This window comes from Nycticebus coucang, chromosome 15 (genome assembly GCF_027406575.1).
Source record: "Nycticebus coucang isolate mNycCou1 chromosome 15, mNycCou1.pri, whole genome shotgun sequence".
Classification (NCBI taxonomy): Eukaryota; Metazoa; Chordata; class Mammalia; order Primates; family Lorisidae; genus Nycticebus; species Nycticebus coucang.
In genome coordinates, this window is record NC_069794.1 from 22,459,148 (window position 1) to 22,531,236 (window position 72,089).

The following is a 72,089-nucleotide window of genomic DNA, read 5'->3' on the forward strand; positions in this document are numbered from 1 at the left end:
CTACTTTTCTCTCAGCTTTCCTTCTTTAATTAATGTCCTGCACTTTCTCTTTATTAACATATACAAATTTGTAAAAGCAGCTTCTTGTTTTAAAATTTAAACGTTTTCCCCACTTCCGATCATAGGAAAATTTAGCACAGTTACAGCGTTCATTCATTTCTGAATAAAATACTCAGTTTTTACTGCCTAACCGGCACTGTTGTAGATACTGGGATCTGACCATCAACAAATACACAAAATTCACTTCGTTAATGCTGTTTGCATTCGAATGGGAAAAAGAGTGAACAAGATGAATACATAAAGCACTTAGTGTATTAAAATGTAGCAAATATCAAAAGTAACATTAAAATATGAAAAGTAGATAAGGATTGTGTATGAGGGCAGGGATGAGTGGGAGAAGGGTGCAATCTTAGTGTGAACCAAAGGCAATACGAGAAAATGACTTTGGAGTAAAGACATGGAGGAAGAGATTTTTTTGATGCAGAAGAGAACGCAAGTGATAAATTTCCTGGGTCCCTTGCCTGGGATATGCAAGCACAGGAGGCCAGTGTGGTAACATCTGAGTAAGCAAGAAAACAGTCTGGGATGGTGGACAGCACTTTGCATTTCCTACATGCCTTTCTATAATTATTTCATCGCCTTATTTCAGTAGCCTTTCAGCATAACGGTATGAACATACCACGTTACACAGTTAATGGCAGAATCAAAAAGTGATCTTAGGTACTAATGTTTTATAACTAGTAAATTTCAGCATTCTCCCCGAGATCTAAATCCATGAAATATGAATGCATTACAAATTCTCTTACAGCAGAAATGCTATTTTATAACTACAGAAATAACTAATATTGAAAATGGAAACTACCTTGCCATGTAGTATCCCTGGTACCTGACTCAAAACAGCATGCAGACCACGTCTTACCAGTAAAATAACCATTTCAGCAGTTTAAATCAAGCTGGGCTTATTTGTGGTTTTGCTCATCTATGTAACGTTCTGTTTGATGTATAAGTGAATAAACTAGAAGTTATTTTTATGTGTTCAAAGTGTGCTCCTAAAACTACATTTAAAAACTGGAGTAAATCCTTATCAAATTGTAGCTATTTCTCTCTAAAAGAAATTTGAATCACAAGGGGTCTCAATTACAAAATTAATAAATAGCATGTTACGCCGTAGATATTGTCTTTGCTTTTGCCGTTTTTTAATTATTTTCATAAAAGCCAATGAGCTAAAATGCTGTACGTGCTTCATTTGAAGATAAAATTTAGCATCTGCCTTTTACTTTTAATTATTGATGAATTTTCTTTGAATTGAATTAAATTTTCAATACTTGTATTTTCTCCAAAAGAATCCATTTTAAAAATTTTCTTCTCACTTGAACTAATCAGGAACCCTCCTCTGGGATTGCCCATTAGGAATAATTAGCAGCAGGTAAATAGAAAATCCATATTACAGTATTCCTTGGAAAATTCTGACAGTTATCTATGTGAGAAGAGCTATAAAAATTGATTGATACCTGAAATGTAGAAGAATTTGGCCTCATATTCTGCTCATATTGGTGATCCCGTTAAAAAACCAAGGTGATTTTCTCTGTCCACAAAATATATGATCAATCTCCTGATCATCTGACACAAGTTTTTCCCTAAAAGTTGTTTTCAGAAGTTAAGTAGGATAACTACCCCTACCTTCATGCTGGCAGGCATATGGAGCTTGCGAAATAACTTTGCATGTGGTTTAAAGTTTATATTTAAATGAGATAATTTAAAATATATAGCTCAAATTCCTTGAAAATCTACCTATGTTTTTTCCATTGGTAGGGAAAAGGAAAAGAGATTAAAAAGTCAATTTATTTTATGAACTGTAGCAAACTATAATAGAGTATTATTCTATAGTTCTGTGTAATCTTGGAGCCCTAAATGAGTTAAAAAGCAAACAATCTATAACACTCCTATAGATTAAATATTAATTTTTTGTTTAGTCAAAGAAAGTTTCAGGATATTAGTGCATAATGTACTAAACCTAGTGTTATCAGTAGGTAAAAATTCTAGCACTATTTCTGTCTTGTTTTGATTCTTTTTACAAACTTTGGATCCATAATCCTTGGATATAAGTGATTGAATAATCAGATTATTAAACTGTGCTGACTGTGCAACCCCTCACACATCATTCTGTAGTATTTTTAATTTAGAAAATGTGGAGGGAACAAAATTGACTCCAGTTTGATTTGGTTTAATCAGATAATTTATATATCTTTCAAGTGAGAGATTTTGAATATAGGTTAAAATAATAAATAAACAAAATAAGGTTCTCATAATTCTACAGAATATGCAAGTAACTCTTACTAGGTTTTTGTGCTTTTACCAACATAGGAGAATTTTCGTTTATCATTGTCTGGATTATTCAATTCAAAGCTTGCCAGGCACTTTCCTACAACCTTTCTAGGATTTCTAGTGCGTTAGTCGCCACTCTGATGCATTCATTTAGGAATCAATGGGCTCACACACATCAGGGCAGTTAACAAACAGACTGATACTCTCTGTTCATTTATTTCTTGGTGAGAAATTAAATTCTTGTACTTGATTTATTGTTCATCAAGTATTCCCAAAGTCACCAAGAAATTTTAATATATAGTAGACATTTAAAAAATATTATTAATGATATAACACAAATTAAAATCTGTAACAACTTGGCAGATGTTCTAATACAATATGCAATAACCAAAATTTTTTAGAATGTGTTTCCAGCACGTTAGGCATAATCTGGGTTCCTAGACAAATAGTTTATCAAAAAATTATACCTGAATTTATCCTTATTGTGTTTTTGGTAGTAAGTGGTCAATAAGGGAAAATGGCAACCACACAAATGAGCCAACTGAAAATCAGGCAAACTTAAAAGAAACCAAGGAATGTCTTTTTCAAGATAATCTCCTTGACAAAAGAGGATGTGTTAATGCTCAACATTATAATTACAGCCCTATCACTGTTCTGATCATATTATAAAGACGTCATATATATTTGAAAAATGATTCATAAAAGTAATTTAATTGATTTAATTAAAGACTCAGATGACATGTGGTGTGAACCCTTTCATGAATACTAGTCTAATGTTTTCCAGTTATTTGTTTTGATATTTAAAGTGAACCTCTTTAGAAAGAATGAAGGGTATGAAAACAAATAAACTCATTACAGCTAACATTCAAAAGAAATACTATTAATTAAAGTTGTGTAAGCCAAGCAGAAAGAGCTCCAGTGCCTGTCAGACTTGGTGGTACCACTGCAGATTTTAATCCTACTGTTCAAAATCACACGGGTGGAAATGAAAACCTACAATTGTAAAAGGAACAGCACAAATTTGGCAATCAATTACTACCCTCAGATCCTGAGACTATGCTATCTTTCTTAATCACTTTCAGGAGTCTTGTTGCTGAGATGTTGGGGTTTTCTAAGTATAAGATCATATCATCAGCAAAAGGCAATAGTTTGACCTCTTCCATCCCCACGGGATACCTTTGATACCTGTTTTTTGTCCAATTCCATTCCCTAGGACTTCTAGCACTATGTTGAATAGTAGTGATGATAGTGGACATATTTGTCTGGCATACAAATCAGCAGCCTTAATATATGCCAACAACAGTCAAGCTGAGAACTAAATCAAAGATAAGATACACTACTTAGTAGTATCAAGGAGAGCAAAGTACCTTGAAATATAATTAACAATCATGTGAAGGATCGCTACAGAGAGAACTACAAAACACTGAGAAAAGAAATAGCAGAAGATGTTAACAGAAGGAAGAATCTATTATGTTCATGACTTGGAAGAATCAACATTATCAAAATGTCTATATTTGCCAAAGCAATCTACAGATTTAATGCAATCCCCATTAAATAACCAACATCAAACTTTGAAGATCTTTAAAAATTGTAGTTCTACATTTAGTATAAAGAAAACTATGAATCTGTTATGGTTAGTAAGACATGAGAAAAGTTGAGCACATCCAAAAAAATTATATAAACCCCCAAATTTCCTCATTTTAGTTCTTTAAGAACATTTAGCTGATGGTATATGTTGTATTTTTCTCTGGTATTTTTGCTCATCCTCATTCTACTAATGTTCTTCAAACAACCATTCTCATTTGTGTCAATTTTTTAGATTAGATGCTTGTTAAAAACTGCAAAAATTATTAATATATGCATAAAACCAAATCAAAGCTCACAAGGTCCTTATTGACGAAGGTCCTCAGGGAGTTTGTATTCCTCCAACACAATAGTCCCCTTCCCTGCAACCTGTGGGCATCTGCTCTCTCTATTTTCGTGGCATCACTAATTTTTTATTCTCTGCTCTCTCTCTGTTTTGCTCTTATTATGCATTTTGCATCTGAATAAAATTATCAAGGGGACTTTATTAGTTTTATTAGACAGAGGATCTTTTAATTTGGGTACAAATTTGGAACTTATTTCTCTAATAATAAGTTGAAATACAACTATATTTCACTTAACTTTCTCTATAAAATTATATATTAATTTATGTGGATCATATTTGAATAATGTGAATCATGGTGTCTCTGCTTTAGAAAATAGCAAAAGCTCAAAAATATTTATTAGAAATTTGTTTTTAATAAAATAAATATGCAATACTGTAACGATGTACTGATTATTTCTAACATCATTGTGTTTTTTTTCTAAATTCTAAACAACTCATTTGTTACTAGTATTATTAAACTAATTGGCTTGAGAGAAGAGTCTGAGAAATCAAGAAGGTTCACTTTTCTGAGTTTCTATGATGTTCAAGACGTGAGCTAGATTGTCACATTCATTTGATCAATTAATCTTTCCCCAAATTTCTCAAAGGAAGGATTTTTGTCTATATTTTAGTATTTTATTAAAAAAAATTCAGCTACAGAACTTTATTCTCCAAAACAAGAGTTAAATATCAGGCAGAGAGTGTGGGTAAAATTTACTTAGTTCTCTGTTGCTATATGCATATGTCAGCCTAATATAGTTTCATCAATATTTACATATAACCCAGTTTCTTTGGTTTGATAAGTTAATAAAAATAGAAAATGTGAATGTTCATATTCTTTTTGAAATTAGGCATAGCTCAGTAAATCTTAGTAAATGAAGTCTGCTGAACGTGTTAGTAAAGTATACAATTTTTCCTAAATCGACACTGCTGGATGGTTTTATAGCTTTGAATACTCGTTTTCACATTTGAAACTGTGCTAGTTAACAAAAACGTCCACTTGAAAAAGATACCTCAGGTTTGCAAGCAGTGTCCATTATTTACCTGTCTAAGTGCTCAGCTTCTTTCAAAGTCCCTGACAAGCTGAATAAACCAGCTATTCCTCATGCAGGAGAGTATGTGAGCATTGCTTTTGTTTTTTCTATTTCAAGAGATAAATGGAAAAAAAAGAAGATTTATTGAAAGCTTTGCGAGTTGTGGGTTTTATTTACTAATCAGATGCCATTTTTACTGAATAGAAAAAAAAAAGTACAGCAGTTTATATCTTTTATGTAACCAGAATATTTTTGCCTTTCTCATCCCAAAATGGCCAGTAATGTTAACCAAGTAATGCATCAAATTAATTAAGGAATTCATAAAGATGGAATGCCATTAGCTTTTGATTTCAGTTTTTAAAAAAAATTCTGGAGTAATCAAAAATTCCAATGTACTAAGTACTTTTGAACTGGTGATAATTATTAATATTTATGTTCTAAAAATTGATTCCTTTTCATGATTGTTGGCAGGTTTATAAGGGCATGATTTTTTTAGTGATCATTGTTCATAATATTATGAACAATGGGGACTAAGCTATATACTTTGGTTTATTGAACACCAGTAGGGCACCATGTATTTATAGAAGCTCAATGGTCTATTGTTGATGAATATTTTGATGGCTGATGTTTTTTTTATTACTTGTACAACAATAAAAAATCTCTCATTGCTTTACCATCAATTCAACAAAATGAATCTAACAGGGAACCTTATGGAATATTCATGCATGCTCAACATGAATGTTCATTATATTTCATACAATATAAACACAAATAATTAAAAATTATCTTCAAAGGTTAGAATCATTACAAAATAATACATAAATCCTACAGCATTTTGGGAAATAAATCTACTCTCAAAGTCAGAAATTTTTATGCTGCATTTATTAGTAGATTATCTGTCTCTTGGTTCACTAGGAATCACTTAGATAGTAGGTGGAAGAAAATGAGTAGCATGTAATTAGCTTTTCACATGAACCCAATTAGAAGTAAAATCGCCACAGAGTAATGCATGTGAACATAGTAATGAAAAAGAATGGTGGACATAATTCTAAAAAAGTTACAAAAAGTTTGGTAAAAATTTATTGTTAATGAAATGAGGCATGACTACATTTTAATTTTTGAGTTTCATTAGAAGTGGTACAATACTATAAAATATTTCTTTTTGTTATTTTTAGAATAATCACACAAATACGTATGTAAGTTATTTAAAAACTGTTCCAAATATATTGATAAAAATTATTAATATTTGCTCTTTTGAGTAAATATACAAATTATTTCCAGCAATAGAAAATTATGCAAGAAAATGATTTTTCAAAACAACTAAAATCCTACTCAACCTAACATTCACCATTTAACACTAGGAATACTTACAAATATTTTTCCTTACCTTTTTGACTGTCTGAAAGACTGATATCTTTGTCAATTTAACTTTTTTTTTTTTTTCAACAGAGTCTTGCTTTTTGTTGGACAGGCTAGAGTGGAGTTTTATTATCATATCTCATTGCAATTTAAACTCCTGTGCTGAAGGGATTCTCCTGCCTTAACTTGCCAAATAGCTGAGCCTATACGTGAAGGTCACCATGCTGGGCTAATTTGTCTATTTTTTTTATAGAGATGCTGATCTCTTTTGTTCGTGCTGATCTCAAATTCCTGGTCTGAAGCAATCCTCCCACCTCAGCCTTCAAGAGTGCTGTGATTACAGGCGTGACCCACTGTGCCTGGCCTTAAAGTTTGAAAATATATATTTTGGTATTCAGATACTACTTTCTGATGGTTAACCTATGTGGAAGTAAGTTACTTTAAAACATTTAAAACAGACCTTAAAATCACAATATTAGATTTTTTTTTAAGTTCAATAAAGGCATTTTTTTTTTTTAAAGAAATGGCATTAAATTTCCATTTTATTTTAGCTTGAGTATTAACTTTAAGAAGTTTCTAACCTGGAAGGCAGATCAGCTCATATATCATGGAAAGGATTAATTAACACCCCTCCACCACACCCCCAAGAGCAATTCCTCAAAATTCTAAATGAACAGATGCAACTTGAAAATGCAAAAGAAAAAAAGATAGGGCATGAAGATTTCTTCCCTGAGGATCTACCTCCACTATGAGGGGGTTGAATGCCAAGGGCCTATTTTGAATAACTTGGGAAGAAAACAGATAAGACTAACTGTGTTTCATCTGTAGACACCTCTTGCTCACTGTTGCTGGGCGGTATTTTTGTCTCTGTACCATTTGTCTGTGTGTGTCTTTTGCTTTATTTTATAACTCCCTTTAACTGATCTGATTTACTTTTAAATTAACAGTCACCAGATGGCAGAGGGGAATACTTTGAAGGTGATGGTGATCATGGTGACATTGAACAATGAGGTATGTAGCACTTTTTCTAGGATGAGTTCATGAACTTATTTGTCAGACTTTGTATAAATATTACTGAAGGTAATGTATAAAATAGTACTCTCTTCTCCTTATACATTCATATTCTTAAAGTTATCTAGTAGTGTTCTTCTCTTTCAGCTTTCAACTTTTTCTTTTATTCTTTAATTAATACTTTGTACTTTTATTTACTGCATTTATTTGAAATAATATAATGTATTAATCATATACGTATTTAATATTTAGTAATGTAGTAATACAATTAATTTGATTTGTATTGCTTATCCTACCAAATTCAAAGAAAGAGGCTACAACATGAGAAAAGAGTTCACTTGTTTTTTTTTTTTTTTTTTTTTTGAAGGAGACCGGGATTTCTCTTGCTCAAGGCCTATCTCTAGGCCATAAGGCATCTTTCTGTAAATGAGAAAAAAAATTGCTCTTTTTCCAGAGGGGTGCCACTCTAAGCAGTTTGATGACTTGATGGTACTTTGTATGCAGGAAGATGGAAATAGAACCATGACTTATAATACAGAACAGAGTTTTATTCTACTTCTTTAAATCCTGTTGATTTAACAAAGTCTGGGTAATGCCCGCGCTGTGCACGTGTGTCTGGTTGTCTTCCTTGTAGCACCACTTTTACCTCCTCCGTGGGACAGCACACATTTCTTCCTCAGAGACCTCCCTCTCTGTCTCTAATTCAAAGCATAATTTAAAATTAAAAGCTAGAAGTAATTTCATAACATTTCTTAGGCTACAAATACATTGTGAGGCCAATGTTTCTACCCACATTTAAGCCCGATATACCTCTCTCTGGAACTTCCTTTTTCAATTACAGAATAACTCATATGCTTGTTTTGGTGGCAAATATCTCTTAATTGAGAGAACAGTCTTTTAACCTGTCTTTTACTGAACATCTTTTCGAATATGTAGAAGCACCTATGACATAAAATTCAAGCTCTCTATGAAGAGTTTGCCAAATAATGAAATGAAGGAAGAATGTGTTCAATAATTGATTTCTTATGACCAACCCCCCAAATATTTGAACCTTCCTAGTGAAATTTCCAGAAACAAAACATAAGATTGTGACATAATGTGAACTAGGATTGGACTTCAGCCAATTATATAAATTTCCTTTTTAAAAAAGAAAAACTGTAATTGACTCACCAAAACAAATCAAGAAAACAGATTTTCTCTGGGCTTTGCCTCATTTTGCTCTACTAATCTCTTCCAAAACCAAGACAGATCACCTCGTATGGAAGACGTGGACCCTCATATTTTACTTATTATTGTACTTTAAATTTTATAACATTCTCTTATCCTTACCACAAACTTATCATATCACGTTCTTACACTGATTGCCTTTCTCCCTATTTTTGATGTCATCTCACTAAATTCCTTTCCTATTCTTCCAAGAGCCTGCTTTATCATTCATTCTTCCTCCGCTGAAATATTTCCTTCACCTGTCACTGCCTGTCAGGATGTAAATATTAGTTTGAGAACATTTATGGAAAACTCACAATGTACAGTCCTAATGATAATGGTTCTTTCATCTTTAACAACAAAGGTAACAACAGTGTCATCATCAATATCATTTACCCTTATTCTTTTTGTGGTAGTGACCCCCTTCTTTTGACCACACCCAACATATTGAAAAAGAAACTCTCTTAAATTCCATTTCATGTCTGCTGCCAATATTACATGTGTAGCACACCTGACTCTCCAGGGTTTATATCCAAAGATCTCATTTTATTCTTTGTTTGGTTAGATCACTTGGAGTTTTTATGATGAAACATCTCTTTTTTTGAAATGCCCTTCTTCCTTGGTGACCAGGAGACCAGTCTCTTTCTGACTGCTCTTCTTCATATGATGGGACTGTACTAGTCACAATCTAACAGACTGTGTTTTCATTACTCATAAAACATTTCTGCCCCAGGTTTTCTCTTAGCTCCTCTTCTCTCTTTGTATTCTGTGTTCTCATCTTGTATCCAAAAAAGGGTCAATAATCATGATCATGGAGAAAATCCTGTGTTTTCTTCTTGGACATTTCAAACAATCCGAGGTAAATATAATGTAGTAATTTTGCTTTTATTTAACAGTAAAATTCTTTGAATAATTATTCCTATCAAGCTTTTTGAACTATATACATGAATGCTACTAAGCATGAAGGTTGTATACAAGGTTTTATATATGCATTTCCCTAATTTTAATGAATTCTTATGTTTCCTGCCAATTGTAATTTTAATTCCTATATTAAATATACACTGTGCATTTCAAAAGAGAAATGCTTAGTCTCTCAAATATTGGCCACTCATTCTTAGGTAGTCATTTATTTTCTACTTCTGCAGATTACTGAATTGGCTAATTACCTACAAAACACTGTATCAAGAATTTGTTTCTGGTATAGGCTGATAATGTCTGAGTAGCAATCAGTGTTCATCTACAAAATGTTTCTGTAGAACCAAAATGCCCAGTATGTGTCTTTTCTGAACAAATAGAAGAAAATTATAAAAATCCCAAACAAAAGCTCTAAGTGACAGGATGAGTTCCTTCTGTCCTCAGTGGTCTCAGTCCTGGCAGCATGGATTAACAGTCATTAAAGCCATATGTGAACTGCAATTGACAAAAAAAGATCTGGTTCATGAATGTATAAATATAAAATTTGGACATGAACTCAAGGGGCTGGTATTTTTTTGGATAAGAAAAATTCATAAAATTTTTAGTTTTTTCACTTTAATAAGTGAAATAATATTTTTTTAATCTGAAAATAATTCTAGAAGGGATTGACGTTAGGAAAAAAAATCCCTCAGTTTGGAAAAGAAGGTAACATGGTGGTCAATGGTTAAATTATATTTACTTTGATATGTTTCTGCAGGTTAAATCAATATTAGTCTGAAGCTTGGAGTTCACATTTGCTATGGAGGGCACTTTTAAAAGTGTATTTGAAGCTTGCAAGAGCTAGAAGGACTCAGTCACATAATGTGTTTTGCGGCTGATGTATTCTTTTGAACTAGGGAGGGAAGTGAACATATAACCTGTTATTGAAGCGTGTGCACAAAGACTCAAATAAGAAAGATGTATCTGTGGGAGAAGAGGTTTAGAAAATTGGGAATATTTTTTATGAATGTTAATAACTTATAGTTTGGAATTTTATTCATCTGAATGTCATTAAGTGACAAGTATCACTGTATGTATAAAGAAATTAACTGAAATGTAACTGAACAAAACAAGGAAATAAAGAAAAATCAATCAAGTAAATAAGAAATAGTGCTCTTCTTTCTAATGAAGTCATAATCATACCCTCTCACTTTTAAATGAAGGAAGTTTTTTTTTTTTTTTTTTTTGTAGAGACAGAGTCTCACTTTATGGCCTACGGTAGAGTGCCGTGGCCTCACATAGCTCACAGCAACCTCTAACTCCTGGGTTTAGGCAATTCTCTTGCTTCATTCAGCCTCCCGAGTAGCTGGGCCTACAGGTGCCCGCCACAACGCCAGGCTATTTTTTGGTTGCAGTTTGGCCTGGGCGGGGTTTGAACCCACCACCCTTGGTATATGGGGCCGGCGCCTTACCGACTGACCCACAGGCGCCGCCCCTAAATGAAGGAAGTTTTAACTCCAGTATAAAGCACTGACTTCATTGATCCTAAGTACTTCATTACCTCAGATGAAGATTGCGGTATACAGGTATTAAGATCTAAAAGTATACAACCAGTTAAACCTACCTTCTTATTAATTTTAAGTCAGAGTTTAAATCATGGCATTATGAAGATTAATAATATGAAATGGTGTAATATGATATACGCTATGATATAATGCAATGTGATGCAACATAATATAAAATAATGTGATATAATATCATCCTCTACATTTTTGGCTTACTTGTAGAATGGACAGCATATAAAGGAAAAAAATGTACTAAAGTTGGATTGTATTCTTTGAAACAAAGCTATATGCCTCAGAAAGAAAGAAAGTTAACAAATTCTAGGGACAATCTCAGGAATTCTAAGATGAGATATTATAAATAGGATATAAAAAGTTGGACTCATGACAAAAATGTAATTAAATATATATAAAATCATACATATCCCCGTTCTTTACATATTGTTCTGAAGTTTTTTTGTACTTTATTTAAAAAAATCAAATGCACTTGGTGTGACTTATGTACATGAAGACTCTTTTCTTCATCCCGATGACATCTACTATGATACTTTCCCCTGAGCCTGAACAGCTTCGTATGCCCGTGAAAAGAATCTCCAGCATTCCAGCAGTGTACACACAGAATACTCAGTAACTAGAGCAGGACACTGTGTTCAGTGCCTTGATACAGACTTAAATACACAGAAAGAAGGTAGGAGTTTATACCATAAAAACTTAGAGTGTGCAGCATTATATGAATCTAAATATGAATTTAGCTCTATAAGTCACAGATTTTATACTTTCTTCACCTATCATATTGAAATTATATTACTTATTCATGTGACATTTATAATATAAAGCACTATGCTTTGCACTCGGTAGGCATTAATATTTTAAAACAAGGAGGTACTTATATCAAGATAGTACAACTTATTTCAGTCAGCTGTATCTTTTAAATAGCTAAACACCCTATCTGGGGTTACTGAGGTCCTCATACTGAGGTCAGCCACATTTTAAAATTCTTCTGGAAGAGTTGTGGTTTATAAGACTGAGATTCCATTTCTTTAAATTTATTAGTCCCTGTAAGGATAATACTTAAGAATATATCTCTCATATTTTGTTTTGTTTAGTTAGGGGCAATAATTGCATTAATTGCCGGTACCTAAATATTTCTCCAAAGAGAAAAAGATTGATCTTATTTTAGCAAACACGTGAAGTAGCATGCGGTTGGCCTGATGTGGAATCTGTATGTTGCAGCAAAGATACATATGCCAGTCCAAAAAAGCACCTAGAGAATCAAATCTTTGCAAGCCATGCTGTCCTTTTGACACAGAATTATTGATACTGTGAAGCTTATCAAATTAATTTTTAATGCTAAACATTTGATTGGAAGCAGATTTGACAATGTAGTTGTCCAATTAGATATGGAGCATTGGTTGTTATTATACTGAATAATGTAGGAAATCTTCAGTGGAATTAGGAAAAAAAAACTAGGTAGAGTACAAGGACAGAGTTACGGCCTTCATTTCAGGGGAGATATTATGGTTATGACCAAAATGAGGGAAAGAATAAAAGTCTTTCTTTGGAAAACACTTTTAGATTCTGTCATCATCTTACCAGTTTTATTTTTTTTCTTGATGACTTCCAGCTTAACTTCTAAATAGGTAAAAATCCTTGCTAGTTTTAACGCACTCAGAGTAATCAATGAGCCAAGTACCACTGACATAATTTAGGACTTGGTGCCAAAAGCAATGTGTTATAGTTGATATATCCATTGTCACTGTTGAAGAGGTTATCTATCAATCTACATCTGGGAACATCCACCTTGATGTAGAAAATTTTGATAAATGAGGCTCCCTCATCACCAACTACAAGCCAAGCATACAGTGACAGCACTGAGGTAGCTAGGGCTGTCAGTTTTCTCCCCATTGTTTGTAAATTTGCTAAGCTCAGCCTTTTTTATAGCTTCTGGGCCACAGTTTATACTGTGATTCTCTGTAAAGGGATTTACTTCTATACCTTTATCACTCCACCCTTATCCAACTCTATGTATTTCTTCCATTTCAATTCATTGTTTTGGTGGCAATGTCACTGATCAAAGCGTAGTATTCCTCATATTCTAAATACAGAATGCATGAAAATAACTTTACATGCTAGAAGAATAAAACGGAATCTCATTTTCTGTTTGAATTAGCCAGTTATTTTCTAGCAATTAAAAACAGTGACCAGAGTTTTGTATTCAGATATCTGTGAGAAATTATGATCTGTTTTTACTGCAGAGATATAGTACATCCCAAACCCTGATAAAATATCAACATCTAATATAATTGCATACTGAAATGAACAAAAGGGAACACAGTGATGCTTCTTAAAAGTTCTTCATGATCCTTCTACAACGATGTGTGTTGCACGTTTAGGGGAGCCTAGTGCAGTGGCAGAAAATGGTCTTTCTAGGCCTGTTTTAGGTCATCCACACTCATGTGATTTTTCAGATCTTCAGCACCAACTTTTCTTTTTCTCAAGTCATATACACATAGATCATGAATACATTTATGCATATGTGGGGTACAATGTGTTGATTTTTTTTAATACAATTTGGAGTGCTTACATCAAACTAATTAATATAGCTTTTGCCTCTTTTACTTGATTATAGTGTTAGGACATTTATGTTCTATATTTGATAAATTTGACTTGTACCCTTGCAATGGATTCCATATGTGTGGTCCCACCATTTACCCTCCCTCTATCAAACCTCTCCCCTCCCCTCCCTTCCCACTCCATTCCTCTCCTTCATCCCGGGCTATAGTTGTGATCTATCTTTCATAAGAAAGTGTGACTAAACATAAATTGGTTTCATAGAAATACTGAGTGCATTGGATACTTTTTCTTCCATTCTTGATAAACTTAGGAAAATATGTTCCAGGTCCATTCATGTAAACATAAAAGAGATAAAGTCTTCATCTTTTAAAGACTGCATAGTATTCTATGGTATACATATACAACAATTTATTAATCCATTTATGGGTCGATGGGCACTTGGGCTTTTTCCATGACTTGGCTATTATAAATTGAGCTGCAATGAATAATCTGGTGCAAATATCTTTTTTGCAAAGTGATTTTGGGTCTTTTGGATATACTCCTAGTAGATAAATTGCAGGATCCAATGGCAGGTCTATTTTTAGATCCCTGAGTGTTCTCCAAACTTCTTTCTAAAAGGAACGTATTAGCTTGCATTCCCACCAGCAGTGCAGAAGTGTTCCCTTTTCTCGACATCCACATCAACATCTTTAGTTTTGGGATTTTTTTATGTAGGCTATTCTTACTGGAGTTAGATGGCATCTCAAAGTGGTTTTGATTTGCATTTCTCTGATGATTAAAGATGATGAGCGTTTTTTCATGTGTCTGTAGACCATGCGCCTGTCTTCTTCTGAGAAGATTCTATTCAGGTATCTTGCCCATAGTGAAATGGGATCACTTGTCCTTTTCTTATTAGTAAGTTTGAGTTCTCTATGGATTCTGGTTATCAGACCTTTCTCGGAGACGTAACCTGTAAATATCCTCTCCCATTCTGAGGGCTGTCTGCTTGCTTTACTTACTATGTTCTTGGCAGCCAGCACCAACTTTGTAAGAGACTCTTTTCTTTCATTGTGTCTATCTTTTTCAAATCTTAGGGAATTTGTTGACATAGTCACTGGAATAACCACTGGCCCTAAATATCATCTATCTTCTTACATTCATTAGTAGGGTTCGTAACTATTAAAAGACATGTTTTTCTGAATATTTTTATGGCTTGTTGAGCTGTTATATATCCAAAATACTTCACCGTAATATGACACATTTGAAAATTACTATGTGACAATTAAGAATATGCTTTTTTCCCCAGATTTATTGATAATGCTTTTCCAAATCTGTTCAAATTCAATTAAATTTTAAAGATATACCTGCACTTCCAGGCTGTTCCTATTCCTGTAGACAGTGAGGCAACCTAAACATTAGTGTTCACAAGGAGGTCTGAGTTTCAGAGATTTTTTATATGGCACCTTTGAATCAAAAACAAAAACATTGAACAGATGAATGCTTTTATCTACTTTCCTAATCTGAGAATACCTGCTAACCTGAAACTAAACCAGCTTGCTACTAAGCAATCTAGGGTAATTTGTATATAGCAGAATTTAAGTAAACCTATCTTTTGCAATAATCTGCAAACATACTAATTCTATCTGATTTTATCTACCCTAAACCAATATTAAATTAACATGTCCTTTGGTACTTGAGATAATACTATTAAGTAGTAATTATTTAATAAAGTCATTCAAATAATTGATTTCTTTTGACAGAATTACTGTAGAACACTACACAATTATTTTTGGGCCTTGAAGAATGTTAGATATAACTACCACAGTTTATATTACATCTCAAGAGTGAAGAATTAAAAAATGGCTCCCAGTTAAAATTCTTGTTAGCACTGCAGAATCATAAGATCTAAAGCTGTTCAAATAAGCCCTTTTTGTATTTTAACTAGCTTGTGTAAGAGAGAGTTTCTTCAAACTGCCTCATAGCTTTTTTCTCTTGGTTGATCATCATGCACTCAATGTGTAGTTCAATTTAAGTAGTTACCGATCATTGGCTTTTACCACCTAATCATGGACCAAAACTAAATGGAGAGCTAGACCCATTAAATCTGGCTACTGTTAGTAGACTAGTAATATTAAGTAATATACTAGTGTAATATTCACAAATTTTCTCTCCTCTAAACCCATTCTAAGTAATTTGAAATACTCTAAACCCACCCTGTAAACAGATGGGCCTCCCTTCTTAATTCATATATTCCTAGTACTACCACATTATACAATGCAACATTAGCACAACGTACTCATTTTATTTAAGATCTGCATAAAGTGGTCTTAAAAGTTGATTATAGAGTTTCTTTTACCCTAATTATGTGGGGCTAAACTAAGCCCTTAGCAACGCCACAAACTTTGAACAATTTTACTTCTTCCTATTTTTATTAGAGTTTAAATTACTGGACCTACTGAGAATGTCCTATCTGTATTCTTTCTCCTTTCTTGTTACTACTTCTTCTTTCTCTTCTACGGCCCTAGTTATTATTTAACATTTCACTTCAATATTTTCATCTCCCATTAAAACAAAATAAAATGAAACACAACCAGTCAATAAATAAAACTTGCCAAATATCCTTAAGAACTTAGCAATTTCTGAGACTTCTCTTTGGTCTTATAAATTACATAGCACCAGCAACAAACAACTACAATTATGAAATACATTTGCCACTACTAAACTAATTTTGGGAGGAAATACTTAATAATTCACATGCAAGAAGTGATTTGTACTTATCTTGTCGCATATTTTTGAGTTTTTTTTTTTTTTTTTTTTTTATTAAAGGCCTTAATCTCTTTCTCCACTTGTAACTAACTTTTTAAATGGAAATTGTGGATCAGGCAAAGAGCAAGGAATGTCAGGAGTTATAACAAACCACGACAAAGAAGGAGAATATTAGTAATTATAAGTGTTACTAGGATGGAAACCCAAAAGCTTGGCTTTATGTATGGGCATCTGGTATGCCACTATTTTGTACTCACTGAAAGTAAATTTAGCTAATAATAAAGGTTGATTTTTTTTTTTCTTCAGGTGGGTGACTTTCAGTTTTCTTTGACTATACCTAGCCTATTTATGTGATTGTTATTATTATTATTATTATTAATTTCTATCCCAATATAAGCAGGACTCAAGACAGATTTTCTCAAATATATTTTATTTTGCTAGATAAAGGTTATAACATTTTAATTTACACAGGAATGCAGTATTATAAAATTTAAAAACAAGAAAAAATGAACATAGGCAGTTTTCTGGAAGGAAAGTTTTGAATTTAAAGTCACTGTCCAAGCTAAGTACTACACGTGAAGTTATAGACCAACTAACAAACTTATAAGCAGGATGAGGCTGATAGACAGTTATAAGATGTAGAAGAACATAATTATTAGTAGTTTTTAATTAAACCACTTTGTTTCCCTCAAAAGAATTATTTTATTTTATTATAGATGTACTACGTGTTTTAAATTTCAGGTTAAAGTGGGGGTACAGATAATAAGGATAGTAGTTTGCTCTTGTAAGATTAAAATCCTAGTCACTGTTGTGTTCTTCTCCCAAGAAATGTGCAATATACCCATGCATTGTACACATTAAGTGACAATTTACCCAACCCCTGTCTCCCCTAACTCCTACTTGGATTTCACTGAGTTTTCTTCTCAGGTGAGCATGTGGTTCTTAATTTGATAAATTCAATCTGGTACTGAGTATCTATGAACCACAATTTCTGCCCCACTTGTTTCAAAAGTAACATAATCTCTATCTTTTTTATGGCTGAAGAACATTCCATGATATACATATACCACAATTTATTAATCCGTTTATGTGCTGAAGGGCACCTGGCTATTTCCACATTTTTGTAATTGTGAATTGTGCTGCTACAAACATTCAAGTGCAAATGTCTTTATGATAAAATGTCTTTTTGTGGAGGAAGGGTAAATACCCAGTAATGGGATGGTAGGATCAAATGATAGGCTTACTTTTAGTTCCTCAAGGAGTCCCATACTGCTTTCCATGGTGGCTGAACTGGGTTGCAGCCCCAACAACAGTGTATAAGTGTTCAGTTATCTCCACACCCATACTAGCACCTGTTGCTTTGGAACCTTATGACTTGGGAGAGTACCAAAAGTGGTTTTGATTTGCATTTTCCTGATAATTATGGACAATGATCTTTTTTTTTTTTTTCATGTGTACCATTGAAAAAAATGGTACCATTTTTGGGGTCTCCTTCATAAATTCTTTCCCTAGGCCTATATAATCAAAAGCTTTTTCCACATTTTCTTCTAGACTTTTTGTAGTTTTGTGTCTTAGGTTGAAATCCTTTATCTATCATGAGTTTATTTCTCTGAATGGTGACAGGTGTGGGCACTGTTTCAGTCTTTTACATGTGGCTATCCAGTTCTTCCAGCATTATTTGTTGAATAGGAATTCTTTTCCCTGGTATATTCTTTGGCTTTCTTTGTCTAAATTAAGATGGCTATATAAATCTGCTTTCACCTCTAGAGTCTCTAGAGTCTGTTCCATAGACTGGTATCTCTGTTTTTTAATGCCAATACCATGTTGTTTTGATCACTATAGACTTGCATTATAGCCTGAAGTTTGGCAATGTGATGCATCTAGATTTGTTCTCATTTTGTAGAATGCTGTTAGCTATTTGGGCTCTTTTCTGGTTTCATATAAAGTATTTTTCTATTGTAAGCTATTACACACTTAAAAGATTGCAGTACAGTGTAAACACAAATTTTATGTCCACTGCATGGAGAAACTAACAAGTTCCTGATATTCTCATTGCTTTTGTATTTGTCTGAAACTGAATTTGCAATATGTCCAAAGTATGCCTGTTAATACAAGGTATTTTCATTTAAAATAAATCTAAATAGGAAGACAACCATATGTCAATGATGTTATTCTCTGGTTGATGAGATTAAAAATAGCTTTAATTTTTGTGTTTATTTTCTTTTAATTTATGTGACAATATCCATATAACAGTTCAAAATAAATTTATTTAGTTATAAAATATGTCAGTAAAATTAGATTTGTATATTTTTAGAATGGAAAAATCTGTCAAAATTAGATATATTTGATAATGTTGGGTATGAAACCGAGTAACTATCCATTTTATTTTAATTGAGATGGGTTGCTATTACCAGAAGTGTGTGAGTAGAATGTTATATATTCTATGGAAATCAAATATAAGCTTAGTAATTGCCTCCAGGAAATAGTTAAAATTTATACATTCATTTAAACACAACTATATAGAAATAAGATGTGCCGGAGTTTGGAAGATTAAAATTTCACAAAAGGTCGAGCAGTTTTAGAATTAAACTTTTTTTAATTTTCATAATTGTTATAATTATAAAATATTAAAATTATAATTAAAATACAATTCAAATACTTGAAATTTTATTGTAACTATATTTAATGGTGTTATGTATAAGAAATATGATATTCATATGAAAGTAATGATTTTACTGAAATCTATACTACATATTATGTACATTGAACTCACAGATTAAGTATTGTGACTCCTCAGTTTAGAATTATTCATAGAGTTATCCTTAATATGTATTTAAGATACTTTCTTATAAAAGAATAGCTAAATTTTATACAAAGTTTCTAGACTGATAGCAACCCAACCCACTGCTTTTTGTTTTAAAGTTTACTGTGCGGTATAAATGAAGACAATAACATTTTTTTCCTTTTTTTCCTACATTTTTATAAATCCTAATTTGTGTCCAGTTTTTTATTTGTCATGAACATCTGGGTTGAGAAGTAGAATTTATTTTCTTGGCGTCATAATGTCTCTGTACTCCAAGAGAAGTTGTGAGCATTCATCTTAATCAAGATACCCTCTGGAGTGCATAACTCTAAACTGAACATGTAAACAACAGAGCATTCTGAAAACCTACAGTAATTTCAGATATTTTAAAAAATTAATTAGCAATTGCTGCCCTCAAAACAAAGCAGGCACTTTTTTTTTTTTTTTTTAATGTGGAATAGAACGCATGATTGTTGATGTAAGATGAAGCTGCAGCCTGTGAAGCGTTAGCATCAGATACAGGCCCTGGTAGCTCGATATTAGACTCCAGGGAACCAGATCCATAACATGTGGCAATAGTGTTAGACTTCAAGTAAACTTAGACCCTAAAGTGACTTGAGATTCATGCACATAGTGTATATAAAGTTGTAAACTTACATAGAGAGATGATACACATTTATGGTTGCACAAAACCCTGAAATAAAGAGGCCCATCTTACCAAGGAAAGTGATCTTATAAAAGACAATGGACTAGAGTACAAATTCATACTAAAAATATGCAAGAAAACATAAGTGCATAAGACGATATGTGTGTATGAACCATATAATGACAATAAACTAATTATATATACATACATATATGAAATAGAACAATAAAGAAAAATGAAATTTGTTATGTAGGATAATTTCAGTATTAGACAAAGTGGAAAAAGGAAATGTTAAAATAGTGCCTATAAAGTTCCTATAAAAAAACCTAAATAAGCAGCGAAAGTAAAAGAGTTAAAGCATGAAGTTAAAGAACATATACTGAGTGAGTTAATCACACACCTAGTAGGATTTTTGAAAGAACACTGAAAGACTGACTGAGAAATAATATTTAAAATAAATTGAAAAACTATGACCGGGAAGTTGGTTTCCACTTGTATTGCTTAATATAAACAATATAGACACAGTGATACTTGGTATCACCTGGTATAGAGAGGACTCAACTGGTCAAGTTCTAGAGGATAAACTAATACCATGTGGTGCAATTCCAGTGGTCAGGATACAACTTACAGAGGTGGTGAATACATAGAAGTCAGTCTTCCATTGAGTACATATGGTGTGTGTCCCGCAAAAGAAAATTAGGCTAACTTAAACCGATGGTTAATGTAGGGAACTGGTCAACTGTAGAGGGTCTACTGTGCTTAGTTTTCTCCGCCTGCTCTTCTTGTAGCTCTCCTAATACGAACACGAGGAACGGAAAACAGAAAAGGAAGAAAACAAACAGTCTTAGATATTTACTTTGCTGCACATTGTAAAAATAAATATAAAATTTTTATATTTATTTATTTATATTTATTTCACAAATCTACATAATATTTCTCTTTAAGGGAACAGAAAGTTTTCTGAATGCTTACTCTAATATTTTCTTTTACTTGTTCTTAATGCCTAGTAGTAGCTCAATAAATTTTGTTAAATAAATCATCTTTGTGGTTCAAGATGTTTTATGTGAAAGCTATGAAATAGAAAATAATTACAATGTTAGACTGTTCCCCTTCCTTTCCTTTCCTGGAAATGGATCAACAGTCAACCTCATTATTAGTCAGAAAATAAACAACACAAAAGAGCAAAGCAGGGGCAAAGGAAGCCATTACACTTTGTATGTTTGTTTTAGACAGTCTGTTTTTAAGACTACATTTTCCTCTAGATTTTATTATGTAAGGATACTACTTTAAAATATGTATAACTTAGTAAATGGCACAGGAAATCTGTCTCCACTCTTGCAGTTTGGTGTCTATAATGAGTTTCTTTTGAAAATTTGTCCAGCAATTTCTTTTTTCTCTCTCTCCTCTTTCCTTTCCTTCTCTTTCCTTTCTCTATATTTCTTTCCTCCCTCCTTTTCCTCCCTCCCTCCCTTCCTTCTTTCCTTCTTTTCTGTTACTTGGTAATTGATGTATGAACCTTTATTGAATTCAATCAAAGTCTGATCTTACCTCCTCTACTTGCCCACTGTGCTTGATTTCACTGCAAATGCTCTGCCTTAAGGTTTGGAGTCAGTTTGTCCAGTGTTTGAATAGAAATTTCCATTTGTCAAATTCAAATAGTTACATTTAAATCTTTGTTGCTGTACATAACTATATCTTTGAATTTTTCTCCTTCTTTGATTGAAGAAAGCATTGTTTTTCCCCTTCTAATTCCCTTCTAATTGCTCTAATAACTTCTGTAGATTTATCCATATTCCCTTCTTTAAAAATAATACTCATTCTCTAATGTCTATTTTTTGCCTTTTTCCTTTCTGTTTTCTAGTTTTCTTGTTATCATCATGAGATCTCATGCACTGACCTAAATATAACCACCTCCCTGAACTTGACATGTAATGAATTTCTGTCTTTCTCTATCTATGAGCATTATGACAGGTTTCTCTATAATTCTCCTCATTTCCTCCTGGCTTCCCACTAACAACACATTTATGTCCATATTCCTACCAACAGAATGATTAAGTTTGTTTTAATGATTAAGTTTTTTTCTCTAAAATAATTCAAGATTTGTTCCTATGTTCCTCACTTAACTTTTTACCCTCACTGGCAGTCTTTAACCTCCTTACTTCTACTGACATCCTGATAAATGTATGCTTTTATTTATTATTATTATTATTATTTTTTTTTTTTTTCAGTTTTTGGCCGGGGCTGGGTTTGAACCCACCACCTCTGGAATATGGGGTTGGCGCCCTACTCCTTTGAGCCACAGGAGCTGCCCCAATAAACATATGCTTTTGCAATAATACTCAAAATTCTTTCTGTCTTTACTCATTACTATTTCTACATTTTACCTATTTGTTATGTCAACACTCTAATTATGATGCCAACCTGTATTAGTTTCCTATTGCTGCTATGCAAGTTAACACAATCCTAGGGCCTTAAAAATATGAATTTGTTTATTTTATCATTCTAGTGATAATAAGTCCAAAGTAAGTCTGACTGATACCTCACAATCATCAGATGGTCTTTTCATAAAAATAATTTTGTAATTTAGGAAAAAAGAGGGCTCTGTTCAAAAAAATCAATTTAAACTAGACCTAGAACTCATTCTCAAATCCACAGATACTCATGTCCTAGCTTTAAATCTTATTTATGTCACGTCCAAATTAACCTCTATGAATGTCCATGTTTCAAACTTCGCAATTTTAGCAAAGCCACAATCATCTTTTGTTCAAGTGAATGAGCTGGCTTTCTAGCTACCATCCTTGTTGTTTTTCTTCATCCTGTCCACTGAGCAGATAGGAAAATCTAATTTGAGAATGAAATTATTTTATTTTTCATCTTAAGCTCAATGGTTTCCAATTATACTCAGAAAGCAATTGGAAACTTTTTATAATGGTAAATTTTATGGTCAGCTTGACTAAGCAAGGATGTACTCATATAGCTGGGTGTTTCTGTGTATGTGTGTGAAGGTGTTTCTGGAAAAGATTAGCATTAGAATTATGGATTCAATTAAGAATATTCATCTCATCCTTGTTGCTGGGCACCATCCAATTCTTTGTGGGTCTTAGAAGGACAAAAAGTGGAGGAAACAGAAATCTACTCTCTGCTTGAGCTGAGACGTGGATCTTTTCTCAGACCTTTGGGCTCCATCTGAATTATCACCACTGGATCTCTTGGTTCTTCAGTTTGTAGAAGGCAGATTATGATTGTGGAGGTTCTTGGCTTCCACGGCCTCGTATGTCTATTCCTCTTAGGTGTCTATGGATATCCTTTTGGTTCTGTTTCTCTGGAGAACTCTGACTAATACCACATATACTTTTACCAGGACTTATAAATCATTACACTGTCTAACTCAATTCTAGGGCTTCCTTGCTCAGAACTCAGTCACTCTTGTAATCACAATGACCTTTGGCAATTCCTAGAGCAAACAGGCCACACTCTTCAAAGGTTTTTCACTTGTTATTCACTCTCTGCTAAATATTTTCCACTGCCACCTGTTAAAGTGTTTCTTCTGGTCCCTAGCATCCTGCAGGTCTCAGCTGAAGCATCATCCCTTCTGAGAGGCCAATCTTTTATATTATTCTGTTTTATAGACTCCCAGCACTTCTCTCATAACACTTAAATACTCTACGTTTATTTACTGAGTTATTTTATTTTCATGTTTTCTACCCCAAAGTGTAATTTCACTATAGCAAGACTCTCATCTGTCCTGTTCATTGTATTACTCAGATGTGGAACAGTGGGTCTAGTGTCTACATAATGTAGAATAAATAAGTAAAAAGCAAAGAGATGTTAAATATTTTCTTTGCATGTTAGACTATATTTCATGCTAGAAAATGTATATCTCTTTCATGGATAAGAGAAAGATGAACCATTAGGAAGGAAACAATTTTAAAAGATTTTTGATCTAGAGCTCCAGAGGCAGAGGAACAAAATTAGGCAAAGATGAAAAGCAAATAAACACATTTCCCTTTTCCTATTTAGATGCAGTAAATCTATTCTATTGACAAATATGACCTAACCCTGGCTAAAAATGATAATGCATTTCTTGCTGTATCAAAAGCTTTAATAAAACTTGTTTAACTAACAGATTTATGCAGATGCTAGATATGAATTAAATTACAAAGGTCCCCAAAAGGTTCATGGCTATTTTATTAGTTTTAGTATATTTTTGTGCTTTTCTTTTTACTATAAAATGTACCTTTATAATGTTTTGAATATTGTCACTCAACAAATACAAGTTACAAGTGAATTTTTTTAATGCCATAGTTTAAAACAACCCTGATTTTATTATTTCACTGTTTAATGCTTTTCATAAATCGCAAAAAAGGAAAACACAAACTCCTATGATAGTAGGTAGTGACTATCTTTTAATGACTGAATCTTAATTCCCTCTATAACTCATACTGGTTTATTTCTTTGTTTGCCCTACAAAGAGAGCATTTATCTTAACCATTGCCCTCCACTATGTCTGTTCAGAAGCTTTCTCCTCATCGTTCAAGATTCAGAACTGTTTAACCCTCTTTGCACAACTTTCTTTGAAGTTTTGGTTGAAGTGGGCATTCCTCTCTCTGAGTCTTCAATTGCATTTTGAATTCTACTTTATTCCTATCATTCATGTGCTTTCTTATTTTTACATTTATCTGCCTTATAATACTTTAAGCTACTTGAAAACAGGAACCAATGTTTTTTCTTATCCTTGCATAATACTTAGAAAAGAGCGTGTTGAAGAACAGGTTTCAGAGTCTGAAAATATCTAATTGGCTTCAAGTGAAAACTAGCTTCTGGGAGTGAGGGGGTGGGAAATTCCAAAATGCTCAACTGCACTTCCACAACTTCAAATCCATATAAGCTTTAGAAAGTTTTGGTTGTTTGATTGTTTCCTTTTTCATAATTTTCAATATATCTATTGTGCCAAGAAGAACAACATGGCAGACTGGTTTTCAATAGGGCCCCTCACGACTGGCAGCCTCCACAGAGTGACTCAGACACTAGCCATTCTTGGCCTGAAAAACCTCATGTTCTCTGTTATGTTCTAAATTTTCCCAGATATCAAATTGGTTTTCATTTGGAGGCAATAGTTACTCAACGGAAAAGTACCACATCTGATACATATTTTGTATTATCGTTCTGGTTTTATAATTTATTTGATGTATGCATTATCTTTAAAGATCATACTAAACCAACATAAATTTTAAATAGCTCAATTCTTAAATATGATATCTATGTCATAGAGCATTTTGTTGAAAATTTGATAAGTTAATAAATGTGAACAATGCTGGCACAGCTGAGGAATAGCATGGGAAATGAATGCAAATTAATTGAATACAAATGTAAAATAAAAAAGTAACTTATATGGCATAGACTGAAAGTATACCTCAAATGTTTTAGACTAAATGTAGTATTCATAAATGGTAAGCAATAATAAGGATGTAAATTTTAAGATTAAAAAATATTAAATGCTTATTGAAATTAATGAAATAGTTTTGTTTTCAAATTATGTAGAAAAATAGCTAGAAATTTCTGATTAATTAGAAATACAAAATTATACTGCATGATATTAAATGTACCATGAATTACTTATTCCAAAAAAAGTATGTGATTATAAAGAATATACTTTAATCCACACATCTAACTTGATGCCAGGAGTTCGAGACCAACGAGGGTAATGTAACAAGATTTCATCTTTATCTTAAAAAAAAAATAGCTGACTGCATTAGAACATGACTACAGTCCCAGTCAGTCCCATGACTACTTAGGAGGTTGAGGCAGGGCCATAACTTGAACTGGAGTTTGAAGCTTCAGTGAGCTATGATCATATCAATGTACTCCAGCCTGCCAACAAAGCAAAAACCCAATCTCCTAAAAAGAAAAAAATATACATGCCTAATGAAAAGGTAAACTGAAGAAAAGATAATTATCCCACCCTCATGGAGTTTTTTTGTGGGCATTTTCTCATAATCTACTAATTTATTTGAGAATTATTCTGTATTAATTTTTAATATAATAAATACTATGTTTTCTTTCAGACAATTACAATGGCTTAATTTTATGAGAGATTTAAATAATTGTTATGAAATAGAGATTTAATTTTCTAGCTTTAATATAAATGATCATAGAGGTCATATGCTAGACAGAGTCTTATCTTACCTATAGCTTCTCCATTTCACATGCTGTATTTTAATTGGATTACTTGCCAAAGAAACTACTTGTTTGTCAATAATATGTCTGTTATTTAAGTAAGAGGAAGACTTTTTTTTTCTTGAAAATATAGGACATTTAGAATTTCATTGTTTATAGCATAGAATATAAAAAAGATTCAGAGTAATTCTCGTTACTTCCATCCTCCTCTCATTTTCTCCATTACATTTATTATAGGATGATTCTTCTGCTTGAAACAATTTGTTTTGTCCAATTTAAACTTATTTCCTCACAAATGATCATGATGACATGTGACCTACACATTGACCCACAGATATAATTTATCATCAGTGTATATTCTCAGGTAATTTTCATTACAAAAATCTTTATATGTTGATTTTAGTTCTATAAACAGGGTGTTGATGTTTAGTTATTAATTTAAAACATTGATGTCAAATCACTTTTGCAGTCCAAAACATTGAAAAAAATCGAGTATTTATACTTTAAATTTTTTCTTTCTGTGTTAAAATAAAAAAGCCAGCTTTTTTTTTAATTTTTTAATGCAAACCAAGCAGTTTAGGTAACTAAAAAGTTCAACAGAACTTGAAATTGTTAATTGATTTTTAAAATACATTTTAATTTTTTTAAGGAATAGGGTTTTCTTCTGATTAGATTAAAAGCAGCTATTTCAAGAAAGAACTAAAAGAAGAAAAACTTTGCAAATTGTGATGGTATAATCAAAAGTGAACATTAATGGGAATTAAATTGATTAGAAAGTGGGTAATTAATAGAGCAAGGCAGGTGGCAATATGATGTTTTATTTCTCATCTTGAAGTTCACTGTCAGTTATGCAAGCTAAATAATTATAGATGAAATTTAAAGTAGGCTTTCTAAAGACCCAAGAATGGTATTGAGTTATAAACAGACCTCTCATTTTCCACTTATATCTGATAGCTTCATATTTATTATTATGGGTAATAATAACAAATAGTTACAAATTAAATTACATTTTTATATCTATTTATAAGACTAGGCCTTTAACCAGGACCATTTAAAGTTGGCATTATTCATTGGCTCTATTTAATAATTTAGTTTTGTTGGTTTAGGTAACAACATGTGTGTTCACCAAATGTGTAGAGGTGCTAAGTGGCTCTTTCAAGTGGTGCCACAGTTTACTCAAGATAAAAAACTCAGAGTAAATCTTGTTGTGTGTGTGTGTATGTGTAGTTTTTGGCCGGGGTGGGGTTTGAACCTGCCACTTCTGGCATATGGTGCCAGCACCCTACTCCTTTGAGCCACAGGCACCACCCCTCTCAGAGTTATTCTTAAATTATCTTTTTATTTCACATCCCTAACCTATATGATCAGCTACACATATTAGTTCTACATCACAAATCTCTCCACATGTCATAAGCTAAGAGTAATATGAGGTCACACTTAATATATTTTTCTTAAGATAACTATGTTAAAACAAAAATTAAATCTTTGTCTTATATTGAATTTTTAAAAATATATACCCATTAAAATCAGGATATTGAAGTTGTCTGAAAAAGAACATAATACAAATAATGTTGTATTTGTACAATAATCCATATTGTCAACATCACCATGAATTCTCTAACAGAATACATCAAGTTTCCAGGTGTTATTGTTGCTACTGATTTTGCCCACACGTCTCTCTCTTCCTTCAGTCAGTTTTCTGGAGGATAACCACAATGCTACAGAAACTAATAAATGATTTCTAGGCTTTGTTAAAAGCCACGGCACTGCATATAAAAACGAGTGAACTTTCCTATATGTACATTTGACAAAATGAGCCAGGATACTGGGAGATCTCAAGAGGAAATGCAGACTGTGAAAAATAAATCTAATTATATATCTAATACATGGCATAATTTCACCAAAAAGTTTTGGGGAAACAGGAGGTAACTTAAATAACATTTTTGAAAGCAGTATTTTGACTGAATGTCATAAAATTAAAAACAATAAAAGGTACATAAAGATTATATTTTAGTTAGTTAATTTATTTTTTATAAGTTTAGGGGGTAACATTTCTGATTGTTGATTACTGGAGTGGAAAAAATAAGTTCTTGATAATGGGAGTCAGTCCCCCCCCCCCGTCAGAGAAAGAGTTTACAAACATTCGAAACAGAGAAAGTCTTGCAGTGCTTGGTTGATCAGGGTCAGTGTGAACTCATGTTTATTTTAATTTAAAAATAAATAAATAGAAGGATGAATAATTATAAATATATATGTATAAATAAAATAATATGTATATGCATATTTATGTATACTTCACATATATATCTATATATATATATATACATAAAATACATATATTTCTTAGCACAGTCTCCTGAAATGGCCTAGAATCAGAGAGAGCCCAGTGGCAGTGAGCAAATCTAACACACTTAACATTAATTTTTAAATGTATTTCTCCAATTAAAAGAACCTGGGGTTTCATGGAGAAGCGGCTGATTATAGGGGTGTAGCTTAAAAAATGGCTGATTATAGGACTTTGGCATGTTGTAGTAATGAAATGCATTTCTTTGAGAATATACTGATATAAATAAATTATATATTATATCATAAATGATTTATTAGATAAATAGATACAAAAGGAATAAATCTTCTTTAGATAAGAATTACAAATAATAAATTCAGAAGAGATGAAATAGAAAATCACCATTTGGTGGCGCCTGTGGCTCAAAGAGTAGAGTGCCAGTCTCATATGCCGGAGGTGGTGGGTTCAAACCCAGCCCCGGCCAAAAACCAAAAAAAAATAAAAAAACAAGTAAATAGAAAATCATCATTAGAATAACAACAATAATTTTACGGGCAACATCCACAAGTGTTGGATTCTAATATTGGCAGGGAAGACTTAGCAAGGTAAGCAAGATGTTTACATAGTCTCAAACTACTCTTCCCCAAAGTAATTACTAAATACTGTGATAGCTTTAAAATGTTCATAAATTCTTTGCTATTTTCCCTCCAGGAGGTAGAACTGGATTTTATTTCTTTTTAGCATGGCCTGGTGTCTTGCCTCTAACAACTATTACATTGAAGGAGGGGAATATGTTCCTGATATCTTCCCTCGGATCCATAATTATTGTCTAAACTTAAGAAAACATCAAACAAAACAAAACACAGGAGCATTTTTTTTTTTTTTAGAGACAGAGTCTCATTTTGTTGAGTTAGATGGGTGTAAACATAGCAGAAACTCTATAGCCTCCATTATTTATCACCTCCCTACATTGACTACCTCCTTAAGTTGACCTAATTTCCATAAATTGGACATGCACCACATGTACATATCAGCGCAGCTGCCTAGTTTCTTATGTTGACCACCTCCGTACATAGACCACTTTGTTGCAGTTCCTTGAGTGATCTACTCACAGAGGTTCTGCTATATTTAGCTTCTTAAGCAGAGAAATTTCACTAAAGTAGACGGTCTCCTTCCATGAAGAATGCTTAATAGTGTTCACAAAATATTAGAAATGATAAAGCTGATAATGAAATATAGGGAAAAATCTTTGTATTGATTGCACACAGAAGCAATGACTGCTTCTTTCAAACATTAATAACTTCTTAAATTGCACATTAAAATCCCATCACATGAATTTATTATTTAAAACCCTAGTAAATTTAATGTTATCTCTAAAGCAACTATTGTAGAGACTTAATGGATTTCTTAATTAGGATATAGTATGAATGGCTATAGAACACTAATTAAAATGGAGGGTTTGAGAAGCAGCCAAAGTGTGAAGAAATTATTCAAGCAATGATTTTATTAAAAATAAATGAAAGAATGCTTTATTCAAAACACTAGAAGGAAATGTACAAATTATACACTTCATTTGATCAACACAGTGTTTTCCATGAGTATTAATGTGTATTGTTGTCTTCTAAATATATTTTCTATTTTAGTTTTCTATCTTGGAAGTTATCTATAATAATTGATCCTGTTTTATAAGCAGGTTGTATAAATTTTGTGGAGAAATGGAAGTACATTTATGACACTGGCCAAATTTGTACCTCTGGAATCTATTTCATAATTTTACTTATATAAATGCAGCATCTGTGTAAGTTTATTTAGAAAATGTTCCTATCTGTAAGGGTCAAGATGGTTGAAATAATTTGATTTTTAAATTAAGATTATAATATTTGACCATTAACATAATTCTGCTCAAAGAATAAAATACCTGCAATAAAATACCTACATTTTAATCCATTTTTACCCATGTACATTCATTATTTTAGGATTCCTTATTGGATAACAATTATTTCTATATCTTTTACTAGACTCTGATTGGATAGACAAGATGCTTTGTTTCATGTAACAGCAAATCATTTTCAAAGAGTAAAAGCAGAAAATGAAATGAAACAAAGAGTTTCAGAAGTGAGTGAAAATCAGGAGTGACTTCAGACCAGAAAGTGCAACCAGAATTTATATGGGCTGTTGCCAGGAATAAGAGAACTTTTAGGAACTAGGGAGAACTGTTTTGACTTGCTTTGATTGCAACTTCCACGGAGTGGTATCTCTGCTTTTCTTATAAGTCTACTTTATTTCTGTGAACTAGATTCCACCGCTTTGGTATTCCTGTTGAAAACATGTCCGCTTCACCATTCCAGATTTCCCATGTCTCCAATTGTTATAAGCCAAAATGATTAAAAGGATTTATTTTACCCAAATTTAAATTCTGGCAAAAGAATTTTACTGTATTGACCTGGGTTAATATTGATTCTAGGTACAGTCAACTACTTACCCAAATCTGGAGTTGGATCTAAAAATGTAAAAGAGAGAGCCATTGTCCAATTCTTTGCTCAAGAAAAGCAGGTATAAAATCAGAACAGCAGAAGCCACAGAGAGGAAATGTTCTTCAGAAGTTACAAAAGATAGCATTAATTGTTTCTTGTAAATTAACTGTGTATATATTTATAAGAATCAACTCTTCATCAGTGTCCAACTGGTATTCTTGACTTTAAACAGAAGATAATATCTTGGTGATTTATACTTAACTAATATATTATTATATTATATTTTAAGTATTAATAGCTCACTATTGAACTTGTTTATGATGAAGGGTAGAATTGTTTTAAATGCAGCCTAGTTATCTACACTGGAATATTTTTCAATGTTTAAGTAACGTATCCCCACAATTGATAAAGAATATGTTTTAATTTTTTTTAATGGGGAATCCTGCCCAGCCCTGAATGGGGGCACTCTATGTCAGTAAGGCTACATGTTCAAAGAAAGGTGGGGTAGTGTGCAGGTGAGCACCTGCAGAACATCTCTGAGTCTCACATGTAAACCTGTCTTTTGTTGAAACCATATCACAAGTGTTCCCCTGTATACTTTAATTCTTAATGTGTTGCCCGTTTATCTATTATTTCTAAATAGATACATTTAGCACTTCTTAACCTCCAAGAAAATAGTCATTAAACCTTTTGGCTATTGACCAATATATTTTGAAATAATATCAATCAATGGACTTATTAACCATAGACCCTAAGACATTTATGAGCTATATTTCTGAAAAGTACATAATAGTTCCTGTACCCTTAAGAATGTGATTAAAATGGAAATAATAGTATACTTCATTATTTTTTATTTTAGCTTTTCTTGCGATTTACTTAAACTCTCATCAAACCTAAGAGGTTTCCTTGATACAACATATATCCTCTAATAAAATGTCCTCTGCACATTAAAAACCCAAGACAACAGAGCTCCATAATGTTCCAGAAATTATCAAAATGTATTTTTGCCATCTTGATATTAAGTATGGTCTGTGTCTCATCTAGTCACTGAAATCCCCGCAGTGATATATTGTAAGAAATTCCAAAATGAACAGATTGCCTCTGAATATCTCTAGAGTGGCCTAACCTTCTATATTTTCAAAGTATAATGTCATTTCTGGCACACAAGAAATACTCAATAAATTTCATTGAATAAATGGATGAGTAAAATGGATGTGAGAAAAAAGCTAAACTTTAAATCAGAACAGGGATTAAATCAGTCATTAGGGAAGGCACTTGAACCTCAAATTCGTTAATGGGAATAATCACTTCTATAGAGTTGATCTGTGAAGAAAATCAAATTCTATTTCTAAGCACTACATTTCTTTTAAGCTCAAACTGTTTTAGGATCACGTACTTTTCTTAACTCAGCCCTGGAATCAGCCATCTCTCCAAAGAGCACTAGTTCATTATAGTAGAGAATGGAATTTAGAAAATAAAATTGACTTGCTAGATTTATAATTTTTCAAAATTTAAGGATTGGAAAGAAAATCATAGCAAATGTATAAAGGAGTTATTCTAGAAAACTACAATGAATAAATAATAAATGGCATTTTTATTAATACTTAATTGTTATTGTCTTTTTTTATTAAACCATATTAATACTTAATTGTAATATATATCTCACTTTGCATAAAACATAGAAATTAATATTCATTGCAAAAAATCTTAATAATTTAATATATGTATATAATGGCTAAAATATTTTTTGTGATTCATGTAGGGATTTGAAAATTAGTTGTAAAAAATTGATAATTAAATGATTTTGAATTTGTATGATTTGGCTCTTGCATATAAAATTAGTTTTTTTTGCATTAGAAACAGCATATTTTCTGGAAATGTTAATAAAGTGTTAGAAAATAGAAATGAAATGCTTTAAAATATCATTGAGATAAAATAGATAATATATTTTTCACATTTGATAATTCTGCTAATTTTCTATTTAATCTTAATTATATTAAACATTTCTCAGATAACAATGCATTATACTACACAGTATTATATACATATGAACTTTTTTACATATATGAGAAACATAAATAAACTGGTGAATATTTTAAAAAAACTTACATCTTATTCTGCCTTGATAATTAATGATATCTTTTTTTTTCTTCTGAAATGGTCCTTTAGATAGTCCCTTTCTGTTTTTGTTCTTGGTTTTTGTTTTTGTTTTTTCATACAGGTATCAGGAAATTTTATTTTTTAGGTTTAAATTTTGTAATATGAAATTTAATGTATTTTTCTTATTCTACTTTCCATTTTTCAGAATTTCTTATATAAAAATAACTGTTCTGTAGGAGCAAATAACTATAAGGGAAAATAGGAAGATGATCACATCATAAGATTGAAGCCAAGTCACCTCAACCAAAGTTTCGTGTGGACAGTCTTTCAGAGGGAAGAAAAATAGAAGAGAAATGAGTTGAGGTAGTCTGACTCATGGTTCCCCCTGATTCACATGCTGATCCTCAGTCTTGGGCATGAAAACCAAGGAAAACGTTTTGCCTTGGAGCTTGTATTTATCTCCCCTGGCTGAGTAGTCACACTTGCAGTTCTAGGTGGTCATTCTATCCAGGACTTAAGAGGCCATCAACCAGTATAGAAGAAAACTTCATAGATGAGTCTAAAGTTTTGTGTATCAATTATACTTGAGGGTTTTGTCAATATCTGAACTGAGCATACGCTGGCAAGAAGAAAATTAAAAGCAGCTCAGATTATAAAAAGCTAAGCAGAGACTTCAGGAACATTGTAGTTGCAAAAAGTTTTATAATATATATACTCATTTACATATGTATGTGGAAGAGGACCCCATCCTAAGCTTTGAGTTGAAAGTATAGAAGGGCTACATAAGTGGAGAAAAGGTAAACTAGGAATGATTAGCTTTCACAAAGCTTGAATTTGACCCTTCAAATATGAATTCCCCGGGACAGAATTAAATATGCTTAGTGCTTTCCTAATTGCTAGACATAAAACAAAAATCAAATCCTCTCTGAAGAAAAATAAATGCCAATAATTTACATTCATTCATAAACAATATATAACATTCATTTAGCAATTACCAGGTATGCAAAAGCATAAAATCAGAAAGCAAAAGAACAATAGACATCTACAGATGATTTGGATGGAGTAGTCAGACTATATAGAAGATTGGAAATATAAATAATATTACACAAACTCTTTGAGATAAGACCTTTTTCACTATTTTAATGATTTCACATAGATTTGATTAATAAAAAGGATCTGTTATATGGTTTTCAAAAGGAACAAAGTATAAATCAAATTAAATTCTGAATATGAAGCAAAAATATTTTAAACAAAATATTAGCAGCTCTGTGAGTAAAAATCAGTACAAAATCCTTGTACAACTTCTTGACCTTTTATACCTGAATATTTTTATAACTTATTACTCAACAATTCAATTCCTACTTACGTACTGAGCAGAAAGACATTCCCATTTTGAATAAAAAAAATATGTACAAGAATGTTCATAGGAATTGTTCATAGTACCACTACTCCTAACAACAAAATGTTAAAATAATGCACTGGTTGACTACATAACTATTTTTTTTCTTTTTTTTTAATGAAAATATTTAGTAATTTATTACCATTAACTTTACTTCAATTACATTAAATTACAATAAATTTTACTTAAAAACAGTAAAGATAAGTTCACCTCAATAAACAAGTTTTCCTCTTAGTTGTTGAAAGAAAAACACTTTAGACAAATTGAGTGACTATTTGAGCAAAGAACAATTCATGCATTGGGCAGCACTCAGAACCAGAAGAGGTTCAGAGAACTCCACTCTGCCACAAAAGCAGCAAACTTTTATAGATGCAACACTGAAGCAAGGTAAAGAAATTACTTAATTGACTATAGCCAACTGTTTGCCTTATTTGGGTATGATCTGATTGAACATTCCCAATTAGAGGATAGTTGGTAGTTTTTGCTTGGTTGAGTTTAAGTTTTTTCTTTTATTATTATTAATATTAAATCATAGCTGTGTACATCAATGCGATCATGGGGCACCATACACCGGTTTTATAAACAGTTTGGCACATCTTCATCACACTGGTTAACATAGCCTTCTTGGCATTTTCTTAGTTATTATTTCTCATTTTTCCTACCTACCTATAAAATAAAATTGAATAACTATTTCCTGTGCCATTGCATTGCTTCCCTGACCTATGTCTAATCCCTGCATGCGGACTTTCAAATGCCTAAATGACTAACTTTACTAGTGTAATAAAAGAACTATTAGCAGTATACAAGGTCAAGACTGAAGTTTAAAGAGTTATATTGAGTAATATTAAGCCCATCTAAACTCTTATTCTTCATAATAAAAACAAAAATCTTCAGGAATTAGCTGCTTCTTCACCACTAGTCCCTGAATGACATAGGGAACTAATATAAATAGAGTCCTTAATTCAGCTTAATCCACATGAGCCCAAGACAGTATTGCTTAAATTTCAACCAACCTGGGGACACATGAACATGGTATAAAAATTTACTATTGGAATCATAAATAAAATGGGAGAAATAACAACTGATACCACAGAGATACAAGAGATTGTTTCTGAAAACTACAAAAAGCTCTATGCCCAGAAATTTAACAACACAGAGGAAATGGACCAATACCTGGACTCTCACCATCTCTTTAGACTTAACCAGGAAAAAATAGAGCTCTTGAATAGACCAACATCAAGCACTGAGACTGCAGAAACAACAAAAAAGCTTCCAACAAAAATAGTCCAAAATCAGACGGCTTCACATCAGAATTCTATCACATCTTCAAAGAGGCACTTCTACCAATACTACCTATACCTATTCCAAAAAATTGAGAAGGAAGATACTTTCTTCAACATATTCTTTAAAGCTAACATCGCCTTCTTTCCAAAACTAGGAAAAGATCCAACTAAAAAGGAGAACTACAGACATATTTTACTAATGAATATCATAGCAAAAATACTCAACAAATTTAAATAATAGATTTCAGCAACACATTGAAACAAATATACATCACTATCAAGTAGGCTTCATCCAAGGAATACAAGGCTAATTTAATATATGAAAATCTATAAATGTAATACATCGTATTAATAGAACCAAAAACAAAGACCATCTGATCCTCTCAATAGATGCAGAAACAGCATTTGACAAAATTCAGCATCCCTAATACAAACTCTTAAAACAGGCATTGGTGGCACATTTCTTAAGCTGATTGAAGCCATCTATGACAAATTCCACAGCTAACATCATACTTCATGAAGTCAAACAGAAAGCTTTTCCACTTAGAACTGGAACCAGACAAGGATGTCCACTATTGCCACTATTATTCAGCATAGTACTGACAGTTCTAGCCAACACAATCTGGCAACAGAAGGATATAAAAGGCACCCAATGGAAGCAGAAGAGATCAAACTCTCCCTCTTTGCTGATTATATGATCTTATACTTTGAAAAACCCAGAAACTCAACCACAAAACTCCTGGAAGTGATCAAGAAATACAGTAAAGTCTCAGGGTATAAAATCAATGTCCACAAATTAGTAGCCTTTGTATATGCCAATAACAGCCAAGTTGAAATGCAAATCAAGCACACAATTTCCTTCACTGTATCTTCAAAGGATATTAGATACTTAGAAATACACCTAACAGAAGAGGTAAAGTATCTTTACAAAGAGAATTATGAAATGCTAAAAAAAGAAATAGCAGAAGACATTAACAAATAGAAGAACATACCATGCTCTTGGCTGGGAAGAATCAACATTGTTAAAATCAACATTGTTAAGATTGCCAAAGCAATCTATGGATTCAATGCAATCCTCATTAAAATACCAACATCATATTTTGAATAAACGGAATATATAGCACTTTGTTTTATATGGAAACAGAAAGAAACCTGTAAAACCTACATAGTTAAGGCTATTCTTAGTAATAAAAGCAAAGCTGGAGGCATCACCCTACCAGACTTCAGGCAATATTACAAGTTCACAATAATGAAAACAGCTTGGTATTGGCACACACACACACAAAAAGACATAAACATGTGGAACAGAATAAAAAACAAAAAAAATGAAACTAGTCTCTACTTGCCATCTGATCTTTGATAAACCGAACAAAAGGATATAGATAGGAAAAGAAACCCTATTCAACAAATGTTCCTGGGAGAACTAGATAATGAATGTAAAAGACTGAAACTGAACCCACACTTTTCACCACTTACAAAAATTGACTGAAGATGGATAAATATTTAAGGACACAATATGATAAAAATCTTAGAATAAAATGTGGGGAAAACTCTTGATGATGTTGGACTGGGGAAAGATTTCATGAAGAAGACTTCTGTGGCAATTGCAACAGCAACAAAAATAAACAAATGGCAGTTAAACTGAGAAGCTTCTGTATAGCTAAGGAAATAACAACCAAAGAAAACAGACAACTTTTAGAATGGGAAAAGATATTTGCATACTATGAATTGGACAAAAAATCGATAACTAGGATCTATAGAGAAGTCAAATTAATCAACAACAACAAAAAAAGAGTAAACAATCTCATCTACCACTGGGCAAGAGATATGGACAGAACCTTCTCTGTGGAAGACAGATGAATGCTTAACAAACATTTGAAAAAATTGCATTGTTCCTGATCATCACAGAAATGCAAATCAAAACCACCCTGAGATATAACCTAAACTCAGTGTGAATAGCCCACATCATGAACTCTCAAAGCTGCAGATTCTGGCATTGATGTGAAGAGAGGGGAACACTTTTATCCTGCTGATGGGACTATAAATTAATATAACTTTTTTGGAAGGAAGTATGGAGAATCCTCAAAGAACTCGAATTAGACATCCCATTTGATCCTGCAATTTCATTACTAGGCATCCACCCAGAAGGAAAAAAAAAATCATTTTATCATAAGGACATTTGCACTAGACTGTTTATCACAGCTGGATTTACAATTGCCAAAATTTGGAAACAACTTAAATGTCCAACAACCCATGAATGGATTAAGAAGCTGTGATATATGTACACCATGGAATACTATTCAGCCATTAAAAGAGACGGAAACTTTCCATCTTTTGTATTAACCTAGATTGAGTTGGAACACATTCTTCTTAGTAAAGCATCACAAGAATGGAGAAGAAAGTATCCAATGTACTCAATTCTAATACGAAGGCAGTAGATGATATAATACATACTCTCATAAGATAAAAACTCAAATAAATTCAAGATGAGGGGCAGGGAAACAAGGGAGCTGGGAGAGGGATGGAGGGAAATGGGGATCACAGTGTATGGCAAACTTGTAGGGGACGGGACACAATTATTAGAGGGACTTTGCCTAACAAATGCAATCAGTATAACCTAATTTTTTTATACCTTCCATGAACCCCAAACAATGAAAACAAAATTACTATTGGAAACCACCGAGATTTTTCTTGTTGTTTTTTTATGTAGCATATGCAGAGGAAGAAAATAAAAATAAAAAAAAAAATAAACCTTAATGAACAAAACAACAAATGTTAATCAATAGATGAACATATGAGTAACTTGTGGTATGCCCAGCACACCGTGGCTGGATCTCATATCTGTAACGTATAGAAATGGCACGTACACATTACAGAACACCCAAAGAAATTCAGAAATAACAACAAAAAGAAAACCTATTTCAAATTTCATCTCCCACAAAGAATCACTGTTAGAAATATCCCAATCCTGGGCGGTGCCTGTGGCTCAAAGGGGTAGGGCACCGGCCCCATATGACAGAGGTGGTGGGTTCAAACCCAGCCCTGGCCCCGCCCCCCCCCAAAAAAAGGAAAAAAGAAATATCCCAATCCTCATTAGATGGGTATATAAATGTAGAAGTGAGATAAACATGTAACAGTAAGGGGTTAGACAGACAGCTTGTATTTTATAAAATGTAATCATAGCCTTATTTTAAAATAAAATATTTTACATTATGTCAGTGTTTTTAATTATCTCACAATGTACTTAAATCTGTAGTTAAACTTCTGCAGCACACTTAAATTATATCAATCAAAAAAGTAAAAAAAAAGAACATACTTACTGTGTGTTTAACTTCGTTTGAAAATAATTTAATGGATGATATTTAAAATTTTTTTCAGCACACCTAAAATCCTCTCAGGGCACACCAGTGTGCTGAGGCACATGGGTTGAAAACCACCGCATTCTGTTGTACTTAATATTATTTGAAGAAAAAGACTCAAAGCCAAAGATACCTGTGAAGTTCTAGTAATTATTTCTTCGTAATGAGTTAAATTTCTAAAATCCAAATACATTTAATGAACAATTATTAAATGGTTGGAGTAGTTTGGGATGATTAGCATGATTCACAACTATTTAGTGACTCCCTACTACAAAAAAGCTGAAATTTAGTAATGTAGCTGTCTTCCCACCTCCCACTGAGTAATATTAGTAATAGCTCTACCATTAAACATTACAGTGTTGACCTTTCTATCTGTTCTGTTACCACAGCCCTACAGCTAATTCATAATTATACTTACCATTATTCCTTTGTTACCTTCTCCATCTCTGAGTTTCTGGGTTTATATTAGTATTGTTTTGTGAGAACTTTATTTAATACACTTTTCTTTCTTCATTTTATAGAAACCCGGAAGCAATCATAACACTGTTCTTAACAGAGTTCTGCAGGTTTGTGTACAATACCTTAGAGAAAGCTTAATTTCTGCCAATAATTCTAAGTCTGTTTGTCCTGTTTATTGTTCAGAACACACCTTTAAATTTTTACTTTTTTAAAACTCATTTAAAAATTAGAAAAGGGGGTTTCAGGTAGATAGGTTATTGAGAGGCCAAGTTAATGAAAAACACTGTTACTTGGAACTGTGAGACTCCAAGAAGCCAGATCACCATCTGCAATACTCAGGTTAGCATCTGATTTCCACTTTATGTTTGCTGTATATGTTATGGTTTATGCACATGCACTCAAGCTAATACATTTACCTGGAATCATTTTTGTGATGATTGATTTAAGACAAGTGCAATTTGAATATCATCCTTCCTTTTCCTCAGCAGTTTCCATTCTTACTTCTTTCTTTGTTTTTGAGGATATGTTCTGATTCCAGTCATTTTCTTTGCTCCTCCAAGAATGTCAATTGCTCACGCTTCAACATCTCTTATCCTTCATTCCTTGTATGATCAGTCTTAAAATTTTGTTCTTCTCATGTTCCTTTTAGGTGATTTCCTCAAAACTGTCTCCTATATCTTTAGGGGTTTTATATCCTGCTTATTCTATTTGTGTGTGTGTGTGTGTTTTTTTTTTTTTTTTGTAGAGACAAGAGTCTCACTACTTTATGGCCCTCAGTAGAGTGCCTTGGCATCAAACAGCTCACAGCAACCTCCAACTCCTGGGCTTAAGTGATCCTCCTGCCTCAGCCTCCCGAGTAGCTGGGACTACAGGCGCCCGCCACAACGCCCAGCTATTTTTTGGTTGCAGTTTGGCCGGGGCCGGGTTTGAACCCGCCACCCTCGGTATATGGGGCCGGCGCCTTACCGACTGAGCCACAGGCGCCGCCCTATTTGTGTGTGTTTTAATATAAGTTCTATTTCTGTATTTTATTTTTCCCTACCTTGGATTCTAAATTCTGCCAGACATATTGTTTGTAGTTTTTTTTTTTGAGCTTCTGGATATTTCTCTGTCTGAACTGTTTTTCGGTATTACACTTCATTTAATATTCTTTATTTACCATTTTGTGCCATATAGAAGTAGGATTGATGCTGATTAGTATTGTTTTATTATTGTTTAATCCTTGACCTATAGTCTGAGGAAAGTTGACAATTAGAAAGCTTAATCAGTAATTCTAGTAGCATGTCGATTTATATACATCCCGCCAAAGTGAATCCTAGTTTCTAGAATATCATTCCACTGCGTCTAATTTGCCTTGAGATTGGAACCACTCTTTATTTCAATGAAAAATTCTCTTTAAATTGTTTGTATGCGCCATGCCATATTTTCTCTCATTTTTCCCTCTTTTCTTTCTTTTCTCTTTTTTTCTTTCTTTCTTTTTCTTTTTTCAGCTAGGATCTCACTCACTCTGTTGAGGCTAGAATGTAATGTCATCATATTAGAGTTCACTGAAACCTCAAAGTCCTGGGCTATACCATTCTCTTGCTATCACTGAATGAATAGACATGGGACTATAGGCACACACCACCATGCAAACCTACTTTTTCTATTTTTTGCAGACATGGGGTCTCACTATGTTGCTTAAGTTCCTCTTAAACTCCTTGGTTCAGGTGATCCTCTTACCTCAGCCTCCCGAAGTGCTAGGTCCACAGGCATGAACCATACTGGACCTGTTCTCTTTTAGCTTTAATTGGTTATTTTTGTAGAAGGAGAGTAAAAATATCCCTTTACTATTTTTAGCCAGGAATATCTGTTTCATAAATTAGTTTTATGTAGAATTTGCCTTAAAATAATTACTTCCATTGTTGCATCTGATTTTTATATTGGATTAAATATTTTTTCTCAGTGTGCTATAATACTATACATACCTATTTCTAATAGCTTCTTGAATAATATGTTCAATGCTTTTACAATGAGATAATTATTAATTTGAAATTTTTAGTATGTTTTGTGATAAGCCTTTAAAATATATTTAAATGTACCAAATTAATAATGAATATCTGTGTACTACATTCGACTAATTTTCTACTGGTTTGAATGCTCTTACATTGTTAACTTCTCTTTGGGCAATATGAAACTACTAACATTAGAGAGCAAAAGTTACCTTGTTTAATTTAGGCTTTTATTTTATTCTCAATAAACAAAATTGAAGTGTTGTGAATCTGAATATATTTTGAAGGTTTATCCAACAGAATTTACCAAAGTAGGAAAAAGAGAAGAATAATGAATGACTCCTTGGCACTTGGCCTAAGCAAAATACACCTATAATATTATACATTTTTGAAATTATTAATATTAAGGAGTTTTCAATGCCATTACATCATAAACCAAATCAAATTTAAAATAAATATGTAATATAAAATGTACATATAATAAGATAATCATGTGCATTACTTTATAATCTAATGACATCTAATATGTATTTAAAACATTTTAGCAGGAATTATCTCTAGAGTATAAGATTATACGTGGTTTTATTTATTTTTCATGTATCAGTTGCTCTCTATAAAAGTAGCAATGGCTAGGGAAATTCAATAAATGAATGTATGTTTATGTATATCCATATGTCACCATAAACTGTAAATCATGACCATGTTAATGTATTATCACAAAATATATGCATAGGAATTTATAAATTACATGCAAAAATATAGAGTAACTATTCTATATAGCTATCTGCAGTATTAGATGCATCTATACATGCACACTTTTATTGTAAAAAGCATGTTTGTCTCATCATTATTCATCAGTATCTATTCAAAGACATGTTATAATACTACAAAGAATAAAAAATGTAAAACTATGCAGTTTTTGAAGGAAAAACTTTTTGGACGGTATTAACAGTAAATGTAACATTGGGGAAAGAAGCAAAACACAACATAACTTTCTTTTCATTAAATAAGAAAAATGACAAGTGCAGCTTAAACTACCTGGTGGCTGTAAGCCCTGAATTCATGTATACTGAACCTGACAGAATCAGAACTTTCTTTTGTATTCTGAAATGAAGTGCTGATGTATGGAAAACTACATTCTGATACAAAGTGTCTGATAACAAATAAAGCCGGAGTTCCTATATTAATCCTATCTCTATTCATTTGTACCATTGACCTATTTCAAATAAATCAACTTAGAATAAAAGCATTCTTCACTTTATTAGTAGTATGCCATTTAGAGGATTAAATTATTTTGTAAAAGCACTTATTTGTTTATAAAATGAAAAGGCCCAGTATAAGGAAATGCTGACAGTGAATTAAAAAGAAAATCTGCTGGGTCATTCAAATGCAACACAGACACATTTCAGCCATGAACAACCTCAGCACCAGTAGCAGCAATGATAATATTAACTAAGCCTTATTAAGTGCTGCCTATACGCCCCTCGTGGCCCTCATTTATTATATGCAATGTCTACTTAATGCTTAAAACAAACTCAAAGAGTTGGTACTATCACAATTGAGATTTTAAATAATGATTTTTATCATTATTTACTCATTTTATTTTTTATTTTTAAAGTAGTGCTTACAATAGACTAGTACGAGCCTGAACAATATAAAAAATAAGCAAACGATCACTAGATGTGTGCTCAAAATTCTGTATGATGGGTTCTGTTAGAAAACATTTTTTGAGGGTCATTATCAAAGGCAATGAGTAATATTAAAATTGTTGAATAAGTTAATCATTTATATTTTAGTATTTTCCTATTTCAGACATTTTTTACTCTGCTGATATTCTTGTTGACTACGTTTCCCTTTTTTTTTTTTTTTTTTTATTTTATTTTTTAAAGATGCTGTCTGGCTTTGTTGCCCAGGCTGGAGTTCAGTGGCCCAATTACAGCTCATTGTAACCTCAGACTCCTTGGCTCAAGCAAGCTACCCACCTCAGTCTCTAGAGCTGCTAGGATAACACACACATAAAATTGTGCTGTTGGGGGGTCTGTTAGTGGTTGGCGGTTTGTTTTTGGTTGTTGCTGTGGTGAAGGTGGTGTTTTTTTTGTTTGTTTTCTTTGTTTGCTTGTTTTGCAAGACAACATCTCATTGTGTTGGTCTCAAATCCTTGCTACAAGTCATCTTCCTGCCTTAGCCTCTCAAAGTGCCGGCATTACAGGACATGAGCCTCTATGCCCAAACAATATTTCTTTTTAGAAAGAAAGGTCTGGCAACCCAAACTACATTCTGGCTTATAGTAAGACACAGTTCAATCAGTTTGATGTACAAAAATGTAGTGATAGCAAAAATATTTGCCTTTTAAGCATTTTTTTTTAATCAAATTGTAGGATTGCTTGATATTTATTTCAATGGTTTTCAGAAAAAAACAGTTAACTCAAAAAACGTGGTTTAAAATAGCAGACTTAACCCTAGGCTTGAGTGTAAATCCAGTAAAGACAAAATAAAATAATACATAAAACTACTGGCTTAGCCTATGTAATTTGTGAAACATCCCAACATAATGAAAGCTAATGCATATGAGAGGCTAATCTCTTCCCCAGGGATGGTTCATGCAAGGTACTGCGCTATGCCAGCCATGTGAAGGGTACAGCACCTAACTGCACTTTAAACACATCAACAAAGCATCTCTCTCTCCCTCCCTCCCTCTCTCTCTCTCTCATTTTCTTTCTTTCACTGCCTCTATTCTCATGTAACTTGTAGATTGCAGTGGACTTTTATTCTAAGAACTTCTCAGCTGCCTTTGCCCTATCTTTTTTCCTACTGAAATAGCCTTTTCCTACTTACCTAGTGAATCGACTTAGTCTCCAACACCAACTCCAATGTGGCTTCTGCTGAGAAGATGAATGGCGATTCTCCGTGCTCAACCAGCGCTTTCTTTACTCTGCTAGAATATCTTTAAAATCACATTTTATTGCTCCGTAATTTCTCTTGTTTTCTCTCCTAGGCTGAGTTCTTTGCACAAGCTGCTCAATAGGTTCTTGCTGTCATGTTCCCAAGAAACCCTTAAATTATCCAAAACCAAATTGTGAAAATAAATTTTCAATGCATAATAGACTAAGAACTAGAGATATTCAGACTCTGAAATTATTTTTGCTAAGCTAGTTTATATTAGTGATTTGGGTGTTTTTTGTTTTTCTTTTCTGTTGCTTAAACTGCTTAAAGTATTCTTACCTGGCCATACTGAACAACTCAACATTTGATCATATCTCGATTTGCTCAAGAGTGATGTCGTGTCATGCCTTATCACCACCATTAGCAGTGCACAACTTCTTATTAGCCTTATCACCCATTGTTATGATAAACAAAGCACAAAATCACTCAACCAAAGCTGCTGTCTATAGAGGGTAATAGCTTCTTTATCTAACTGCAGCAAGACTCCTGACTTTGAATAAGGACTGAAATTTTATTCTTACCCCTATCAGACAAAGCAACCACAAAGGTATTTCTTAAATTATTATTTTTTTATTTTTTACCTTACATTCTGTTAGGAAAACCTATTTTGTAGAATAAGGCCAATATGAGAAATATTTACTGCTTCACATAGCTAAATCTTAAAAGCTTTCCAAATCATTAAGGTATTTAAGTGTTGTGCCCCTTTTCTTACATGTTTCAGTAACCATGTCAAGTATTAATTTAAATTAATTGAAAAATAAATATTTGGGGTAGGAAATTATTAAACTTAAATTAAGTCTTTCTTTGGTACATGTTAAATATACATGTTACCAAGTGTATGTTAATATATGTTTAATACATTAAAATCTCTATTTATAGTTAACTTATTCTAAAATAATTGTTCAAGTGGTAATATATCCAAGTTTTAAAAATCTAACTGCTTTGAATATAAAAGAATCATTGCTAAGACCACAGAACAAAGACAGTATATATTTAAAGATAATAGTCAAGGAAAGAAATCTTTATCTTTTTCTCACATATCAAAAATTCAGTTCTACAATTACAAAGCACAACATTAAGATGCAAACACTTTGGGTAGATGAAGGGTTGCTCTTTTAATAGTATATCTCATAATTTTAGGCTGAATTAATAGGAATTTTATCAAGTTGAAAAATATGTCATTTGCTGCAAGAAATACAAATAACTTACAAAGCACATGAAATCAATGAGAACTTCCACTGTTAAATACCTACATATGTATTAGTTTTCTGCCTGTATAAAATTTAAAATTGATGTCAAAGTAATAAAATGATGACAAAATGTAGTTGCAGAAGTAGAAATGGATGCAAAAATATGGAAACAATTTAAAATTTAGAAAACAGAGTGTGTATGTATCAAGCTATGAAAACAATTTTGATACATTTTATAAAGAAAGAAAAATAAGGAGAGCAATAGGTTTACACAGATGAAGACTATATTTTCAGTAGTTAATGATGAGAAGTGGAGAAAAGTGGTTTAGTTGATGGAAAAAAGAATAGGTATCTATTTCCACATTTGTAAAAGTTGTCCCTGGTATTTTTGAGAATTCATAAAGAATTTAAAACAGACTCTGACACAGTTGTTCTGATATAAATTTATTTTTCTCTTGTCCTTTTCAGTGTTTCTGGTAGTGATAGTTGTAAAGTACTAATTTTAAATAATGCATCATTGAAGAGGATGCAAAGTAAAAAGAAAAAAAAATGCCTACCACCATCAAAACAGCTGAAAATTCCTTTTATTTGCTTTGTGAAATAAAAGATGTATTATATTCTTATTCTAATGTTCAAGTAATTCAAAACTCATTCTCATGAGATGATTTTGGTATAGGTGTTTATCTTTTACTCGTTTTTTAATATTATGTATATTGAAAATTATAAGTGCATCATAAACCAAATGTGTTCATAAATAGAATATGTAAAGAAAAATAAAGTGAATGCAGCTAAACTCGATTCTTTTGAAGGAGTTTTGTGTATATATGTAAAACATAGTATTTAGAATTTTTGTTATTGGTGAAATCTCTGTGATTTGTAAGAACCCATAACTCTCATAAGTTCCCATTTAACTGATAGTGGTGAGTTACCTTTATTGAAAATAACATATTACATTCAAAAAGTATCTTTTTGTTTTCCTGTAGTTAAACACATTGTGTCCAGTGTCTGCCCTGAAATGAATGTGTCCTGCAAAAGTCATAGAGGAAGGGAAATTAATTTTCATAATTTTAATGGGTAAATGTTTATAAAATGAAAATAATTATAATAAATAGTTGGTTCAATACATGAGTAAATAAATCAACTTCCCAATATTCGGCAATATTTAAATACGTAATGACATTTTTATGTCAGAGCAAAAGTGTTCGAGGAAACATTTACATTTTGGCTTAATGTTTGTCACTGACAAACTCTACAGAATAAGCTGCCAGATTGATTCATACACCTTTGCTCTTTTCACAGTAAATATCACTGAAACTGTCTAAGCATGCTGAGAACAAAACGTATACATAGAAAGCTTAGTCTCAAGCTCAAGACTTCTCTTAGCAGGACTCCTAGTAAGATGTGAGCTTGCATTCTTTTAGCTCTATTGCACAGTGTCAAGGCATATTCTGAGTTGAGTTCTGTTATCCTGAGGAATCTGAAAACGGTGTTTGAAGACATTGTACATATTTAAGATAATTATCCCTTAGTCAGAGAAGTCTTTCCCAGGGGCCACAGTTCCTTCTCTGACCCCCACCTTGCACATGTTTTCCAACTGTGCAAGGCTAAGAAGAATGTTCACCTGTGCATTTTCCCGCCACCCAAGAGCATGACTCAAGAATTCAGCATCATAGATTGTTCTGAACGAATGGGGGTGAATTTGTTTCAACAACCTTCAGAAGTCTCTTTCATTCTGTCCTCACAGAGGCTGTCCTCACTGCCATCTCTTTGCCCCCAGGTGCAAAGCGGGGCACAGAGGCAGTTGTTCTCATTGATCTTGCCCTAATCTTTGACATACAAACTTGGGTCATGACATACCTTCGTTTGGGGCCCCTCATTGTTGATGGAACATGAAGTGGAAAGACAAAGGGATGTCTCGCCATTTTTACCTTACCCTAGACTCTGCACATATTAAAATTAGGCCTGATTCCATTTTTTTAGTAGTCCAAATGCTGAAACAATAATAGAAAAAATAGGCAGCTGGAGATGAGTCACCTGTATTCATAGCACGTCCACTACTAAGGGACAATGCTCAGCAATGGTCAATAATGGGCTTTCTTTTACTAAATCCCAGAATTGTGCAGATTTATGCACTCAATCACAGAAAGCTAAAGGAAATTTCAGATTTTTCTACATGAGGTCTATTCCTTTAAAACGAGTGGCACGGAAGGGCAGATCCCGATGTATATTGTTAGTAGACACATCTGGAAGAGAAGGGAAGAAGGTCTGTTACACATGCCACATTTTTAACATTAAACTCCACAAAAAGATGTCTTTGTTTTCCCCTCTTGTCCTTGACAGAAATCACCTATGACAAAGAGAGGAAAAATACTTAGAATAAAACTCAAAATTATTCTTTAAGGAAAACTAAGGAATGAAGAAAGTTTAACTCTGTTCTCCCTTTGCAGTGATGTTAGACATTATCGTCTCACTGAAGCTCTGGGGTTTTTTTCTGCATATGTGTGGCCAGCAAGGTGAGTGCCTCTAATTGCATTAAGGATGAATGGCAATGATTTCCAGTGATTTCTCTGTTTTGTTTTGTTTTGTTTTGTTTTGTTTTACTTCAAGTGAATAAAATAAACAATGTAAAGTCTGCATCTTTTCTGATGGCTGAATAGGTTATTCCATGGTATACACATGCCACAGTTTGTTAATCCATTCATGGGTTGATGGGCATTTGGTTGCTTCCATGACCCTGCTGATTTTCTTCAAGGTCCTTTGAATAAGTAAATCTGTTATAACATTATGTGACCCTTATGTTATTATTATTATTTTTTGTGTGTGTGACATAATCTCACTATGTTGCCCTCAGTAGGGTGCTGTGGCGTCACAGCTCACAGCAACCTCCAACTCTTGAGCTTCAGTGATTTTCTTGCCTCAGCCTCCCAGGTGGCTGGGATTACAGGCACCTGACACAACGCCCAGCCATTTTCTTGTTGCAGTTATTGTTTAGGTGACCCAAATCAGGCTTGAACCCACCAGCCTCAGTGCATGTGGCTGGCACTGTCATCACTGTACTATGGGCACCAAGCCCCTCATGTTACTCTTAACCAATTTATTTAATTGAGACCTGTTGACAGAGATATTATACAATAATGATAAAATATTTCAACATATATTTTATATAATAGTAACTAATAGTAGTTAATATTATCATCATTATATTCTCCTATGCCACCCAATTTTTCTCGTCAATCATTATTTTTTATCACCCATAACTCCAAATTCCTTCAATAGAGTCAGACACTGTAGACCACAAAAGTATATAGTTTTCCGTTGGAAACACCAAAAAGATTATATATCTCTGTAAGTCTATCAGCATTCTAGCATAGGGAATTCAGTTTTTATATAATCATGTATATAAATAACCATTTTTTAACTGACAGGTAAAATAGTAAGCATTTATTATGTACAGCACAATATTTTGAAGAATATATGCATTTTGGCATGGTTAAATCTAGCTAATCAACAAAAGAATTATCTCACAGAGTTAACCATTTTTATGGTGAGAACATTTAACATCCATTTTATTTGCATCTTTTTTGAATACAATATATCACCATTAACTCTAGTCACCACAGTATACAGCTGATGTTTTGAGACAATTCCTCCTCTCTAACTGGAATTGTGTATCCTTTGACCAGTATCACCCTCCCCCAACCACTGCAGCTTATAATAACCACAATTCTCAGATCTACTTTGTAATTTAGTTGTTTAGATCCCACGCATAAGTGAGATCATATGATATTTATTTTTCTGTGTTTGGCTTATTTCACATAACATGATGTGCTGCACAGTGGCGCCTGTGGCTCAGTGTGTAGGGCACCAGCCAAATACACCGAGGGTGGTGGGTTCAAACCCGGCCCTGGCCAGCTAAAACAACAATGACAACTGCAATGATAACAACAACAAAGTAGCCGGGCATTGTGACAGGCACCTGTAATCTCAGCTACTCGGGAGGCTGAGGCAAGAGAATCGCTTAAGCCCAAGAGGTTGAAGTTGCCGTGAGCTGTGATGTTACACCATTCTATGGAGGGCAACAAAGTAAGATTCTGTCTCAAAAAAAAAAAGACAAATAAATAAAAATAAACAGAAAATAACATAATGTGCTGCAGGTTCGTTTATGTTGTCATAAATGACAGAATTTTCTTTTCCTTTAAGGCTTAATATATAATCTTCCATTATGCCAGTATACCACACTTTTTTATCCATTTATCTATTGATGAAACCTGAGGTTGATTCCATAACTTGGCTATTGTGAATAGTACTGCAATAGTCAAGTACAAATTCTTGGTGACAAATATGTTCTCTCACTGAGTTATAGTTATGAAAAATGTAGACTATAATAAATTACATAACAACAAATAATGGTTCACACAATTTCATTCATAAAGGTCAGAAAATACAAACTCTGCAGATCCCTGACAGAGAATGTTAATATTTTAAGTTTTTAAAATATAAAAATTTTAAAAAGTAAAGAGGGTATTAGAAAAATGTATAAATTCAAGATTCTGCTATTATCACAAGTGGAAATCTTATATAATTGTTTTACCACATATTCAGCTCTCTTTTCCTGGTTGTTTTCTTTCTCATAGAAAATAAATGCTAATTATCTGGTGTTAAGGATAAGAATGCCACTGTCTGACCAATTTTTATCCTACCAAATGTCCTATGTATTTTATATTCATAACTAGTTTTTTATCTAGTCGCCAGTAGCAAATTTGCAAAAGTCCTGAAATAACAGGTTAATGAAGCTGCACTGATGTAACCGAGTGCATTAATTCATTAACGATATGGGAATATAATAAAAGAACTCTGATAAGTGCTATAACTTATTTTGAAATAAACGAGTCTTTAATAGTAGATTTCTTCCTAATTTGGAAATAAGCTTATTTCTAAAAATTTAAATTAAAATCCTTGGATAACAGATTCTTTCACCTACAAATAAGATAGTCATCTACTCATTATGTCAAAAAGAGTTAGAAAAGGTTTTATTAAAATTATACAACTTATAATTAACATAATCTTGTAAATAATCTATATATTTTTATGGCATGGATATGCATATTCTTTATGTTTCAATAGAGAAAAGTAAACCAATGAGTAAATATGTAGATTAATATCACTTCAAACTTACTTTTAAAGCCGGGATTTTCTACCATCAACAATGTATGGCATTGAAGTCAGCACCATAGTATATGGAGGACTGACAATCAAGTTTGTGAACTCATTGTACATAAACTTCTGCACACCTCATTGCTGAATCTGAGTATGATCACCTCCACGTACTCCCCTTGTAACCTGTGCACTGATAACAGTGGCCAGTCCACCCTTTAGAGCAAGTGAGGAACTCTTTTATTTCTGGAATGACCATAAACGCTGTCATTCTACAAAGGTCTGACATTAAGTTTACAAAATTGACACTTTGTTTATTTTGGCAGCACTATTTTGTGCATCATAAGATGACAGCTCATTCCAGAAAAAGTGTTCAAAAATCTGAAGGGTGGACTAAGGACTCGCTCTGGGGGACAGCTTCCCACGGGGAGTACTTCAAGGTGACCATAGTGACACTCAGCAATGATGTGTGTAGAACTTTCTCTAGAATGAGTTCCTTACTTTCAGTCTTTTCCTCTGGAACATAACAAAGCACAACTGGATTCGATAATTTGAACATCTGGGTTCTGTTGATCCTTTGGTTTCTTGACAACATGTCCTGTTTCTTGTTTGCGTGATCCATAATTGCTGATGAAATGTTGAACGTTTTGTGTAGAACAGTAGAAGAGTAGAAGTGAAAGTGAATAATTTTATCTTTGGGTATGAGGATGCTACTTCCACCACTAAGATATTATTGCATGTTTGGGGGTAGATTGAGATAATGTCACCAGAAATTGAGCTGGATTGAGGTCTTATTTTTGCTAAGTTTATATTTGGTGTCCCATTAAATGTAAGACCCCTGTCACCTTTGTGAATAAGTTTGATGCTTACAGGATGGAGTTTTCCTTAATTTTCATTTCCTATATCAGTTTTTTACCTTTGTTTTATATCTGACCATCAAAAACAAAGTCTCTCCTCCCTTTGCCTTTTTAATAGGCATATGCTGCTGTTGTTTGATATCAGTTCTTACAAGATTGCTGATGGAGTGAAGTTTTTGTTTTGACCTGGTCCGGCCCCAGTCTTATGCAAGTTTGTGTCCCTACACGTGAGAAGTAGATTATTTTAGTAACTCTACCTGGCCGTTCGTGGCCTCCAACTTCTGCCCAGTGTGGATTTCTTAACACTTCACCTGAGATAGAACTTTTGTTTGTTTCTTTGTTTTTGTTTTTTTTCTCTTCTCCTAGACTCAGAATTTTCACCTGTGTCTTGGAGGAGGTGTCAGGACTTATTCCCTTAGTAGCTTTGTTTCAATTGAGCTGTGTGGCTTTCTTGCAGTGGTGGTAACTTCCTTCATCACAAGTGGGAAGAAAAATTGTTTAAACTGTTTGAAAAACAATTTTTGATATTCTTATAAACTTATCCAAAATTTCATAGATAGCCCAGTAATTCCAATCTTAGGCATTTACTCAGGAGAAATTAGAATTTGTATTCAGATAAAAAAAAAAAATCTATACTTAAAGGTTCATAGTACCGTAATCCACTCCCAATTTCATAAAATCCAAATGTTCTTTCACTGATACATGGAAAAATAAATATAATACATTCATACATTTTAATATTACTTAAAATATAAAGAAAATTTTACTGATGCACACAACTACATGGGTGTATCTTTTTCACAGTAGGCTAAATATAAGCAATTACATTTAAAAGGTGAGATATTGTAGAATTACATTTCTTTCATAGAGAGGAAAAAACAAATTATTGGTTGATAAGACGCTGGGAGGAGGAGATGATAATAAAAGTATGTGAAGAAATGTTGAGGGGGATAAATATCCTATATCTTGATTTGTTAGTGGTTACATGACCATATTTATTTGTCAAAATACATATAATCATTTTTTAAAAGAGTAAACTTTGATATAGGTAAATTATACCTTAATAAAACTATTTTAGAAATTAGGTAGCAGATATTTTACTCAAGAATTGGAAAAATATCAAAATATCATGTTAAAACAAATAAAAAAACATAAATGAAACCCAAATGTCATCTCAAGCCAAACAATTCTTTCAAAAGGCTAATTAAATAGACAAATGTATGGCAAAATTAATTTAGAGACTTGGTCTCATCCAAAAGGCTGATAAGTGATGCCAATATTAATTTAGAAAGAAGACAAATATTAATAAATTCAAAATACATGTCTTTATTATAGCACCAGTAGAAATTTTAAAAATAATATTATTATGAAAAATTATATACCAAAACTTTTTAAGCACATATAATATGGGCAGTTTCTTAATGAACTCTGTGCCTATGTATAATTCCCTTATCTTGAGTACAGAGATGACCTTGGGTGCTTTTTAGCCAATTGAATATAGCAAAGTGGACAAGATAGAATTCTCATGATAAACTTATGTTATATAAAGGAGGAATAGATTTTGCAGTTTACTAATTCCTAACAGGCATTAAGCACTAAATAATTAATATTATAACTATTAATTTTAAGTTAATAAAAGATTATGCTGGGTAGGCCTGACATAATCATGAAAGACTTTTAAAAGGATCTAGAGATTAGAGACTTTTTATATCAGAAACTCTTTCTTTGAAGAAAACTGGCATAAATGCTATGGGTATAAGAAAATCAGTTCTGAAAACCTGAGGCACTAAGGAAGCAAATTTTTCTGTAGTTGGTCCTCCTGATATAAACTTGACGAACACCTTGATTTCAGCCTTATGAGATCTTGAACAGAGGACCTACCTTGATGATGTTTCATATTTTCATGTATAGAAACTGAGATTTTAAGTGGCTGTTGTTTTAAGCTACTCTGTGCATGACAATTTGCTGTAAAGCAGAAAAGTAATATATATATTGGTACCAGGACTATTTCATTATTACAGTATCCCTCATAAAGCTAGATTTATATATAATAATTAACTTAGACTGTTATGGATCCTTGAGCATAGCATCTTTAATTAATTCACATTTTATAGAAAAAATCCTTTAATAAAGATATTTGTTCTGTGAGGTTTAGAATTGGTTGGAGGGTCATACTTGGGGACCAGAGGGCTACATGTGGCCTTGAGGCTGTAGGTGCCCCACTCCTGATGTGGACTAAATCAGTGTTTTCTACTTGAAAAATTTAAAAAATAAATATCCAATTTTATCTTTACTATATACCATTAGTATGTTAGTAAAGATCAAGGTTCATCACTTTTTGCTCTCTTCGATAAGCTATTATCTTAAAAGACTCCTTCCTTCTATAAACTCAACTAGACATAAAGTCTTTGTTATAAAAAGAAGTAAGGTTAATCATTTGCTAGAGGCTTCCTAAACATAACAATAATCAATGTAATCTCATCTCTGTCAAACATGCAGATCAGTTCACAGAAAAGCCACATGAGAATCAGACAACTTTATAGGTGATTTCAAATTTCAGAAATTAGAGTACTATTTTATACACAATGTTCTAAAAATATGAAATAAAGTTAGGAAAATATTCTAATCCATTTGTGAAGCGAATTTTAGCCATATATGTACAGTAATTGGAAAATTCCCATTAATATTCCATTTTATTTTCTATGGCTTGATAGTATAATCTTAACTAAATGAATTAGACATGAAAATTCTAACTTTACAGAATATTATTTCCAACTAAAAAAAACATTATTTTCAAACTTGCCTTTTACCAGCAAAAGAGACCAGTACACTAGACAGTTCTACACATCTGTGTCTGGGGTGAACTTTTGTTGAATCTTTAGCTCCAAGAAGTTCATTTGTTTCCACTCTAAGTAATTTTGAGCAGTGAATAATTTACAATGTTCTATACATATAGGCAGATATTGAATAATACACCATCTAATTCCATAAAAATACTATCTAAACTATATATTATATATTTTCTTGATATTCATAGTAGGCTATGAAAGTCGGAAAATATTCTAGTAAATATTATTTGAATAATTGTTTATAAGATGCATTCTTCATAAGTCATAGTCTTCCTTCACTTATAATTAGCAACTAAAATATAGTTAACATTTTCCTTTTTACACTAAATAAGAAAAATATTACCTTATATTTTAAAACTAAATCAAATCTCTGTGAAATGGTTATGAATGTTTGATACATATTTTAAATAAACCACACCGTATAATCATCCTGAAAGATACATCCTGAAAGGAATGTATTAGTCAAATATTTAAACATTATTTACCATAATCAACATTTAAAACAATAATGGCCAATGGTATTATTTGGTTATTTTATTAACAAATTTAATTTCCAGTGCTGATCATAATTAATAATTCATATCTAATAATGGAAAGAGTTGGCTATTTATTATACTTTCATTAAATTGAATCACAGAGTGAGTCATTTTAACTTACTTCATTCCAGTATGTATACTCAGTATTTTATATTTAGTTTTAATTAATGATCTGTAAAAGAAAATTGGAATTAGATATTAATACTGAAATTTCAATAAAATGTTGCTTTAAAAATATACTTCAACATGAAAGTCTTTGATATTTCAATGTTTGACATTTACTTAAAATATATAATCAAGTAACATACACAAATGCTCAAGGATAGGAAGGACAAAACTCTGGGTCAGTTACCATCTGAGAATAAATTATCAAGAAATGTTCCCCCTGTGTATCTAGTAGATGTTAATCACTTAGAATTCATACAGCTGAAATATTTCAAGCATTTGAAATAGTTTATAGTCAAACTCTCAAGATATAGTCACTGACCTTCCTGAAATATATCAATTGATGTAATCGTATATCTCAAAATATAGCCATGACTCACTCACTGCCATCATCACAGCTACTATCATTTTGTTAGTCTGAAGTGTTTAATTCTGTCTTTCTCCTTTGGGACCTGGTCTTTACGTGCCATCATATTTCCTTACCCTCTACACTGGCAGCACAAAAACTCGCGGCCACAGTTTTCTTGATGTATTTTCCCTACACAGCTGTCCTGTTTAATTGGCTGACGCAGTGTGGCCTGCTCATATTACTGTCTTTTAGGCCTTGCTGCAGAATTCTAGCTTCTGTGATATTCTTGTTTTATTGGTTATATTTACTTGTTCTGAATCCTGTCTTTAACTTACCTTGCTCAGAACTCATTCAGCTTCACTGATTTATGCCCTTGGGTCAAACTCAAATTCAAGAAGAAATCCTGCCTGCATCACATTATTTCACATTCCCTAACTACCTCTTGCTGACCTTCCCAGTGGCTATTCTATTCTCCATCGGTGGACATGTATTTGTAGACTCCACTCATCAGCAAAAGTTAAAAAATTATCGATTTGCATGATCTCAGACAGCAAGAGAAGCCTGCGTGTTCTATGCTTCATTCTATTCTTTAAAGTATAAGTGTTTTATTTTCTTAAAAAATCTTACACACACACACACACACACACACACAGAATTATTGGTGGGTTTTTGTCTTCATTGACACAGTTGTCTAAGTATGGAAGCAGAAATGATGGAGGTCACCTAAACCTTTCCAGGGCTTTACATAAGGGATGAAATTATTGTTTTTTCCACTCATTCTTTTATGAACGTACAGTTAACTTTTCTAGACACTAGCGATGTGATAATGCCATCATTCTGATAATTACAAAATGTGCATTTGTGTATCCATGTGTTTTAAATTTTTCCAATTTTAATTTAATAAGGAATATGTCTATAGATACGCATCATGTGTCAGAGAAAAACAAAATTTATTGAGGCTGTCAGTAGTTTTTGTGTCTAAAAGGATTCTAAAACCAAGAAGCTTGAGAACGCATTCTTCACAGCATATGTCTTACTTGCAAACCTTACAAAATTTACAAGTTGTGTTTGATTTTCAACGTCAGTTTAGGTGTCAGGAATGATGTATGTAGTAATTTGTATAGTAGTAGACCAAACGCTGATGAGCTGACGGATGTTAGATATGTACTATCTTTTTAAAGATAGTGCATTGCTTCTGATTAAATTCACATTTCTGCTTTAGCAGTCTATAGGTCTGTAATACAGCAATAAAAAAATAGTTATTTAATGAGAACCTTAAGTCTTTGTACCTTGAATGTGTCATTGCAGACTTCAGATAAGATTGGCTTTTAAGAATAATTCAGAAAAATCTGAACCTGTAATCAACAGTGCCATAATTACCAAGTTTAATGCTGGGATGTGTGAATCCAGACAAAATATGTATTATTTGCCATACTTTCAATGAAAATCATAAGTAAATTGTTAATTGTAAGAATTCTCTGTGATTAAAGCAAAGTGTGGGCTATATTCCTAATAAGTCCAATTTATTACGGAACAGCTCCCGCCGCCCCCGATGCCTTTGGCTGGTGGTCTCTCTGCATTGCCCACATTTTCCTTCCCAGGTAACGGTGTAATGGTATAAGAGATGAATTACTTGTTATAGTAAATAAAATGCTTCCCATTCCCATGTTCCAGGTTTCTAAGAGCTTCACTCTCATAACTGTATACTGCTTATTTCGCCCGCACTTAAGGGAGTTATAATTTGCTTACTAATATTTCTCAGACTAGTATGTTCATCATTGCAGTTATTTAGCATGATGTGGTCATTCACTTGCCAAATCATTATTCAGAACACTAATAATGCGAATCAGTGTTATTAATTTAGTATAAATAGTCAATAAATACAAAAGAAATCATTGTGAAATGCAAACTTATTGAATCTTATTTGTTAAGTTAGGCATAGACTCTTTGGTGACAGATTATCATCAACATGTACTTCTTTTCTATGTTATGATAAGTTCCTATTTGCTGAATTTTATGGATTTAAATTTGTTCTTATTACAGATTTATTTACTTTTGTGGATTCCAATAAAATTTTACCTTAAAATTGGATGATGGACACGCGATTAAAATATATCTTAACCAGTGCATATATGTAGTTTGAATACCTATGGCAAACTGCATATCATGTTTTATTTCTTTACAGACCACTGTAGACAAGGTATCACCAAGCAATGGCCTGTGCATCAAACGTGAATCTTCCAAGCCCAGTATGTATTTTTGAATGAACTAAGAATTTCTTTTTACATTTTTAATGGTTAAAAAAAATTTAGAAAGAATATTTTGTCACATTTTGAAATTATGTAAAATTCAAGTTTCAGTGTCCATGAATAGTTCCCCTGAGATGCATCCATTCTCTTCCACTCTGCACTATCTGTGGCTGTTTTTAAGCTACAACAGCTGAGCAGTCACAACAGAAATTGGAATGTGCTGTACACACTTCATTGCCTGTTTTCTTGCTCGTATATCTTAACTCTCGCCTTGACTTCTTCATCTCACAGCTGACCACAGGCATTTTGGATGCCATCCCTGGTCTCTAAATGCAGCAGACTATTCGAGAATCCTTTCTTTTGGAGACACGGATGCTTCATCTTACCTCCCACAGAGGTAAGAGCTTCACTCCCACAGAGTCATCTCTGCTTGTCCTCCTCAACAAGCATATCTTTGCTGTTGGTCTCTGGCTATATCCTAGTCAAGCCCAACTGTATTAACTTTTTACTCATTTTAATCAATTATTCCTCTAATTTAAATATACATAATCATAACATTAACACATATTTATTTTCCTTTTTGTTATACAAACACATCCATAATATCCTTGATATTGTTCCTCATCTGGGTATATACGTGATAGAGGAATTGCAGGATCAAATGGTAGGTCTACTTTTAGTTCCTTGAGTGTTCTCCAAACTTCTTACCAAAAAAGGTTGTATTAGCTTGCATCCCCGCCAGCAGTGTAGAAGTGTTCCCTTCTCTCTGTACCCATGCCGGCATCCATAGTTTGAGGATTTTGTGATGTGGGCTAATCTTACTGGAGTTAGATGATGTCTCAAAGTGGTTTTGATTTTCATTTCTCTGATGATTAAAGATGATGAGCATTTTTTCATGTATTTGTAGTCCATGTGCCTGTCTTCATCAGAGAAGCTTCTGTTCAAGTCTTTTGCCCACGTAGAAATGGGATTATTTATTCTTTTCTTATTAATTGGTTTGAGTTCTCTGTAGATTTTAGTTATCAGACCTTTGTCAGAAGCATAACCTGCAAAAATCTCCCGTTCTGAAGGTGTCTGTGTGCTTTACTTATTGTGCTCTTGGCTGGGCAAAAGCTTTTTAGTAGGATCTGATCTCAGTAATATATTTTTGGTGTAGCTTCAATTACCTGTGGGGGGCTCCTCATAAAGTATTCTCCCAGGCCAATTTCTTCAAGTGTTTCTCCTGCACTCTCTCCAAGAATCTTTATAGTTTCATGTCTTAAGTTTAATTCTTTTATCCAGTGAGAATCAATTTTTGTTAATGGTGAAAGGTGGGGGTCCAGTTTCAGTCTTCTACAGCCAGTTCACCCAGCACCATTGGTTAAATAGGGAGTCTTTCCCCCACTGAATATTTTTGATAGGCTTTTCAAAGATCAAATGACAGTAAGCAGCTGGTTCATCTCTTGGATCTCTACAAATGGGCATTTAACAAAAGGAAAAGAAATCAATATATCAAACAGACCTCATGTTTATTGCAACACTAGTCACAATAGTCATGATATAGGATCAACCTAGGTGTCCAACCAATGAATCAATATGTATAAAAACACAATACGTGCACAGTAAAATGTTATTCTGTCACAGAAGCCATAGAGAAGTATGGAATTTTGTCTTTCATGACAAAATAGAGAAAACTTCAGGTCATTGTGTTAAGTGAAATAAACCAGGAACAGAAAGTTAAACACATCATATTCTCATGCATATATAGAAGCTAAAAAAGTTTATGTTATGGAGGTAAATACAGAATAGAAGATACTATACATTTGGGGGAAATAGAGTGTTAGGAGATATTCTTTAAAAGATACAAAATTAAGCTGGATAGGAAGAGTAAGTTCTAGTGTTCTATACCACTGTAGCATCACTACAAATATCTGGGCTGTTAAATATTCTCAGCATAAAGAAATGATAAATATTTGAGATGATTGGTATGCTAAATACCCTAATATCATTATATGTTATAAGTAGTAAAACATCAGTATATATCCTGTTAGATCAGTTTGTACAATTATTCTTTGTCAATTAAACTATAAAAAGACTAGATGAAAAATCAAATTGGATAAATATCATAAAATAGCAAGAAATAAAAAAATTCACTAAATGTGATTCATACAGGTTTTTTTCTTTCTTTCTTTTTTTTTTTTCCCTTGGGGATTCATTGAGGGTACAATAAGCCAGGTTACACTGGTTGCATTTGTTAGGTAAAGTCCCTCTCACAATCTTAGGTAACAGTACTATATCATGTGTTAATACCTTAATTTTTACAATCATACCATATTATGTAAGCCTTTATTTTGTTTTTTAGGATATTTATTCTGAAGTACCTAGAGCATACCTGTAATGTCTCTAATGTTTCTAATAGTTTAGAAAAAGTGATGGTGGAGGAGGGGAGAGCATTAGGCAAAGAGATACAAGGAGGAGGAGAGGGAGGGAGAAATTTATAAAGCAAAGACTTGGAGGCAACCCAAGCAACCCATCAAGTCATGAACGAACTAATAACCTGTGGTATATGTATACTATGGAGTACTATTCAGTCATAAAAAGGATGGAGATTTTATACCTTTCATATTTACCTGGATGGAACTGAAGACATTTTTCTTAGTAAAGTATCACAAGAATGGAAAACAAAGTATCCAATGTACTCAATACTAATATGAAACCAATGTAAAAACAAAGGCATGCCCACATGAAAGAAAAACTAAAGTATATTAAAGTGAAGGGAAGGGGAAAGGAGAGTAAGGGAAAAGGGGAGGGGCATGTTCAAGTTCTCTCCTAATGTGCACAATGTAAGGGTATACAGCACCCCCCCCAGCTGAAGATACAATTTGAGCTTTTCCTTAAAGGATATTAATTACTGATATGACATATGAAAAATACTGATACACATAAACTAAAAATAAAATGAATATACCTCAAAAGCATTATGCCAAGTGAGGACAGTCAGACACACAAGGCTGCAAAACTGCATACTGTATAATCACTTATATAATTTTTATGAGTATATATATATATATATACACACACACACACATTACATCTTGGTAAAGTTCATTTAAAAAGTAAAATAAAAAGGCACTGGAGTATTTTTACTTACACAATATTACATATTACTTTATTCTCCTATAGTTTAGCATTTAAATTGTATTACTGTTGGATTTCAAGGCAGCAGTCTGTCTCCTAAAATGTCAACGTTTAAGCCAGCCCCTGGATTCTCAGTTCTTGGAATGTTCTTGGAAGAAAAATGACTAGACCTTTCCTCCTTTATTATCTTTCCTCTAATTAAGACCACAAGGTTCAAAATATCACATGATTTTATATCCTTATTGTGGAATGTTGAATATACATGAAAACCTTTTCTGAAAAGACCACCTCACTAATTAATACAATTACTGTTACTATGTGCCAGCCTTGTGTGAAAAACGTTGAAATCTTGTTAAGGTCACCAAATCTTAGTATATAAATGACCTCCCCTCCCAATTTTCCACTTTGCTGCACTATCTTCCATTCTTTGGAATCTGTGTTCTTTCAGGTGGTTGTCCCCTAACTTTGTGCTCAAAAAACTCCATGTTACGAATATAGTGAGGGATTCTGGGTCTCATAGGGACAGATTCTGGTTGCTCTGTCTTGGTGCTGCCGTGAGCAGATGCCCCACCTGGGAAGAAGGACGAGGCCGGGCACTCGGTCTTGGTGCTTCCCCACTCTTGATCCTACCTCAAGCAACTGCCCCAAGTGGGAAAGGACGGAATCCATTAGGAATCTGGAAATTCCCCAGCTCAGGCATAATGGGATTTGAAAAGTGACCTAGAGTAACCTGAAGTTAAATATTATGACTTAGGTTAAATCAATATCACTATTCTTTTTTTTTTTTATGTAAAAGGCCAAAGTTTATTAAAGCATAGTACACATCAGAAAAGGAACACGTCTACCTTCTCAAGTGGAGAAGACCCTGGGTTGAATATGATTCTTCCCCATTTTGCTGCTTTCCCAAGTCTATGTTAAGTGAGGGAATGTAAATTATACCTGATTTTTTTTTTAATGGAAAGGGGGAAAATTTCTAGAATGGAGAGTCCTCCCATTTTCTATCCCTGTATGGCAATTTCCAGGAGTTGTCATGATATTTGTGAAGTGTCATAGAATTGGTGTAAGTTTTACTATGTTAATGAAGATTGGTCACTTGAAACTACTGTCACCTAACTTGTATTCATGCTTCAAAGACCCCTTTTATGGCCTTGGCCGTATCTTTACTCTGTGGACGCTTTACCTTGGAAACTCATTTTTGTAGATCAAACATCAGCTCAGCCTTTGGAAGCCTTCTTGAAATGATATGTTTTTCTTCTTGGAAGCCCCTTCTGGTCCATTTGTTCCTCCTATTACATACAAAGTTCCCCTAGTACCATGTGCTTCTGTCTCTTCTTGGGCCTGCCTAACAGTATAAATGCAATTTGAAAGAAATCATCCCAGAGTAAAATTCTCACAGTGTAAAGAACGCAGCAAAGCTTTATGCCAGAGTCATAGTTTTCTGTGCTTAATAGAGTTCATGTCAAAGAGAAACACTACGAATATGAAGAATGTGAGAGGCTTTTAACTTGCGCTCAAATCTTTCTATACATAAAAAATTTATACCATAGAAAAGACAAACAAATGTGAAAAAGTGGCGAATCCTTTAACCAGTACTCACACCTTCCAGTACATAAAAGATTTCTATAAATGTGAAGAGTGTGACAACATCCTTAAATATTTCTCATGCTTTTCTAATATCACCACTCTCTACCCATCTCCACAACATGGGCTTTCAGAGAAGAGGCTGCATATAAGACTGTAAATCAATGTAAATCAATTCATGGGAGGTGTACATTTGTTTGGCACCAAAACATGGGATTTTGTAAAGGCAGGTGGGGGCAGGGTTCACAAGTTATAGGTGAGTTCAAAGATTCTTTGATTTGTAATTGGTTAAAGAAATGAAGCTTTGTCTAAAGACTTGGCATGTTTTGATATAATGCTGTCTATTAATCAGAAATAAGCCAGCAGACATTTACCAAAACTCAAGTGATCTGTCTTAAGTACACTGATGGCCTGCAGGTGTGGTTAAGCTTTGTCTTGTATGGCCTTAGGCTTGTTAATAATTTAATGTCTTATAATAATAGAGAGTAATTCCAAAACGTACAGGACATGATGAGACTGTCTACCTCTTCATGATGAGAAAATTAGCTTTAAGGTTTCTTTGGGGTCCTCTTGGCCAAGGAGGGGAGAGTTTCATTCACTCAGCTGAGGGACTTACAATTTTATTTTACATCAGCTCTTCTAGTTATATTATGTTTAAATAATATATAATTATTTAACACATCTAGTACCATCAAAAATAAGAAGAAATACAAAATTGAAACCTAACTATACAGACTGTGTTTTGATAAATCCTGATTACTATTTCAATGACAACTACAGTGATATTCTGTCCATCATTTTAAATGCAGTAAAAATTCAATCCCTGTTGTATAAAGTAGTTTAAATGCAGAAATAATACACAAAATAATTAAATATAAAATAAATTTAAGTGCAATAAAAAGACAAAAATAAATGACATGAAGAAGTATTACAAGATTCCAGATAAAAGTAAGGGAAGAAAAAAATCGCACGAGATCAAGAAAGTCCATTGAAATTGTGAGTCAAGGTTCTGTGGTACCAGGGCCTTTATGTCTCTGGAAGGGACTTGAAAAAAAGAAACAATATCTCAGAGCAATATCTCTGTGCTATGCACGATATGCAAAATTTATCAGGCCCAGCAACACACGAACATGGGACTTCAGTCAGGCCCCAGACATGTCCAGGACCAATCATTTAAAGGTGTTTTATTCTTTTGCTTTCTGTATTTTCCTGGGTAGCCGCCTTACCCATTATCTGTATGTTCTGAGAATATGAGCATATATTCAGGGCAACTCAAATGTATATCTCCCAAGTTGCAATCCTCAAATATCATCCAAATAAATTCTCAAGGCAGGCATGGTATCTCATGCCTGTAATCCTTGCACTCTTGGAGGCTGAGACAAGTAGATTATATGAGCTTAGAAGTTTGAGACCAGTCTGAGCAAGAGGAAGACCCTATCTATACTAAAAATAGAAAACCTGGCCAGTCATGGTATTGGATGCCTGACGTCCCAGCTACACAGGAGGCCAAGGCAAGAGAATCTCTTGATCCCAGAAGAGGTTGCTGTGAGCTATGATGATGTCAGGGCACTCTACCCAGGGCAACAGAGAGAGACTCTGTCTCAAAACAAACAAACAAACAACAATACAAACCCAAATAAACTCTCTACTTTTACTAACTTTACCCCAATCTTTCCTTTTAGGTTGACAGACTTATAGCAATTTAGGTATTATAGCAATTTTAACAATGTTGATTCTGCTGATCTATGAGCATTGGCTATTTCTCCATATTTACATCTTCTGCAATTTCTTTCTTAAGTGGTTCATAATTCTTCCTAGAGAGGTCTTCCACCTCCTTTGGCAAATGTGTTCCTGGATTTTTTTATTTTCTTTGTTACTACTGCATCTTTTATTTCACTTCCAGTTTGGCTGTTAATGGTGTATATAAAAGCTACTGATTCCTGTACATTTATTTTGTAGCCTGAAACCTCACTGAATTCATTTGTGAATTCCAGGAGCCTCTTGCTTGAATCTTTGGGGTTTTCTGGATATAGAGTCATGTTATTAGCAAAGAGATATTATTTGACCTCTTTTTTTCCACATTTGTATACCCTTGATTTCCTTTTCTAGCTAGAACTTCCAGAACCATGTTAAGCAGAAGTAAAGATAATGGGCAAGCTTGTCTGTTTCTGGTTCTAAGCAGGAATGCTCTTAGATTTTCCTGTTTAATACAATATTGATTTTAACTTATACCTTCACTTGTCATAATATTCACGTTGTTCTCTCCCCTTATATGAGGTGGGCATAAAGTTTGTGTGCAAATTAAAATAGTTTAACATAGTAAATTGCAGATGAACTTTATGGACACCTTCTATATACACTGAACACACACACATATGTATTTATACACATATATGTATGTATGTATGTATAGACACACACAAAGACTGATAGAGGGTCAATAACCACTCTGATCATGGCCGACAGTATCTTTTTTGGCAACCCTTCCTTTTCTCACTTATAGCATCGGTTTTTTGTTCAAACTGAATTGCTCCATCTCAGACACCAGGAACACTGCATGGGGCATTGAATGGTCTGTCTACTTGTCAATAGGGAGTTATGTTATAGTGCTTCTGACTGTGCTTCACTGAGTCGTCAGTGCTTTTCTTCAAACTCCTTGCTTGCATCAGTCTCACTTTCGTCTTTCTGTAGTTTTGTACTATTCCCCATTCTTTTCCCACACCCAACTTAGCTCAACGGTTTTGAGGGCGTCTTTGATGCCAGTAGATTGGCTACAATAGAAAACAACCTAGAGATAATTCTTCACATTCATTAATTCATGAGGAAATTGATATAACATACATATAACTTTTGAAATTTGAAGTGTGTCTCAAAGGAAATATAATAAATAAGATAAAATTCACCTATCATTTTATCCCTGAAAACGTTCAAGTGTATTATATTATATTTCCTATTTTTGTTTTGTACTTCGCTTATACCTAAAACATTTTCAAGAAATTGTAAAAGGGAATTAGAATAAGAAAAAATTGAAATTATTATCCAATTAGAGCTGTTGGATGCTAGACATTTGCACAACCTTGCTTCATCTTCCTGTCTGCTGCTCTTCCTTCTGTGGGTGGCATTGCATTTGGCCAGCCTGCCCATAATATGCACTGAATGTATATGATGGATGAAAATAGTGTCCCTATGAAGCAAACAATATTCAATCATCTCCCTCTTTTTCTTATAAGATGAAATTATTAGGGTTTCAGTAATTCCGCAACTAAATAGCCTATATTTATGTTATTTTATTAGCCGTGTGATCTTGGATGAATTACATAATCTTTTATTTTCTTAAAAGTCTCAGATGAAAAATAGAAATCATAATGATAATAATGATCACATTTATTCAATAAGATGAAGATTGCACTAATCATTTATAGTAATAATGTAACTTAAGGTTCTGACACGTGTTGAATGCCCCCGGGACAGTGCTTATTAGATACTTCATTCTTTTTTTCTACATGGTCTCATTAGGTCCTGTCTGTCTTCTAAATACCATCTTTTGGCGGTTCTTTCTCCTAATGCCAACATCCTAGCCTAGCTTTTTATTTTCCTTCAAAAGCAAATTTCTTGATACCACTCGACATGCTTTTTAGTTCTGAATATTCCTTGTAAGCAATTCAAGCCTATTTTAATACTTAAAATTTTCCAGAAAAACAAACTGTTATTTCCTAAGATCTAAATCAAATTTTACATTTTTGAAGTTTGAAGTTTTTGGTGGTGTTTTTTAACCTACCACTTATAAAAACACTGTCATCTTTGATTTAACCTTTAACCCAGATAAAAACACCTCTGGAGAGAAAATGTCAGGAGGCAGACTTCCTCTCAAGACTGCAGATGATGGGTTAGTTCCCCAACCCATAAAGCAAGATTTCACATGAAATTTTATGTGAAGAAACTGTAATATGTACTGCCACACTGGGGATGTGTTTATATAAAAATAAATCTTTTCCACAAACAGAAGCACGCAATAAAACAAAACAAAAGAATACTGGAGGGAGCAAAGAAAATCTATTGGGTCAATTACTGGATTTATGTTCTCCTTTATATTTCCACATATGAATAAGTTTTTTTTTTTTTTTTTTTTCAGATTAATGTGGGGTTACAATGTTTGCACTTGTTATGGTAAAGTCGCTGTTGTATTTGGTGTCCTGCACTCAGGAGGTCTGGCAATGCTGTGCCCATTAGGTGAGAGCTCAGCAATCACCCTCCCTCTTACCCTTTGCCCCTTCCTCCCTCTTTGCAACTTGAAATGAGTTTCTTCTTGTGTGGGCATTTATTAGTTTGTCTACTGGCTTCATATTAGTACTGAGTATATTGGATACTTCCTTTTCTAAGCTTGTGATTCTTTACTAAGAATGGGTTTCAACTCCATCCAGGTTAACAAATAAGTTGAAAAGAAGTAAAGTTTCCATCCATTTTTATGGCTGAATAGTATTTCATAGTATAGGTGCAGCACAGTTAATTAAACCATTTATGGGCTAATGGGTATATCTTGTTTGTTTCCACATCTTGGTAATTGTAAATTGAGCTGCAATAAACAATCTAGTGGAAATGCCTTTGTGATAAAACATTTTTTTTTCTTCTAGGTAAATGCCTAGTAATGGAATTGCTAGATCAAATGACAGGTCTACTTTGAGTTTTTTGAGGATTCTCCATACTTCTTTCCAAAGAGACTACTAGTTTGCAGTCCCACCAGCAGAGTAAAAGTGTTCCCTTCTCCCCACATCAATGTCAGCATCTGCCTCTTAAAATATTTTTTTTTTCTGGTGGCACCTGTGACTCAAAGGAGTAGGGCGCTGGCTCCATATGCTGGAGATGGCGGATTCAAACACATCCCTGGCCAAAAAATGCAAATATATATATATATATTATGATTTTCATGATTATAGACCACATAATTTACATAGAGGCATCTTCAAATGAATAAACATGAAGAAGTGCAGAAACACACGAAGGTGGCAAAAGAGGAATTCAACCCAAGCTTATCAAGGAGAAAAAAAAAGCATACAAAAGATATAAGAAAGTAAAAAATAATTTTTAAAAATTAGATAAGGGAAGTAAATAAAATCCATTATTCTAGGTGAAATTAATTGAATAATTTATAAAAAGTATAAAATAATTGCTTTTAGATATAAAAGAAGATAAAGAGAGAAGTAACTTTTATCTACTACCAATCATTTTATTGATTTTATTTTTTTATAGGAAGCATAAAAATTTTGCCTATCTTATCTACTGCTTCCCTATAGATTTTAAGCTCAAGCATCAGACAAAATGACAGCAGCCTTAAAATAGCTTTTACTTCCCTTTTGGTGATTCTGCCTATTCTAATGAACCTTAACTGATAGAGGTTTTGATACCAACAGTGGTTCTGGAAAACAAAACGGTAATGGATGTAAATTGGATCTTAGTTATCTGTAGTTCTTTCTCTAATCTGATTAGATTTAGAGGTTTTATTGACACTATTCCTACAGGGGTGTGAGGTAGTGAAATATTTATGCAAATAATCATCTGTAGTTAGCTATAAGAAAATGTCTAGAGAGAAAAATTTGGGCTACTAAGATTTTCTTCCACTGGGCATTGACATGAAATGAGGCAAAGTGTGAGTTGGCTGCCTCTAATTGCACTTGAGAACTGGGGGCAATGAAAATCTTTCACCTGTGCAGAAACAGATGTATGATGGAGAATTATATTGGGGCATTTTAAATATTAGCTAGATTCAGGGAGAATAGGGACCAAAGACCTCATTCTGGGTGAGGAAAAATACCCCCAGAAAAAGAGAAAAACAAAGAAATAACCTGAGCAAAGCAGAATAAAAACAGTTTAACTAGATTACTTTTAAACCAGCATCTAAATTACTTATATGAGCAGTTCCCACTTTTACTAAAAGCCTGGCCTGTAAGGAATACAGCTTGCAAACATCCCTGCTGGGTTTATAAACACTTGAAGAATAATGGCCATAGAAGGAAGCTACATGCAAGGCCTGGGAAGGAACATTAATCAGGCCATCCCCTGCCCTGTCAATAGTCAAAGCAAATACCCATTATGGGGATTTGTATTATGACCAGGAAAGAAACCCAGGGAACAGATCAAGCCCTGATCAAGCAGGAAGGTTTGTATCCTAATCACAGAGGAAGATGCCTCTGGGTGGAGATCAGAGGAAAATTCTTGTCTTCCTCCCTCTTTATCTATTCAGAGGAGCCTGATGCCATCATGTCTGCTCCACAGAGAATTAAGGGGGATTAACTTCCCCCAAGGAATCTGCGTGCCTGACCACTGACAGGAGGCTGCCCCCACACATGCTCCAGTTTTGGATTTCTGAAGGCTTCTCAGAACCTTAATGATTGTAGATAGAATAAAAACTAATATGCTTATTCAGAGAAACTGTTGATGTTTTTATTCCCTTCCTTAGCTTACCCTCTGGGCTAAATGAGAAAATACCCTTCAATAAAAGCTGAGTGGAACAAACACCCAGGGCCACTCACTGAATCCCCACAAGCTAGCAGTGGTCCCTTGTGTTCCCATCTTTGAAATGTACTCTATGTCCTCCCTCTTTATCTCTTGCTACTTTTAACTTTATTTTTCTTCAGTCAAAAGCCTCTAGTTCCACCGGTCTTAAAGGATATTTTCCCTAGTGCAGTACCCTGGCAGTTAGTAACTGATTATATATGATTTTCCAGAAGTGATTATTCCTAAATCAATTCAAAATATCCAATGGCCATGGGTATTATTAACTATTGATCTTGAAAATGCTTTTTAAAATTTGGCTTATTAGTAAGAAATAACTTTCAGCTGAAAGGGCCTATAATACATGTGTACTGTTATATATCTGTAGCTATATTAAGTGTCCAGCTCTGTATTAAAGTCAAACCATGGGGGAAGAATTGCCTTTTTAGTCTATGAATCAACATGAGTTACCAATAATATTGATTGTATCTGATAACAAGAAGTAGAACTACTCTAGGCATATTTGTAAAATATACATAAAATAGATCTCCCAAAAGTGTAGGGACCTGTGACATCAACCAAATTGCTAAGGGCAGAGTGGTCCAGTGAGTGTTGATGTATGCTTTTGATGGGAAACTGACCCACCTTCTACTCAGAAAGAGACATGATACATCATCAGTCTCTATGGATTTTGGAAGCAGTATATATTTTTCATTGGAGCATGGTATTTTACCTAGTAACCAAACATGTCTGGGTTTGTGTGGATCACAGAAGAAGTAAAGTCTCTTTAAAAGCTTTGGGCTTCCGTTAAAGTTGCTCTGCCTCTAGAGCTATATAACCAAGCAGATCTGACCACACTTGAAGGATCAATGCTGGAGAGTGATGATGTCTGGTGTTTTTAGCAGCCTTATACTAATAAATTGCAACATAAGATCCTTCAAATTTGGAACCTGGAAGGTATTTATTCTCTAAATACCTTCTGATTGAAAAATAGTTTTTGGCTTGTGACAGGTTTTACTAGGATTTGAACACAGTCTACCAATATACCTGAAACTGAACTTCCTTTCATGAAATGGGGATTTTTCTGATCCAACAAACCGCAAGGGTAACTATGCACAGCACCACATAATCAAGTGGAAGAGGTATACACAAGCAGGGATTTGCTGAATTCTGTAGAAAATAAATAGGCCTGGGTAACCAAAATGGATTTTACTTCCACTACATTGCTTTATGTCTCTCCACCTTCCCATATAAAATTATGGGGAATTTTATTTGCCAAATTGAATGAGACTTCAGTTTACATGCAGTTCTGCATAATATGATAGCAACACTGGAAAGTAGAGAACCACACCACTGCAGCCCAACTCCAAGGTTGTTTTAAAGAATAGCACAGTAATAGTGAATGGAAATTCTCTTGTTGGCAGTGTTTAAAACTATGAAATTCATTGTTCATTTGCTGGAGGGAAACATGACTAGATGTACCCATATATGGTCCATTGATATATGAGCTGTGACAAATGACCAGTGACTTGGAAAGAAAATGACTGGAAAATTGGAAACAATGATTTCAGAAGAACTACGTGAATAATGATGAGCACAGAATGTAAATATACTTGTGGAGCATGTGTATACTTACTGAAGAATAACCTCGGTCCAGACAGATTTTCATAGAAGGCTCTGATGCCTAGTTCTGTGAATTTCATGAGTTTTTTTTTTTTCCATAGCTATTTTTATCAATGTCCAAAAGTCTCAGGAGCAAAGTGCCCAAAGTGACAGGGTCTATCTTGGATGTGGGCTAAGAAACACATTTGCACTCACCAAAACTGAAAGGGCAATAGCCACTCCTCAGTGTTCAACCTTCTAACTGCATGGAAAAATGCCAAAACCAGAGATTCTTAGGGCTGACAGGCAGATACCCAGTGGCAGGTGGATAAATTAGATCACATCCATCATAGAAACTTTCTCCTAACTGAAGTAAAAGAGTTATTCTCACTAAAATAGATACCTGCTGTGCTTATGGATTTTTCTTTTGTCTCCTGCAATGCTTCTGTCAAAATAACTATTCGTGGGCATACAGAATAACTTTTTTCTTATCATGGTATTATATAAAGCATTGCTTCTGACAACGGACACCATTTTACAACAAACAGATTATGAAAATGGACTCCCATAGTTATGGAATTCACTGGTCTGACCAGGTTCTTGACCATCCTGGAGCAGCCTACCCAAATGAGTTATGGAATTACACTTTGAAGACTCAATAAAAGTAACAGATTGATGTCAAGGGCTTGGAAAATTGGGTTGTAGTTGCCCAGGATGGGATATATACTCCAATTCAGTGACCGACATACGATCCTGTTTTTCCCATAGCCAAGATTCATGGGTCTGAAAGTCAACAGGTGGAAACTGGAGTGGCTCTTCTTGCTGTTACCCTTAGTAATAAATAGGAAAAATGTTTGTTTCCTATTCTTGAAACTTTGGGCTCCAGTGGTATAGAATACTTATTTCCAAATCAAGGATACTTCCACTAGGATACACAAGGGCGTCATTAACAGAGATGTTATGGCTGCCACAGTGAAGCTTCAGGTTATCCATATCAGTAAATCAACAGGCAAAGAAAAGGACAATTCTATTGGTGACTGATCTTGAAAAAGGAGGCAGATTTGAAGGGGAAAGAACTGTAAGATGTTTGTTATCTTATATATTATATCATATATTTCTTTTAATTGCAAAAGTCAAATGTGACTTGGGTGTCATGGTTTTAGTGCAGTTTTTCCTTTTTTAAAATGTGTGTAAATGTTTAGTACCTTCTGTGCACATATGTGCATATATACAGAGAAACATGTACAGGTATGAATGTTCCTCTGTCTAGATAAACAGATCAACAGAGCAAAATTGAGAATTCAAAATTAAACACAGTTAAACCATTAAAGTAATACAGTGGAGCATAGTGTCCTTTCAATCTATGATACTGAAAAGATGGAGGCCGAGTAACAGCTTCCCTGCAACTGGGAAC